General features: G+C 39.8%; 3 protein-coding genes and 1 non-coding gene across 4 annotated transcripts; 3 read left to right on the top strand and 1 right to left on the bottom strand.

The window, feature by feature from the left end:
- Positions 1-27,078: 27,078 nt before the first annotated feature.
- On the top strand, positions 27,079-28,035 carry Or2f2 (olfactory receptor family 2 subfamily F member 2). The gene has a single exon (NM_001000850.1). It carries the CDS (start codon positions 27,079-27,081, stop codon positions 28,033-28,035), a length of 957 nt encoding a protein of 318 aa, NP_001000850.1.
- A 13,776-nt stretch (positions 28,036-41,811) lies between these two features.
- Positions 41,812-41,945, bottom strand: LOC120102713 (small nucleolar RNA SNORA17). The gene has a single exon (XR_005504319.1). It is a non-coding gene; the product is annotated as a small nucleolar RNA SNORA17 (small nucleolar RNA).
- Positions 41,946-46,631: 4,686 nt separating this feature from the next.
- On the top strand, positions 46,632-47,567 carry Or13m2 (olfactory receptor family 13 subfamily M member 2). Its single transcript, NM_001000849.1, has one exon. The coding sequence runs from the start codon at positions 46,632-46,634 to the stop codon at positions 47,565-47,567; it is 936 nt and encodes a 311-aa protein (NP_001000849.1).
- Positions 47,568-62,252: 14,685 nt separating this feature from the next.
- Or2q1 (olfactory receptor family 2 subfamily Q member 1) lies at positions 62,253-63,185 on the top strand. Its single transcript, NM_001000975.1, has one exon. The coding sequence runs from the start codon at positions 62,253-62,255 to the stop codon at positions 63,183-63,185; it is 933 nt and encodes a 310-aa protein (NP_001000975.1).
- The last annotated feature ends 8,904 nt before the right edge of the window (positions 63,186-72,089 follow it).

A 72,089-nucleotide genomic window follows, 5' to 3' on the forward strand; every position in this document is an offset into this window, starting at 1 on the left:
ATATAATGATTTCTTGTCTGCTGCTGTGTTTAAAAAAAATCATAATTAAAGAAAGTTATGGAGCTTCTGGTTGCTGCCCTCACGGAGAGCTGAAACCCAGTCCTGAGGAACAACTCAGGCCTGAGCCCAGAGGTAAAACCAACATTTCTGCTCCAAGTGACCTGCCTGGTGGACTTGAAAGACCCCCAGAGCAGGGAGACCCTCACTCAAGCCTTGGGATGATGTGACCCCCCCCCAAGAACTCACGTGAGATCGTCCTTGCTGTAATAAACATGAGGTTTATTGATAGGAACCAGTGCACTGGGGTCGAGACTCATATCCCACGCAGGGGCAGTGGAGTTCGACCCCGAAAGGCTGGGAGAAAGGGTATTTAAAAGGAGAAACCACAACCCGAGGGGACAGGGATGGTGTCATTGGAAAGTGTCGAGAATACTAATGAAAAATCACAAGGAGGAGCTTCCTGTTTCTCAAGATTATTCTCTAAGATTTTAATCTAACTTTATGGTCAGCTAGTACAGGTAGAGGGCAGGGTCTGGAATTTGAGGTATTTGGGGCTTTTTTAAACTTCTGACTTCTTAGCTGCATTTTTTATCCTTTCAGACTCAGGACACACAAAGGCAAAATTTCTCTGGGACCAGGCACTTCCGGTTTCTGGCTGGGGCCCGAACCTTGCTGATCCTGGCCCACAGCTCCCTGCTCCCAAACCCCGTGGGAGAGAGAGCTCATCGCCCAGACAGGTGGGCAGTCCTGATACTGCAGGGCAGGAGAGACCGCCAGTACTGCCCACCCTTGCCCACATCCCTGGCCCAAGAGGAAACTCTATAGAGCCTCTGGGAACAGGAAGATAGGGGCACTCAAACTGCAGGAACACAGCAGTCAAGACTGCACTCAGACCTGAAGGGACTCGGTCAAACAATTCCCTGCACCCAAATCAATTGGGAGGGAGAGGTAGACCTTCAGAGGGGCAGACACTCCTGGGTAGCCAGAGGAGACTACTCTCTGCCCACATTTCTGACTCTAGAGGAAAAGGCCTAGCGCCATCTGGGCCTCCGTGCATAGGGACCTGAGAGAAGGAAGGGCAGGTCCTTCTGGTAGTTGCCCTCAGAGAGACCTGAAACATTTCTGCTCCAAGTGACCTGCCTGGTGGACTCAGGACACACGCCCACAGGAATACCTGAAGACCTGTGGACAGGAACGACTACACGCATGAAAGCAGAACACTCTGTTCCCATAACTGGCTGAAAAAAAAACCAGGAAAACAGGTCTTCAGGATTCCTGACACACAGGTCTATAGGATGGTCTAACCACTGTCAGAAATAGCAGAACAGGTAACACCAGAAACAACGTGATGGCAAGAGGCAAGTGCAGGAACCCAAGCAACAGAAACCAAGACTACGTGGCATCATTGGAGCCCAATTCTCCCACCAAAGCAAACATTGAATATCCAAACACACCAAAAAAAGCAAGATCTAGATTTAAAATCACATTTGATCATGATGATGGAGGACTTCAAGAAAGACGTAAAGAATTCCCTTAGAGAAATGCAGGAAAACACAAATAAACAAGCAGAAGCCTATAGAGAGGAAACACAAAAATCCCTGAAAGAATTACAGGGAACAACAGTCAAACAGGTGAAGGAATTAAAAATGGAAAGAGAATCAATAAAGAAAGCACAAAGGGTGACAACTCTGGATATGGAAAACCAAAGGAAGAGACAAGGAGCCATAGATACAAGCATTACCAACAGAATATAAGAGATAGAAGAGAGAATCTCAGGAACAGAAGATTCCAAAAAAATCATTGACACAACTGTCAAAGATAATGTAAAAGGGAAAAAGCTACTGCCCAAAACATACAGGAAATCCAGGACACAATGAGAAGATCAAACCTAAGGATAATAGGTATAGAAGACAGTGAAGACTCCCAACTCAAAGGACCAGTAAATATCTTCAACAAAATCATAAAGAAAACTTCCCTAACCTAAAGAAAGAGATGCCCATAAACATAAAAGAAGTCTACAGAACTCCAAATAGATTGGACCAGAAAAGAAACTCCTCCTGCCACATAATAGTCAAAACACCAAATGCACAGAACAAAGAAAAAATATTAAAAGCAGTAAGGAAAAAATGTCAAGTAACATATAAAGTCAGACCTATCAGAATTACACCAGACTTCTCACCAGACACTATGAAAGCCAGAAGATCCTGGACAGATTTCCTACAGACCATAAGAGAACATAAAAGCCAGCCCAGGTTACTATATTCAGCTAAACTCTCAACTAACATAGATAAAGAAACCAAGATATTCCATTGCAAAACCAAATTTACACAATATCTTTCTACAAATCCAGCCCTACAAAGGATAATATAGGGTAAAGCCCAACACAAGGAGGCAAGGTACACTCTAGAAAATGCAAGAAACAAAACAAAGAGAATACAAGCACAGAAACATAATCTCACATCCATAAACGAATATAACAGGAAGCAACATTCACTATTCCTTAATATCTCTCAACATCAATGGACTCAATTCCCCAATAAAAAGACACAGATTAACAAACTGGATACACAATGAGGACCCAGCATTCGGCTGCCTACAGAAAACACACCTCAGAGACAAAGACAGTCACTACCTGAGAGTAAAAGGCTGGAAAACAACTTTCCAAGCAAATGGTGTGAAGAAGCAAAGCTGGAGTAGCCATTCTAAATATCAAATAAAATCGATTTTCAACCAGAAGTCATCAAATAAGATAAGGAATTCATATTCATCAATGGAAAAATCGACCAAGATGAACTCTCAATCCTAAATATCTATGCTCCAAATACAAGGGCAACTACATACATAAAAGAAACTTTACTAAAGCTCAAAGCACACATTGTACCTCACACAATAATAGTAGGAGATTTCAACACCCAACTCTCATCAATGGACAGATCATGGAAACAGAAATTAAACAGAGACATAGATAGACTAGGAGAAGTCATGAACCAAATGGACTTAACAGATATTTATAGGACATTCTATCCTAAAACAAAATGTTATACCTTCTTCTCACCACCTCATGGTACTTTCTCCAAAATTGACCATATAATCAGTCATAAAAGAGGCCTCAGCAGATACAGAAAGATAGAAATGATCCCATGAGTCCTATCAGACCACCACAGGCTAAAGCTTGTCTTCAATAACAATAAGGAAAGAACGCCCACATATACATGGAACTTGAACAATGCTCAACTCAATGAAAATCTGGTCAAGGAAGAAATAAAGAAAGAAATTAAAGACTTCTTAAAATTTAATGAAAATGAAGGTACAACATACCCAAACTTATGGGACACAATGAAAGCTGTGCTAAGCGGAAAACTCATAGCGCTGAGTGCCTGCAGAATGAAACAGGAGAGAGCATATGTCAGCAGCTTGATAGCACACATAAAAGCTCGAGAAAAAAAAGAAGCAAACATACCAAGGAGGAGTAGAAGGCAGGAAACAATCAAACTCATGGCTGAAATCAACCAAGTAGAAACAAAAAGGACTATACAAAGAATCAACAGAACCCGGACTGGAGAGGTAGCTCAGTGGTTAAGAGCAATGACCACTCTTCCAGAGGTCCTGAGTTCAATTCCCAGCACCCACATGGTGGCTCACAGCCATCTGTAGTGAGACCTGATGCCCCTCTTCTGGTGTGTCTGAATATACAGTGTACTTATATAATAAACAAATAAATTAAAACAAAAAGAATGAACAGAACCAGAAGTTTGTTCTTGGAGAAAATCAACAAGATAGATTAATCCTTAGCCAGATTAACCAGAAGACACAGAGAGTGTGTCCAAATTAACAAAATCAGAAATGAAAAGGGAGACATAACGACAGAATCAGAAGAAATTCAAAAAATCATCAGATCCTACTACAAAAGCCTATACTCAACAAAACTTAAAAATCTGCAAGAAATGGACAATTTCCTAGACAGTTACAGGTACCGAAGTTTAATCAGGAACAGATAAACCATTTAAACAACCCCATAACTCCCAAAGTAGTCATTAAAGGTCTCCCACCCAAAAAGAGCCCAGGTCCAGATGGATTCAGTGCAGAATTCTATCAGACCTTCATAGAAGACCTCATACCAATACTATCCAAACTATTCCACAAAATTGAAATAGATGGAGCGCTACCATATTCCTTCTATGAATCCACAATTACTCTTATACATAAACCACACAAAGACCCAATAAAGAAAGAGAACTTCAGACCAATTTCGCTTATGAATATTGATGCAAAGATACTCAATTAAATTCTTGCAAACCGAATCCAAGAACAGATCCAAACAATCATACATCATGATTAAGTAGGCTTCATTCCCGAGAAAACCATCAACATAATCCACTATATAAACAAACTGAAAGTTATAAAAACATAATCATTTATTTCATTAGATGCTGAGACAGCATTTGACAAAATTCAAAACCTCTTCATGATAAAAGTCCAGGAAAGAACCGGATTTCAAGGCCCATACCTAAATATAGTAAAAGCCATATACAGCAAACCAGTAGCTAATAATAACTAAATGGAGAGAAACTTGAAGAAATCCCACTAAAATCAGGGACTAGACAAGGCTGCCCACTCTTTCCCTACTTATTCAGTATAGTTCTTGAGGTTTAAGCCAGAGCAATGAGACAACAAAAGGAGATCAAATGGATACTGATTGGAAAGGAAGAAGTCAAAATATCACTATTTGCAGATGATATGATAGTTTATTTAAGTGATCCCAAAAGTTCCACCAGAGAACTACTAAACCTGATAAACACCTTCAGCAAAGTGGCTGGGTATAAAATTAACTAAAATAAATCAGTAGCCTTCCTCTACACAAAAGAGAAACAAGCCGAGAAAAAAATTAGGGAAGTGAAACCCTTCACCATAGTCCCAAAAAATATAAAATACCTCAGTGTGACTTTAACCTATCAAGTGAAAGATCTGTATGATAAGAACTACAAGACTCTGAAGAAAGAAATTGAAGAAGATCTCAGAAGATGAAAAGATCTCCCATGCTTATGGATTGGCAGGACTAATATAGTAAAAATTGCCATTTTATCAAAAGCAATCTATAGATTCAGTGCAATGCCCATCAAAATTCCAATCCAATTCTTCATAGGATTAGACAGAACAATTTGCAAATTCATCTGGAATAACAAAAAACCCAGGATAGCTAAAACTATCCTAAACAATAAAAGGACTTTCAGGGGAATCACTATCCCTGAACTCAAGCAGCATTACAGAGCAAAGTGATAAAAACTATAGTATTTGTATAGAGACAGACAGATAGACCAGTGGAATAGAATTGATGACCCAGAAATGAACCCACACACCTATGGTCACTTGACTTTTGAAAAAGGAGCCAAAACCATCAAATGGAAAAAAGATAGCATTTTCAGCAAATTGTGCTGGTTCACCTTGAGGTCAGCATGTAGAAGAATGTAGATCAATCCATCCTTATTACCCTGTACAAAGCTTAAGTCCTAGTGGATCAAGGACTTCTGCATCAAACCAGATACACTCAAACTAATAGAAGAAAAAGTGTGGAAGAATCCCGAACACATGGGCACTGGATAATATTTCCTGAACAAAACACCAATGGCTTATGATCTAAGATCAAAAATCAACAAATGGGATCTCATAAAACTGGAAAGTTTCTGTAAGGCAAAGGACACTGTTGTTAGGATAAAACGACAACCAACAGATTGGGAAAAGGTCTTTACCAATCTTACAACTGATAGAGGGCTCATATCCAAAATATACAAAGATCTCACGAAGTTATACCGCAGGGAGACAAATAACCCTATTAAAAAATGGGGTTCAGAGCTAAACAAAGAATTCACAGCTGAGGAATGCCAAATGGCTGAGAAACACCTAAAGAAATCTTCAACATCTTTAGTCATAAGGGAAATGCAAATCAAAACAATCCTGAGATTCTACCTCAGACCAGTCAGAATGGCTAAGATCAAAAACTCCCGCAACAGCAGATGTTGGCAAGGATGTGGAGAAAGAGGAACACTCCTCCATTGTTGTGGGATTGCAGACTGGTACAACCATTCTGGAAATCAGACTGGAAAATTGGACATTGAACTACCTGAGGACCCAGCTATACCTCTCTTGGGCATATACCCAAAAGATGCCCAACATATAGCAAAGACACATGCTCCACTATGTTCATAGCAGCCTTATTTATAATAGCCCGAAGCTGGAAAGAACCCAGATGCCCTTCAACAGAGGAATGGATACAGAAAATGTGGTACATCTACACAATGGAATATTACTCAGCTATCAAAAACAATGACTTTATGAAATTCATAGGTAAATGGATGGAACTGGAAAATATCATCCTGAGTGAGGTAACCCAATCACAGAAAAACACACATGGTATGCACTCATTGATAAGTGGATATTAGCCCAAATGCTCGATTTACCCTAAATGCACAGAACACATGAAACTCAAGAAGGATCACCAAAATGCTAATGCTTCACTCCTTCTATGAAAGGGGAACAAGAGTACCCTTGGGAGGGGATGAGGAGGCAAAATTTAGAGCAGAGACAGAAGGAACACCCATTCAGAGCCTGCCCCACATGTGGCCCATACATATACAGCCACCAAACTAGACAAGATGGATGAAGCAAAGAAGTGCAGGCTGTCAGGAACCAGGTGTAGACCTCTCCTGAGTGACACAGTTAGAATACGGCAAATACATAGGTGAATGCCAGCAGCAAACCACTGAACTGAGAAAAGGACCCCCGTTGAAGGAACCAGAGAAAGGACTGAAAGAGCTTGAAGGAGCTTGCGACCCCATATGAACAACAATGCCAACCAACCAGAGCTTCCAAGGACTAAGCCACTACCCAAAGACTATACATGGACTGACCCTGGGCTCCAACCTCATAGGTAGCAATGAATAACCTAGTAAGAGCACCAGTGGAAGGGGAAGCCCTTGGTCCTGCCAAGACTGAACCCCCAGTGAATGGGATTGTTGTGGGGGGGCAGTAATGGGGGAGGATGGGGAGGGGAACACCCATGTAGAAGGGTAGGGGGTTAGGGGGATGTTGGCGTGGAAGTCAGGAAAGGGAATAACAATTGAAATATACATAAGAAATACCCAATTTAATAAAGATGGAGAAAAAACAAAGAAAGTTATGGAAAGAAGAGTTTATTTGTGCCATGGTTCCAGATTGATAGAGGCCACGATGGCTGAGTAATACCACAGGACCAAGAAGCTGAGGATTCAGATCCTGAGGTGAAAGAATGACACAGAGAAAGGTAGCTTGAAATGGTTCAAATCTTTAAACTATTTTAAAATTTAATTTAATTTTTATTTTCTTGCTTTTTTGACATATTTTTATTGATACTCTTAGAATTTGCCATCATGTTCCCCACTTCCACTCATTTCACAGTTCTTCCATGTCCACCCCTAGTCTTGTAAAGTCCCTGCCCAAAAGAAAATAAAATAATGAAAATGAAGATGAACAAGAAAAAGAAAAAATTAAGGGAAAATAAAAAATAAAAGAATAGAAAGAAGGAAGGAAGAGAGAGAGAGAGAAGAAGGAAGGAAGGAAAAAAGGGAGGAAGAAAGAGAAAAAGAAAGAGAAAAAGAAAAATGCTGTCCACCTTGGGCAACAACCTGCTTACTTCTCTATGAGTCACATCCTTCTCTCATACCCATCCCAGCTGTGTTATCTCAAGCTTCACTGTGCAGCCATCACTTTGCCCCTTTGTTTTCTGCCTTTCCATGACATGTGTGTGCATTGTAGTGGAGTGGAAGTGGCAGCATGCCGAACAGCATATACACTCCCCCCGCTTTTTTTTGCCCAAACAGCTTTATTTGCATAGTGAATCATTGATCTGGTTCAAGGCCTCTGGGTTTTGTTTCACTGTTAATACAGGACCTTTGCTGAGACTCCTGTCGGTTATCCTGTAGAGAGTCATGGAGATCCTGTAGCTATGGTTCCTTAGGAGTCCCAGCAGTCCACAGATGGGGTAAATGTTAGGGTGGGTCATCTCAAGGCCCTGAATCTGGGCCTGGGTACTTGCTGACTTGGTGAGCTCAGGCCTACTTGAGGGTCTGTGAGAGGTAGGGCCAGCTCCAGGGGAGGAGCCATCTGAATCTTTAAACTCTTGAAGCTTGCACCCTGTGACACATTTCCTCTAAATGGGCCACTATCTGAGGACTTAGCATTCAAATGCCCAAGACTATCAGGGCCATCTCATTCACACCATCATAAGTAGTAATCAGGTTCTCAACCTCTGCAGTTGCCACTGTTGGACTATCCAAGCTTAACTGTGTACGCCAATCTAATTTGTGTATATTGTAACTGGAATTAATTCTATTACTTCTGCTTAGATCCTAAGCAGAAAGCTCTTCTTAAAGAAACCTGGCCAGGATATCGACCAAATTCTTTTAGTTTTAAAAACACATGAAACAGAGACTGAAGGAACACCCATTCAGAGCCTGCCCCACATGTGGCCCATACATATACAGCCACCAAACTAGATATGATGGATGAAGCGAAGAAGTGCAAGCTGACAGGAACCGGATGTAGATCTCTCCTGAGAGACACAGCCAGAATAAGGCAAATACATAGAATGCCAGCAGCAAACCACTGAACTGAGTACAGGACCCCTTGTTAAAGGATTCAGAGAAAGGACTGAAAGAGCTTGAAGGTGCTTGAGACCCCATGTGAACAACAATGACAAACAAGCAGAGCTTCCAGGGACTAAGCCACTACCCATGACTGACCCTGGGCTCCAACCTCATAGGTAGCAATGAATAGCCTAGTAGGGCACCAGTGGAAGGGGAAGCCCTTAGTCCTGCCAAGACTGAACCCCCAGTGAATGGGATTGTTGGGGGGAGGGTGGTAATGGGGGAAGGATGGGGTGGGGAACACCCATATAGAAGGGGAGGGGGAGGAGTTAGTGGGATGTTGGCCCGGAATCCGAGAAAGGGAATAACAATTGAAATGTAAATAAGAAATACCCAAGTTAATAAAGATAGAAGAAAAAAAAAGAAAGTTATGCCAGATACCTTAAATGTCTTTTTATCTCTGAAAAAATAACTTCTGTGGTTCAATTTGTTTCCACATAAATCTGACTCTAATAACCATTACTTTTACAAATACTTTAATGGGACAGATCCCTATCAAGACTAGATCTGGCCAGGAGCGGCAGGACCCCTGCCACAGACACCGCCGGACCCTGAAGGAAACAGACCGGATAGACAGTTCTCTGCACCCAAATCCCGTGGGAGGGAGAGCTAAACCTTCAGAGAGGCAGACAGGCCTGGGAAACCAGAGGAGACTGCTCCCTGCACACACATCTCGGACGCCAGAGGAAAAAGCCAAAGACCATCTGGAACCCTGGTGCACTGAAGCTCCCGGAGGGGGCGGCACAGGTCTTCCTGGTTGCTGCCACTGCAGAGAGCCCCTGGGCAGCACCCCACGAGCGAGCTTGAGCCTCGGGACCACAGGTAAGACCAAATTTTCTGCTGCAAGAAAGCTGCCTGGTGAGCTTGGGACACACGGAAGCAGAATTTCTCTAGAACCGGGCACGTTCTGTGTTTACCGGAAGTCCCACACCCGCGGATCCCGGCCTGCAGCAGCTCTCTGCTCCCAGACCCGGTGAGAGAGAGACCCAACCGCCTGGTCAGGTGGGCACTCCTGAGGCTGCAGAGCGGAAGAGACCACCAACACTGCTCACCCCTGCCCACATCCCTGGCCCAAGAGGAAACTGTATAAGGCCTCTGGGCTCCCGTGGGGGAGGGCCCAGGAGCGGCAGGACCCCTGCCTGAGACACCGCCGGACCCTGAAGGAAACAGACCGGATAAACAGTTCTCTGCACCCAAATCCCGTGGGAGGGAGAGCTAAACCTTCAGAGAGGCAGACAGGCCTGGGAAACCAGAAGAGACTGCTCCCTGCACACACATCTCGGACGCCAGAGGAAAAAGCCAAAGACCATCTGGAACCCTGGTGCACTGAAGCTCCCGGAAGGGGCGGCACAGGTCTTCCTGGTTGCTGCCGCTGCAGAGAGCCCCTGGACAGCACCCCACGAGCAAACCTGAGCCTCGGGACCACAGGTAAGACCAAATTTTCTGCTGCAAGAAAGCTGCCTGGTGAACTCAAGACACAGGCCCACAGGAACAGCTGAAGACCTGTAGAGAGGAAAAACTACACGCCCGAAAGCAGAACACTCTGTCCCCATAACTGACTGAAAGAGAGGAAAACAGGTCTACAGCACTCCTGACACACAGGCTTATAGGACAGTCTAGCCACTGTCAGAAATAGCAGAACAAAGTAACACTAGAGATAATCTGATGGCGAGAGGCAAGCGCAGGAACCCAAGCAACAGAAACCAAGACTACATGCCATCATCGGAGCCCAATTCTCCCACCAAAACAAACATGGAATATCCAAACACACCAGAAAAGCAAGATCTAGTTTCAAAATCATATTTGATCATGATGCTGGAGGACTTCAGGAAAGACCTGAACACACTTAGGGAAGCACAGGAAAACATTAATAAACAAGTAAAAGCCTACAGAGAGGAATCGCAAAAATCCCTGAAAGAATTCCAGGAAAACACAATCAAACAGTTGAAGGAATTAAAAATGGAAATAGAAGCAATCAAGAAAGAACACATGGAAACAACCCTGGATATAGAAAACCAAAAGAAGAGACAAGGAGCTGTAGATACAAGCTTCACCAACAGAATACAAGAGATGGAAGAGAGAATCTCAGGAGCAGAAGATTCCATAGAAATCATTGACTCAACTGTCAAAGATAATGTAAAGGGGAAAAAGCTACTGGTCCAAAACATACAGGAAATCCAGGACTCAATGAGAAGATCAAACCTAAGGATAATAGGTATAGAAGAGAGTGAAGACTCCCAGCTCAAAGGACCAGTAAATATCTTCAACAAAATCATAGAAGAAAACTTCCCTAACCTAAAAAAAGAGATACCCATAGACATACAGGAAGCCTACAGAACTCCAAATAGATTGGACCAGAAAAGAAACACCTCCCGTCACATAATTGTCAAAACACCAAACGCACAAAATAAAGAAAGAATATTAAAAGCAGTAAGGGAAAAAGGTCAAGTAACATATAAAGGGAGACCTATCAGAATCACACCAGACTTCTCGCCAGAAACTATGAAGGCCAGAAGATCCTGGACTGATGTTATACAGACCCTAAGAGAACACAAATGCCAGCCCAGATTACTGTATCCAGCAAAACTCTCAATTAACATTGATGGAGAAACCAAGATATTCCATGACAAAACCAAATTTACACAATATCTTTCTACAAATCCAGCACTACAAAGGATAATAAATGGTAAAGCCCAACATAAGGAGGCAAGCTATACCCTAGAAGAAGCAAGAAACTAATCGTCTTGGCAACAAAACAAAGAGAATGAAAGCACACAAACATAACCTCACATCAAATATGAATATAACGGGAAGCAATAAGCACTATTCCTTAATATCTCTCAATATCAATGGCCTCAACTCCCCAATAAAAAGACATAGATTAACAAACTGGATACGCAACGAGGACCCTGCATTCTGCTGCCTACAGGAAACACACCTCAGAGACAAAGACAGACACTACCTCAGAGTGAAAGGCTGGAAAACTACTTTCCAAGCAAATGGTCAGAAGAAGCAAGCTGGAGTAGCCATTCTAATATCAAATAAAATCAATTTCCAACTAAAAGTCATCAAAAAAGATAAGGAAGGACACTTCATATTCATCAAAGGAAAAATCAACCAAGATGAACTCTCAATCCTAAATATCTATGCCCCAAATACAAGGGCACCTACATATGTAAAAGAAACCTTACTAAAGCTCAAAACACACATTGCACCTCACACAATAATAGTGGGAGATTTCAACACCCCACTCTCATCAATGGACAGATCATGGAAACAGAAATTAAACAGTGATGTAGACAGACTAAGAGAAGTCATGAGCCAAATGGACTTAACGGATATTTATAGAACATTCTATCCTACAGCAAAAGGATATACCTTCTTCTCAGCTCCTCATGGTACTTTCTCCAAAATTGACCATATAATTGGTCAAAAAACGGGCCTCAACAGGTACAGAAAGATAGAAATAATCCCATGCGTGCTATCGGACCACCACGGCCTAAAACTGGTCTTCAATAACAATAAGGGAAGAATGCCCACATATACGTGGAAATTGAACACTGCTCTACTCAATGATAAACTGGTCAAGGAAGAAATAAAGAAAGAAATTAAAAACTTTTTAGAATTTAATGAAAATGAAGATACAACATACTCAAACTTATGGGACACAATGAAAGCTGTGCTAAGAGGAAAACTCATAGCGCTGAGTGCCTGCAGAAAGAAACAGGAAAGAGCATATGTCAGCAGCTTGACAGCACACCTAAAAGCTCTAGAACAAAAAGAAGCAAATACACCCAGGAGGAGTAGAAGGCAGGAAATAATCAAACTCAGAGCTGAAATCAACCAAGTAGAAACAAAAAGGACCATAGAAAGAATCAACAGAACCAAAAGTTGGTTTTTGAGAAAATCAACAAGGTAGATAAACCCTTAGCCAGACTAACGAGAGGACACAGAGAGTGTGTCCAAATTAACAAAATCAGAAATGAAAAGGGAGACATAACTACAGATTCGGAGGAAATTCAAAAAATCATCAGATCTTACTATAAAAACCTATATTCAACAAAATTTGAAAATCTTCAGGAAATGGACAATTTCCTAGACAGATACCAGGTATCGAAGTTAAATCAGGAACAGATAAACCAGTTAAACAACCCCATAACTCCTAAGGAAATAGAAGCAGTCATTAAAGGTCTCCCAACCAAAAAGAGCCCAGGTCCAGACGGGTTTAGTGCAGAATTCTATCAAACCTTCATAGAAGACCTCATACCAATATTATCCAAACTATTCCACAAAATTGAAACAGATGGAGCCCTACCGAATTCCTTCTATGAAGCCACAATTACTCTTATACCTAAACCACACAAAGACACAACAAAGAAAGAGAACTTCAGACCAATTTCCCTTATGAATATCGACGCAAAAATACTCAATAAAATTCTGGCAAACCGAATTCAAGAGCACATCAAAACAATCATCCACCATGATCAAGTAGGCTTCATCCCAGGCATGCAGGGATGGTTTAATATACGGAAAACCATCAACGTGATCCATTATATAAACAAACTGAAAGAACAGAACCACATGATCATTTCATTAGATGCTGAGAAAGCATTTGACAAAATTCAACACCCCTTCATGATAAAAGTCCTGGAAAGAATAGGAATTCAAGGCCCATACCTAAACATAGTAAAAGCCATATACAGCAAACCAGTTGCTAACATTAAACTAAATGGAGAGAAATTTGAAGCAATCCCACTAAAATCAGGGACTAGACAAGGCTGCCCACTCTCTCCCTACTTATTCAATATAGTTCTTGAAGTTCTAGCCAGAGCAATCAGACAACAAAAGGAGATCAAAGGGATACAGATCGGAAAAGAAGAGGTCAAAATATCACTATTTGCAGATGACATGATAGTATATTTAAGTGATCCCAAAAGTTCCACCAGAGAACTACTAAAGCTGATAAACAACTTCAGCAAAGTGGCTGGGTATAAAATTAACTCAAATAAATCAGTTGCCTTCCTCTATACAAAAGAGAAACAAGCCGAGAAAGAAATTAGGGAAACGACACCCTTCATAATAGACCCAAATAATATAAAGTACCTCGGTGTGACTTTAACCAAGCAAGTAAAAGATCTGTACAATAAGAACTTCAAGACACTGAGGAAAGAAATTGAAGAAGACCTCAGAAGATGGAAAGATCTCCCATGCTCATGGATTGGCAGGATTAATATGGTAAAAATGGCCATTTTACCAAAAGCAATCTACAGTTTCAATGCAATCCCCATCAAAATACCAATCCAATTCTTCAAAGAGTTAGACAGAACAATTTGCAAATTCATCTGGAATAACAAAAAACCCAGGATAGCTAAAGCTATCCTCAACAATAAAAGGACTTCAGGGGGAATCACTATCCCTGAACTCAAGCAGTATTACAGAGCAATAGTGATAAAAACTGCATGGTATTGGTACAGAGACAGACAGATAGACCAATGGAATAGAATTGAAGACCCAGAAATGAACCCACACACCTATGGTCACTTGATTTTTGACAAAGGAGCCAAAACCATCCAATGGAAAAAAGATAGTATTTTCAGCAAATGGTGCTGGTTCAACTGGAGGGCAACATGTAGAAGAATGCAGATCGATCCATCCTTATCACCCTGTACAAAGCTTAAGTCCAAGTGGATCAAGGACCTCCACATCAAACCAGACACACTCAAACTAATAGAAGAAAAACTAGGGAAGCATCTGGAACACATGGGCACTGGAAAAAATTTCCTGAACAAAACACCAATGGCTTATGCTCTAAGATCAAGAATCGACAAATGGGATCTCATAAAACTGCAAAGCTTCTGTAAGGCAAAGGACACTGTGGTTAGGACAAAACGGCAACCAACAGATTGGGAAAAGATCTTTACCAATCCTACAACAGATAGAGGCCTTATTTCCAAAATATACAAAGAACTCAAGAAGTTAGACCGCAGGGAAACAAATAACCCTATTAAAAAATGGGGTTCAGAGCTAAACAAAGAATTCACAGCTGAGGAATGCCGAATGGCTGAGAAACACCTAAAGAAATGTTCAACATCTTTAGTCATAAGGGAAATGCAAATCAAAACAACCCTGAGATTTCACCTCACACCAGTGCGATTGGCTAAGATCAAAAACTCAGGTGACAGCAGATGCTGGCGAGGATGTGGAGAAAGAGGAACACTCCTCCATTGTTGGTGGGATTGCAGACTGGTAAAACCATTCTGGAAATCAGTCTGGAGGTTCCTCAGAAAATTGGACATTGAACTGCCTGAGGATCCAGCTATACCTCTCTTGGGCATATACCCAAAAGATGCCTCAACATATAAAAGAGACACGTGCTCCACTATGTTCATCGCAGCCTTATTTATAATAGCCAGAAGCTGGAAAGAACCCAGATGCCCTTCAACAGAGGAATGGATACAGAAAATGTGGTACATCTACACAATGGAATATTACTCAGCTATCAAAAACAACGAGTTTATGAAATTCGTAGGCAAATGGTTGGAACTGGAAAATATCATCCTGAGTGAGCTAACCCAATCACAGAAAGACATACATGGTATGCACTCATTGATAAGTGGCTATTAGCCCAAATGCTTGAATTACCCTAGATCCCTAGAACAAACGAAACTCAAGACGGATGATCAAAATGTGAATGCTTCACTCCTTCTTTAAATGAGGAAAAAGAATACCCTTGGCAGGGAAGGGAGAGGCAAAGATTAAAACAGAGACTGAAGGAACACCCATTCAGAGCCTGCCCCACATGTGGCCCATACATATACAGCCACCCAATTAGACAAGATGGATGAAGCAAAGAAGTGCAGACCGACAGGAGCCGGATGTAGATCGCTCCTGAGAGACACAGCCAGAATACAGCAAATATAGAGGCGAATGCCAGCAGCAAACCACTGAACTGAGAATAGGTCCCCTATTGAAGGAATCAGAGAAAGAACTGGAAGAGCTTGAAGGGGCTCGAGACCCCAAAAGTACAACAATGCCAAGCAACCAGAGCTTCCAGGGACTAAGCCACTACCTAAAGACTATACATGGACTGACCCTGGACTCTGACCCCATAGGTAGCAATGAATATCCTAGTAAGAGCACCAGTGGAAGGGGAAGCCCTGGGTCCTGCTAAGACTGAACCCACAGTGAACTAGTCTATGGGGGGAGGGCGGCAATGGGGGGAGGGTTGGGAGGGGAACACCCATAAGGAAGGGGAGGGGGGAGGGGGATGTTTGCCCGGAAACCGGGAAAGGGAATAACACTCGAAATGTATATAAGAAATACTCAAGTTAATAAAAAAAAAAAAAAGTGAAAAGAAAAAAAAAAAAAAAGACTAGATCTGGAAATACTTTTAACCTTGTATTATTATCACTTCTCATGTATTATAGCATTAACAAATGAAAAGTTTTTTGGGGTAAGAAAAAAAATAAAAACACATGAAATCATGGAACACAACTGTATTGAAGATACAGAAAAGCTTTATGGATCCAAACATACCCTTGTCCACTTTTGAACTCTGCTAGTCCTTTTGGAAGCCAGCTGCTAGCAACCACGGGTCAGATTCTGATCACTCCACATTTTCCTATTGCATAACACCACATGATTATAATAGAATAGTAGGGACTGAAGTCTATCTGTTGCATAATACACTTATGACACATTTATGTTGTTACATGTTTTAGTCATTTATTCTTTTCATCCATGTACAACATTCCATTTTACTAACGTGTAACCTTTGCATATTAATATGATAGAATACATATCAATTATTACTAATGTTTGTCAATTATGAACAAACTCTCAGTTGAGTTCTGAGGGTTTGTTAGATGTTTTGGATATAAATGTTTTATAACTCATTTGATTCGCAAATATTTTCACTCAGTCTCTGGTTTGTCATCTCATTCTCTTAAAGATGTCTTTAATGAAGTCTTTAAAGAAGTCTTAATTTTGAGAAAATTGATTTAATGAACTTTTAATTGTAGAACATGATTTTTGTGTCCTCCTATAGATGGAATAATTGGTTGGTCTAAGGTCATACTTCATCAGTGTTTAGTCTGTGATTCAGTTCTTTTAAGCTCTGGCCCATTGTATTCTAGATCTGATGCATTTTGAGGTAATTTTTACATCTTGTTCAAAGTCTGGATCTAGGAGTTTGCTTGTTGATAAGTTGACTTTTTCTCCACTGCCACTTTTTCAAACTTCTGAAAAATCAATTCTTCACTGGAAGTGGCTTACTGAAATTATATGCATGAACCTCATACAATGACTACTTATCATATTTCTTTGCAATAATAAGTATGTGAATTAATAATGCGTCAGTGTGCCTTTTATAAACACTTCTGGAGGGAAGTGTTTCAGTTGCTAATTAGATACCTAAAAGGGACCTTTGTGTCAGTCAAAGTCCTTGTCTTATTCTAAGAAAAGAAATAGCTGCAGAATGAGTGGTGATTCCTAGGGCAAGAAGAGTATGAAACTTGGATTATGTTTGACTTTGATGCTGCTTACTTACTGAGTTGAGATCTGATGCTGAATCTTGCTCATCAGAATTTATGTTGCTTGGAAAAACACCTGACATAAACAACTGAAGAGAGTGAAGATATAGTTCAGGGTTTCATTTCAGTTTATAATCTTTCTCTACATTGATTCCGGACCAGTGAACATAGAACACCATGCCAATAGGAGCATGTAAGACAAGCGGCTCTTCACTCATCACAGACAGAAAGCATAAACGGTTGGAGGACCTGGAAATCAGCCAAGTCTATAGTGAGCTGCAGGCTTAGAGTTTTCAAAACCTAAAGGTGCCCAAACGCTTCTAGGGAGCAAAGATGGTAAATAGAATAAGGGGATGTGGACCCGTTAAGAAGTAATTCTTTGCGGTTGATTCCATTCTCTGCTGTCAGGATACCAGCAGTCCAGTTTGAAAGTGTCACCAAACACAGATCAGCAATCCACTAGAAACCGCCTAGCCTCTACCTGATCTGCAAGAGTCAGCAGGAGCCATCAACACTAGCCAGAATGCCAGGAGAAGTTCTCTGTGGTGCTTCTCTCAATGAAGCAGTAATCTCATATCTGAGATAGGTAGGTGTTTCATCTTCTCCCAACCCAGTTCCTGTCATGGAGCACGTGGCCACGACCCCCCACATGAAGATGGTGACCACTAGTCAGCAGAGTTCTCCATGCTGATGGGGTATCTAGATAGGCTGGCTCCGGTGTTTAGCCAGTAAGTTTCTGTTCCCAGACATTCCTTTCTGCAAGCGGTACTTAATCTCTTGTCCACTCTAAATAAGCCACATGCATCCATTTTTCACCATCAATAAACCATTTGAACAAGCAAGAACTGTTGCTCTTATCAAGAATCGCTGGAGCGGGGAGCCTTCAAAATACAGAGCCACTCTGCCTACATCTCTCATAGAAGACCCTCTCTGTGCTCCCAGAAGCTCACTTCTGAGCAAAGCTAGAGATTCTCCCTCCCCTGGCTCCTGGCTCATCACCAGACCTTGTGGTTCTTCTTTCAAACTCCTTGAGGTGATGGATGATCAAAATGTGAATGCTTCACTCCTTCTTTAAAAGGGGAACAAGAATACCCTTGGCAGGGAAGAGAGAGGCAAAGATTAAAACAGAGACTGAAGGAACACCCATTCAGAGCCTGCCCCACATGTGGCCCATACATATACAGCCACCCAATTAGACAAGATGGATGAAGCAAAGTGCAGACCGACAGGAGCCGGATGTAGATCGCTCCTGAGAGACACAGCCAGAATACAGCAAACACAGAGGCGAATGCCAGCAGCAAACCACTGAACTGAGAATAGGATCCCCATTGAAGGAATCAGAGAAAGAACTGGAAGAGCTTGAAGGGGCTCGAGACCCCATATGTACAACAATGCCAAGCAACCAGAGCTTCCAGGGACTAAGCCACTACCTAAAGACTATACATGGACTGACCCTGGATTCTGACCTCATAGGTAGCAATGAATATCCTAGTAAGAGCACCAGTGGAAGGGGAAGCCCTGGGTCCTGCTAAGACTGAACCCCCAGTGAACTAGACTGTTGGGGGGAGGGCGGCAATGGGGGGAGGGTTGGGAGGGGAACACCCATAGGGAAGGGGAAGGGGGAGGGGGATGTTTGCCCGGAAACCGGGAAAGGGAATAACACTCGAAATGTATATAAGAAATACTCAAGTTAATAAAAAAACAAACAAACAAACAAACCTCCTTGAGGTTTCTAGCTGGTCTGGGTGTTCCGGGTTTTGGACCCTTCCCCTCCTCCCTACTCCAGGCTTGTCCCAAGCCTGCAGTTCCCTCGTTCCAGACTCCTCATGGTTTCCAGCAGAACCCATGTCTCCTTAACCTTAGTCTGCCTCATTTCTTATGGGCCTTGGGCCCTCATCTTAGGCTACGTTAGCCTAATGCCTCAGTTTTGTCGGCTGGAGCGGGCCTTTACACACTTGCGGCAAGGCAGAAGTTGGACCAGAGTGGAGGCAATAACAAAGACAGACCAAAATACAGAAGGTTAAACACCAAACACTGTAGTTCCATGGCTGTCATCTAGGGCACACGATGGGACCATTAAAGCTCTGGAGGACTTGGATAATCACACTCAGGTTGGCTGCCTGCTACAGCTCCAATCTATGCTTGTCCCTTTCCTCAGTAGATGCCCTTTTACGGTCCTGTTATCGCCAGCAAATGGGTTCTCCATTCCTATTTAAACTTCATCTTCACAACTTCACATAATTCCTTTTTCAGGGACTCCAAATCTGCCACACATTGCCTGGGTTTCTGGCACTTTGTTATAAGCTTCCGTGATGCCTTTATCATTGCATCTTTCAACCACGTGATATCAGCATCGTGTGGTTGATGCTGCCAAGTTTGGATGCCAGCTCAAAATTTATCTGGCTATCATCCATGGTTAGTAGCTAAAGCAGCATCTGTATTTTTTGACAGGTGATTCTTTGAAAATACCTGTTTGGGCAGTATCAGTTCAGGCTCTCTCTTATTTCAAATAAATTTGGATTATTACAAGATGGGACCTTGAGCAGGTGGAGTCTTCCTCAGGTACCTTTCCTACTTTTCCAGTGCAGAGCATGAGGTTTACCATGAGACAAATAGGTGTTTCATCTGCTCCTGACCCAATTCCTGTCATGGAGCACATGACCATGACCCCCACATGAAGATCATGACTACCAGTCGGCACAGAGTTCTCCATGCCAATGACATATCTAGATGGGCTGGTCCTGGGGTTTAGCCAATAAGTTTCTGTTCCCAGATATTCCTTTCTGTCGTTATTGGAATGTACTCCTTTAACACTAGCATCTACATTTGCATGCAGTTCTTTTTTTTTTCTTTTTTTCTTTTTTTCAGAGCTGGGGACCGAACCCAGGGCCTTGCGCTTGCTAGGCAAGAGCTCTACCACTGAGCTAAATCCCCAAAAGCATCTACATTTGCACCTGCCTTGTTTGCATCTGGCAGTTCTCTAATGCTATGTTCTATCCCTCTTGTATAACTCTTTGTTGCTGTCTCCTTGTAGACCTAGATAACAGGAGTGACAGAGGCTGGGACACAGCCTAGGTAGGAACTTTTCCTAGGATTTCCTCCACCCAAAAATTATCTTTTAATTCATTCTCAGAAAATTCTCAGGATACAAACTAAATGTGCCCAGATTATTGGTCAGAGTATAAAACAAAGAGCCTCTGTCCCAGTTCCCAAGTAACTCTGGTTTCCTCTGAAATTTCAAGAGCCAGGCCTCCATTATTTATATTTCTCTTGGCATTATGGTCTTCTAAACACCCAACCAGATGGCCCATTAGTCTCTACTTATAGCATTTTATACCTTCTGTTGTTGTTATTTTGGAGACTGCATTTTAATCACATTATTTCTCCTTTTCCTTTCACCCTACCAAATCCTCCCACATAACCCTTCCCACTCCTCTTCATTCTTTTTTTTTTTTTTGGTTCTTTTTTTTGGAGCTGGGGACCGAACCCAGGGCCTTGCGCTTCCTAGGCAAGCGCTCTGCCACTGAGCCAAATCCCCAACCCCACTCCTCTTCATTCTTAATGGAAACCAGTTCTAAAGATTTAAGAACCACCTGGTCAGGTTTATCACAGTAATAGTCCCCTTTCTCAATACTAATTTTCTGTATTACTTACTTTTTTCATTGCTGTGACCAAATACCTGGCAAGAAGTAACTTCAGGGAGAAAGAGCTTTAGTTGATAGTTTAAGAAGGAATAAAATCCATCATAGCAATGAAAACACAGCAGTAGGAGCATAAGACAACTGGTCCCTGTATATATACAATGAGGATACAGAATAGACAGAAACTGATGGGGCCAGTGACCAACTTACTTTAGCAAGGCTTTATTTTCTAAAGGTTTTACAACATCTCAAAACTTCTGGAAGCTAAGTTTTCAAACATGTAAGACAATTTGAGGAAATTTTACACTCAAATGGCATCAATGAGTATAAATAATTTGCCATACAATAAATTTACTGTAGGGAAACAGAGTCAGAATTATAAGATAGAAGAAAATGGAAGAGTTCACTGATGGAGTTTTGTGGTGGGTTACTAGGTAGGTAAGAAAATGAAAGTGTGACAGTTGGAACAGTGATCACCAGTTGCGTAACAGTAGATATGTAGGTAATGATGCAGAAGAATTTTTAGAAATGAGAAATAAGTAAATGATTCACTTGGGGCCTTAAGAAGAAAAATAGTATGCCAAACATGGGTAGTGTGAACCTGACTTCAAAATTGCATTGAATCTCTTTACATATGTTGAAACATTTGAAGAGGACTACAAAATAAGCTTTTTTTACATTGTTTTGAATAATTCTTAGTGTAGCCATTTGCCCTGTAAACCATAAAACTAATTTGTCTGTTTATTTGGAGTCTTAAATATTTCCAGGCAATGTCATCATTTTGGGACTTGAATCTTACTGTGAGGCACGTACTATCTATCAACTATGACTTGTAGAGTTCTAGCAGCTCACTATACTCTTTGAATGTATCCTAACAAGAAGCATAGCACTTGTGTCTCTATGAAGAAAAGGAAGGCCTCCTGGATCTAAAAGAAGAACAGTTGTTTTCTCACCTGATTTAGATGCAGGAGCATCCAAGCTCCTTGGAACATAGCACTGAGGGGGTAATTTGTACTTTATGAAAGCTTGATAAAAATGTCACAGAGTTGGTTTATGTCTTTTTTTTTTAAGAGAGAGAGGGAGAGCTAAGGATTCAATGCAGCTTGAGTTAAAGTGATGAAGGACAGCTGTCCATAGGGAGAGGAAGGGCAGAATGGTGACCCAGCCCCTGAGATTTGGGAGTGGTGACAGCAATTAATGCTCCATTGCAAAAAGTTCCTGAGGGACTCAGCTGGCTCCAGGTCACCAGAGCAGCCTCTATTGTCTCACTTTGATTAGTGTTATATGTTAGCTCACTTGGGATTACCTGTGGGCTCCCCCCATTAGCTTCTCTAAAGTAATCTCAGGGAATTTTAGAGTCATGGAGCTAGGACAACTGGGACATCTCCACAGTCCATCACTCTGAATAGAAGGAACAGCCTATGCAATACAATTCTGGATTGAAGGAGATGCGTCCATATCACCAAGTATGGGAAATTTTAATAAAAGTGTCAGTAGAGGGTAGATGTAAACAGAAGCTCCAAGACAGGCAGAACAAATACTGATCTTATCTGTGTGGGATATATGAAGTGTGGATGCTGGGGTCATCTCAACCCAAGATTACAGGAGTTGGAATGAAACCATTCAGCTTTCCAGAGGCCCAAGGATGAGGGACATGGTCACCACACGAGCTTGACATTAAAGACTTCAGTTCTGGAGAGAGAGGTTATGGAAAGAATAGTTTTAATTAAAACTGGAAACCTAATAAATGAATCCTGCATCAATTTTGTAAGAACATGGAACAAAGTCTAGGTTAATAAAATGTGTACTTAGGTATGGACATTCATGAGTTGCAGTAGAATATTACATTTGTCAAAAAGATAATATTTCAATGTCTTTGAAGTGGCTTGTCTCAATTTCTTCTTCGGCTGTGTACATATTATAACTTTTTACTTTTTTCTCAAAGGAAACACTTCAAATATAGGAAGATTAAATTGATTATCAAAGTCATAAAAACTGAGGAAATAAAGTGGGCTTATATTAGAACTTTCTTGATTGTCTTGTCAGGATTAGTCCTTGAATCATCAGTAAGAAAGTATTATAGAACAAAGAGCAGAATACTGTAAAGAATATCCTAGACATATGGAACAAGAGAAATAAAGAAGATTGGGATTTGCATAATATAATCAAAACAAAACAGATCACTAAATGAATCTCAAGACTGTGACTGTTTAAAGACTGTGTCAATAATTAGACTCCGAAAAAGTCAGTGACCAATCCAGGAGATGATCAGGAAAATGAGACCCCAATAAGAAAAGTCAACAGTGCTCTCAGGAATAAAATCATCTTTGGCATTTCACCCACCTCACTGTCCCTGGGGTTCTCTGTGTCCAAATGTAAGGGTGGTAAAAATACGCCTGCCCACAAAGACTGCAGCGTATGTACAGAATCCAGCTGTGCAGCCACACACATGAACATGAACATTTCTGTGGAGAAAGGAATAATTGCCATTGACAAGTCAACTGGATAAAGGTAAGTTTCTGCTTTTTTAATTAAGCATGAGAGAAAACTTTCTGTTGAACATAGGCTGTGTGCTTGTATTCAGGACTAATTTATTGCAGCTAAGACCATAATGTATTCCAAGAAGGAAGCCAAATATGATTTGGACTCAATGGAGCAAAAATATGATAATACCCAAGTTTTTTTTTCTGGGAGTAAAACTTCTTGAATTTTATCCATGAGTGTTAGGGCAGCACCAATAGAAAACTATAGGGGATTATCTCTGTAATATAGGTGACGAAATAACCACTGAGGATCAATATTATTGATATTGGACTTTTAAAAGTTGATACAAAGTTGATAACTATGCTTATTTATAGTGATGAATTTGGACAAAATTATTTTTCTGAAGGATGATATTTTGGGAAATCCTTTTATACTGTGCATACCTAGTATGAGTTTTTTTAATGCAACTATTCTTGAGATGATAGAATGCAAGTTACTGACACAAACATCTAATTAAATTGAAATAATTTTCCATGGTCTTAAAGGTATAAAACATTTATGAGGACATGGTAATATAAGGGTGATAATTGCAAATAGAAATAGTTCTTCAGTGTCACATCCTGACTGCCTCTTCCTTGAAAGAATCAAATCAGGGTCGTGGAGCATTGGTTCACAGAACAATAAGGACAACTAAACTCAGTTAAGACCTTGTCAGAAAGTCCTGTGAGCAGCCATATGAAAAGTCCTATCCAGATTGCCATGAGATACGATGGCGGTGTAGCATCAAAAGAGTGAGTGGTTCTTCTATTTGGGTAAATTTCTATGGGTTATTCTTCTCATGTCTATTCTGATAAACAGAGGTCCACACTTTCTCTAATGCATCATTTTTATTTCACTCAAAATATGAAGAAGGTGCATTAGATGAAAATGTAATGGAGTGTCTTATTTTTAGAAGTCCTATACTTATTTGGATGTAGTTTTTTTCCACTCAGGCATCCTGTAGAGATGGAGTAAGAAGGACATGAATGGGAGTCTCACCTGAGCAACCAACTGTTCAAATTTAAGTAAATGAAAATATACTAGCCAAATGATGCCCAACTCCAAAGTTTTAGATACTAAATGTTAATAGCAAACATCACCAAATCACTGTTTGAGAAGTTGCCATTAATCATTTATTTGATTAGGTATGTCTTAAATTCCAAAAGTATTGTTTTTAAAAGCAGATAGGGTAAAGGAAAATTGTTCAGTGGGCCTCACATCTGCCTGAACGTTATTCTGGTGCAGAGAGAAGGCATGAAGTTAGTTGACTTTTGGATAAAATGGCAGAAGACACTCTTAAAAGGGAGGCAGGATAGCTAAAGCAAAATTTATCCAGAGAAAAATTAGCTCATCACTAGCCTACTTGTGTGAATCTCTCTTTTTGTCTTCTTAAGGTAACAGTTCTCAAAAATTGGAGTTCTAAGACAATAGTTTAAACTGAACAAAACCTCGTAGAATGTTGGGGATAGTCATCAAGGTAGAATAGGGGTAAAACAATATTTGATTTATTAAAGTGTAGTCTAACACTTGAAATAGCAAAATTTTAATCATCTATGTGCTCAAAATCTTCTACTCAGAATTACTTTATTTTTAAAACAACAGACTAAAATCCAGTGTTTAAGCTACATTGTAGCATGCAAAAAACTGAGAGAGGAATTTGAATGTTTATGAGCTTTGAGACATTTGAGACTTTGAGAGCCATTGAGACATTAGGGTCCTGTTGTTTTGTTTTGGGAAATAATTGCTTAATAAAGTTTGAAACATGTGGAACTTCTTTTTCCTAGGCTGAAGCATTGGTATAATTTTAGCTGAGAAAACTGATCTTTACTGCAAATAGCTCATCTTCTACTCTTTTGCAATTTCATTATCTGCTAACTAAAACTTTGCTTTCTTACTTGGACCCAATGTGTTGCATGCCATCAATACAATGTAATACATATGTTTGCAGTGTGCCATCTTCTATTGGGTCCTCCACAATAAGAAGATTCTGTCTATCATTATTTTATTTTTTAGACATTCATAACAAAAACAGTCCTAATATTAGCCATTTAACATATCAAAAATGAGTTCATCTAAAAAGTAGATGTAAGAATTAATTATTAGTGTACTTTGTTGTAAAACATACAACTGATAATACTTGCTATAATCAGTAAAATAGAAGTAGTAGAACGGTGTTGGTTTGCACACTATATGACAGCTCTTTACATTAAAGCTAGCTGAAGACAACAAACTATGGTAAACTACTCATGTAGATGTTGTAGAATTGTGCGAGAGGAGAAAGTGCACCTTTTCAGACCTTATAAACTGGGCATTTCTGGAGCCATTTGCTTAGTTTTGTTCTTTATGAGAGGAGAGAGTTGAGGTGCGCTAGCTCCCCTCCTTTAGGCTTCAGAAATGATCGAGGTCCTCTGTCTCTTCCCTTGGATATTTCCATCTGATCTTCCTTTGATTTTTCCTTATTTCATGCATTCTTCAAGCTGTGGCTTTGGTGACCAAGCAGATGTGGAGGAGAAATAACAACACGTCTGTCCTAGAAGATGTTTAGAGAGAACATCTGCTTCTGTTCAATACTTACAATTGGCATTGTGTCTTACTCCTATTACTATAAAAAACTATTGTAGGACACAAAAAAATCTGAAGGGAATTTACACTCCAGTGGACATTTGGAAGATTCCCTACCTTATTCTATTTAACACTGATAATAGATCTTTAACAATCTGCCTTCCTTCTGTCACTTTCATCTAGATGGCTAAGCTTCCATATCCCTGTTGCTTTCTTTTCAACTGACACCCAAAGAAGAGGTCCGTAGGAACACTAAGGTAAAAAGAGAAAACACCAAGATCAGGGTACCATTATGGCACCTTTGTTCAGACCACCAACAACAGGAGACACTACAGCTTGTCAATAAGACCAAAGGTTTCTCTTGAAGGTTGTCAAAGTATTTGTCTACTTTGTGGGAAATATATAGGAAGTAGACCACATTTAGTTTTTATGTACCACAGTATGGCAATTAGGTTGCTACAAGTGTGCAGTATTGTCATAGCATTACAGCAATGTTACACAAAGGACTTTCCCATGCTTAATGCGCTTGGGAATTATAGAATGTGAGCCTTTTTATGTATTAGTGCTTACCATGACATGTGAATGAGATACCAGCTGGAGAAAATTTGGATTTAAAACTATATTTTCTGATTCTAGATCTTGACACAAATGGCTAAATCTTCAGAACAATTGATTTATTTTGTAATTGAGTTTTGAATTTCATTAAGATTAAGTTAGGTAACAAATTTTAAGTAGTTTTAAAACTTTAGGTCTCTACATCATCTATCATTTTACATACCAGAGCCAATTACTACATTTTCTTTGCCCCAAAACAAAGTAAATGGGTAAAAGAAAATATAGTGCTTAAAACTATACTGTCTCACATTCAGGTTACAACTGTTCCTTTAAGACACTATCTTTCAGATTCTATCTTATAGAGAGATATAACTATATCCTCTAGGTCACTGTCCTTATGATACTGGGCTGTTTGTCTGAAGCAGTTCATAAAAAGCCTACTACCATAGTCTCATGAATGAACTGAAAACTGATAAAATTGCTGGCAGGTCGCATATGCTGTGGAATTTTACTTGAACCTCAATGCTTACTTGACTGCTTGTGTTTCTTGCCTACTTTCTGTGCAGATTATTAATCACCACATTTTTAATGGAACAGGACAACCAGACATGGGTGCATGAATTCATCCTCCTTGGCCTGTCCAGTGACTGGAACACTCAAGTCTCCCTCTTCATCCTGTTCCTGCTGATGTACCTGCTGACAGTATTGGGGAACTTCCTCATCATTCTTCTGATCAGACTGGACAGCAGACTCCACACTCCCATGTATTTCTTTCTCAACAATCTGTCCCTGGTAGATGTGTCTTATGCCACAAGCATAGTCCCCCAGTTGCTGGCTCATTTCCTTGCTACACGCAAAGCAATTCCATTTCTAAGTTGTGCAGCCCAGTTATTTTTTTCCTTGGGCTTGGGTGGGATTGAGTTCCTTCTCCTGGCAGTGATGGCATATGACCGCTATGTGGCAGTGTGTGATCCTCTAAGGTATTCAGTCATCATGCATACAGGGCTATGCACAAGGCTAGTCATCACATCTTGGGTCAGTGGTTCCCTCAACTCTCTTGTGCACACTGCTATCACCTTCCAGCTGCCCATGTGCACAAATAAGTATATTGATCACATTTCCTGTGAAATTCTAGCTGTGGTCAGATTGGCCTGTGTGGACACTTCATCCAATGAAATTGTGATCATGGTTTCTAGCATTGTCTTGCTTATGACCCCTTTTTTCCTAGTTCTCTTGTCTTACATCCAGATCATCTCCACCATTCTGAAAATCCAGTCCACAGAGGGAAGGAGAAAGGCCTTCCACACGTGTGCCTCCCACCTCACTGTGGTAACACTATGCTATGGTACCACCATTTTTACCTACATCCAGCCCCACTCCAGCCCCTCGGTCCTTCAGGAGAAGTTGATTTCCCTTTTTTATGCCATATTGATGCCCATGCTGAACCCTATGATTTATAGTCTAAGGAATAAGGAGGTAAAAGGAGCCTGGCAGAAACTATTAGGGAATTTATCTGGGTTCACATCAAAACTGACAAGTGGATGACTCCTGAACATTGATGAGAAGATAGTTTTTCTTCTTTGTTCTCCTCCCAGCTCAGTTGAAACCAGTACTTCCATGGCAACAGGGAAGGTGAGGAAAGAATATGTGTTCATGGTGTTATGCAGGAGTCTGAGTGGGGATGGTGGGTGTATGGCGTGGGTGTGTTTTTATGTCACAGCAATGTGTTCAGCAGAATTCAACGTCACTGTCATCATTACTCAACCACACTTTTAAAGCTCTGGTACGTTATCAACCCCAACATTACTTCATGACATTTCAAAAGCTATACTCATTAAATTGAATTTGTACTTTCAGTTTTGACATTTTCTTGAGCTAACAGCAAATGGTATGATACTCTTAAGAGTTCTGGAGTAGGGGTACATGATTAACACTCAGTTATCTTTTACAAGATCATCTCTTATATACTATATAAGCTTAGATGTCCACTCTGCTACATTTATTAGATATATTGATTGCCTATGATATTTCTAACCTTTGATGAATCCTAAGTGAGTGGCTAAGAATGTGTAATTGACACAAAACAAACATTTTATTGTTTTTATGTATATTCTTATTATTAACATTTTACTTCTTATTAAATTTTATTAAAATTAACATTTTAAAATCTTATACTAAAAACACTATTTATTTGTGCTTTGGAAAATATTGTGATACAGCATTGGTAATGAAATAGTACTGTGAGGAGTCAAATACATTTCATTCTTGAAGCTTTTCTCTCAGTGATACATGATGTATTTAACCTCTTCTAGCACATTTTTGATGCACAATATTCTGATATAATATGAGAATATTGCTGTCCAAACAGATTAAGCATTTCTGTGTATAGGACCTAGTATAATCTGCATTCTGAGCGAAATCAGTAAATAAACATCAACTAAAGTCTTTCCTGAGATCTAGTCACAAGCTATTTGTGCACAGTAGCATTAAAAGCAATAAAAAGCCGACATATTTTTATGGACCATATATGAACAATTAGATAGGAAAATTATTGTGCATGTGTGGAGTATCATCAAAAATATTAGAGCAATCTAATTTCAGAAAATAATTTTTGTTCTGAAAAACTGGAAAGCAGATAAACAAGGGAGGAACAACTGACTAGAAAAAGCATCAAAGCCAGACCTGACCTCATAAAGAATATTTTTTGGAAGTGAACATAGAGATAGTGACTTTAATATTGATTTTAAGAAAGCAGAAGAGTTGCCATGCAGTACAGAAAGTGGCCAAGGCCCCACTTAATAACTTTCTGCAATCTCATCTTAAGAGCAGGTAATTAAGCTTATTCATTCTCTGTAACTTTAATGGGCTGGGGTATTCTGGACATACATCTTGCCTTTGATGTAAACACTTGTATGTTAAAACAGAGTAATTAAATTACTGAACAGGGTATAGGGAAGGAGAAGGAGGAGAGAAAATAGAAGTGGGTCTTGTCATTTCAAGAAATCACAGGACTGTCCTTCCTTCCCTGCCTTCGTGCCTTCATCTCCTCAGATGACTGAGATTCTTGCATTTGTTAACATGTCACAGAAGCTCTGGCTTTAAAGTTTGAGGGTTTGAGGGCTGCAGGGATGGTTGAGCTCTTAAAAGCACTTACTTCACTTGTAGAAAACCTGAGTTCAGTTCCCCTAAACCTCACAGCAGTTTACAACTGTTTATATTTCCAGTTCTAGAGTATCTTGTGCACTCTTCCAACCTCCATGCCATATACACTCGTGCCAACAAAACAGTAATTCACAAATATGTCTGAAAATCAAAATATATAAAAAACTATAAATAATTCATGGCTATATATTCCTCATACTGTCATTTATAGTTTACATTAAAATTGATCTAATCCTAAAATTTTGTTACAGAAATACATGTAACCATTGTGAATGCTACTGTAATAAAGAGCAGTGAGGTATTCTTCATGCATTGATACAGGTGCATGGTTGATAATTTACTATGGTTCACAAGACAGAGACATGGCAACCAAAGCTACAGCAGCTCACAGTAAAGAATCAAAACTCAGGGACATAGATATTTCAGGGAAGCTTAAACATATGCTCACGAGAGTCACTGGCAAGATTGCAGATACTGAGAATAAGTAGACAACCTGTCGATAAGCAGAGACTTTCTCATGAATACTCAATGCTGCTTGTGTAGAAGAAATCTGAGAAAACTTAAATGTTAAGAACCACTGCACTGAAGAATGCAAGTATAGGAAACCATTCTGATCTCAGAATAAACCGTGAGCAGCAGGAATGGTGGAGAGCAAGGCAAAAGTGTGATAAGAGTATCTGAAGCTGAGAGACTCTCCACAACTCCCATTCTCACTTCTACCTTGGCCATAGCATAGAGGAGTGGTGTGGGATCACAAGAAGTCTGTGACAGAAGTCACTTTAACAGTCTGTCTGACCTAAAAGAGGAGCACACAGTAGATAACCCCTCCATACTCCTTGAAAGCTCCAGACATAGGAAGTTTTATGTAGACAACTGACCTCCAAAGCACTAGAGACAGCATTATAATTTTCAACAGGAAATAAATGAATGGGAGATAGGGAACATAAAGTAGTCCTTGAACATAGAATTATTCTCTCAATGAGGACACATTTATATAACTCTTTAATTATTGAGGCACATATGTACATGATACAGCAAATGTATGGAGATCAGATGACAACTTGTTTTTCTCCTTCCACTATATAGGTCCCAGGGCTCAAATTTATGTCATAAGGCTTGATAGTAAGTACATTACCTTCCCAGTTATCTCAATGGTTCTAGAAGTAGACAACTTTTTCCAAAAAAAATTGATTTATTGTAGTGGTTTGTATAGGTCTGACCCCCCCCCCCCCAATAGATTCGTGTGTTTCCATATTTGGCCATAAGAAGTAGCACTGTGAAGAGGTGTGGCCTTCTTAGAGGAAGTGCGTCATTGTGGAGGTGGGCTTTGAGGTCTTATATGCTCAAGCTATGCCCAGCGGCATACACAGTCTCCTTTGCTGCCTATAGATGAGGATTTGAAGCATCATGTCTGCCTGCATGGTGCCGTTAATGATTAAACATCTAAACCTGTAAACCAGACCCAACTAAATATTATTTATAAGAATTTCTGTGGTCATGGTATCTTTTCAGAGAGACACACAATAAAACACTAAGACATTTATTAAAATGGAAAGAGAAAGAAATGAAAGAATCTTTTATGTTAGGGCATTTAAGTGGTGCATGTGCGTGCGTGCATGCATGTGTGTGTGTGCCTGCATGTGTTCCTGTTTGTGTTCCTGCATGTGTGTGTGTGTGTGTGTGTGTGTGTGTGTGTGTGTGTGTGTGTGTGTGTGTAGACATACTAGGAATATCTTGGAAGAGAAAATCTCATTTGAGAAAATGCCGCAATCATTTTGGTCTATAGACAACTCCTTGAACTGATTTTCTGACTCTTGTGGATGATAGAGTAAAAGCTGTAAACTAAGATAAATCCTGTCCACAAGTTGCTTTTGGTTGTGGATGTACCACAGCAATAGGAAACAAACTCAAACAGTATGTAAGAATTTTTCCTCATAGACCACTTCAGACCAGGTAAATTCTTTCATGACTTTTACTAAATATATAAGGAGGAAATGAAAGTAGGCATCATAAAAATATTTTCTGTGCACTTATTTAATATACAAAGATCAAATATAGCCTATATATTGTAAGGTATAATTTAAAGCAAAATTTAAAAAGTTTGAGATATATTTTAAAAATCTTATAAACTACAGTGCATCCATATACAAAACTAAATACTGACAGATATTAAACAAAGAGAAGAATGTGTCTAATTGGGGAGCATTCTCAACTAGATAAAGGGAGAAATGAAGACAGGGAGAAGAGAAGAGAAGAGAAGAGGAGAGGAGAGGAGAGGAGAGGAGAGGAGGGAGAGGATTGGAAGAGTGGAGAAGAGAGGAGGGAAGAGGAGAAGAGGAGAGGAGAGGAGAGGAGGGGAGGGGAGAGGAGACGAGAGGAGAAAAGGAGAGAGGAGAAGGGAAGGGAGGAGAAAGGAGAGGAGAGGAGAGAGGGGAGGGGAGGGGAGGGAAGGGGAGGGGAGGGGAGAGGAGGGGGAGGAGTCTCCAGTCTCCATTTGTCTCCAACTAGGTTTACTACTAACAGGTTAGTATACTTTGACACATTCATTTCTTAGTAGTCCTGTCACTAGCTAGAGACAAAGCAAATTTTCACACATGAATTTGGGGGGATATTTTTCATCTAAATCTTAATATACTTAAATTTATTTTTTAATTCAATGAAGATCAATTTAAATCTTTGGGAAATTTTCTTTTAATTTCTTATCTCATTTTAAAATTAAATTCAAAGTAAAATAAAAAATCTGAAAAACATGTAATCGCAGGTTGGAGGATTAATGCTGTGAGAAAGGAAGATTTATTTTAAGCTACAGTAATAAAGGCAACATTGTTTTCCTACAGCAATAAATAACCAAATACACTAGGGGAAATAATTGAGAAACAAACTCTGTATATTCAATTTCAATGATGAGCATTAGGTCAAATTGTTATCCACACTGACAAAAATAAATCAAACTTTCAAAAATAGATATAGATCAGTTATCTAATTATGAACTGTAAAACAGTCAAACTCCAAAAGGGTCACATTGAAGGTCAACTTCATGACTGGAGGTAGATAAAGATATCTAAGTGAGGATGAAGAAAACAGTTGCTTCGTGGAAAGAGCAATGTACAGAACTGTACAAAAGTTAAGTGACCAACTGATCAAAGACACACATAGGATTTGCAAAGGAAGTCAGAGGGTAGGAAAAAATGTTTTTCTATGCAAAGCAACAACACTTGTTGAGCTATATAAGTAAATAAATTCATTTTAAAAAGAGAGAGAGGGACGCCAGAGGAAAACACCAAACGCCATCTGGAACCCTGGTGCACGGAGGCTCCCGGAAAGAGCGGCGCAGATCTCCTCGGTTGCTGCCGCCGCGGAGAGGACTTAGGCAGTACCCCACGAGCACACTTGAGCCTCGGAACCTCAGGTAGGACCAACTTTTCCCCTGCAAGTGACCTGCCTGGTGAACTCAAGACACAGGCCCACAGGAACAGCTGAAGACCTGTAGAGAGGAAAAACTACAAGCCCGAAAGCAGAACACTCTGTCCCCATAACTGGCTGAAAGAAAACAGGAAAACAGGTCTACAGCACTCCTGACACACAGGCTTATAGGACAGTCTAGCTACTGTCAGAAATAGCAGAACAAAGTAACACTAGAGATAATCTGATGGCAGGAGGCAAGCATAGGAACCCAAGCAACAGAAACCAAGACTACATGGCATCATCGGATCCCAAATCTTCCACCAAAATGAACATGGAATATCCAAACACACCAGAAAAGCAAGATCTAGTTTCAAAATCATATTTGATCATGATGCTGGAGGACTTCAAGAAAGACGTGAAGAACTCCCTTAGAGAACAAGTAGAAGCCTACAGAGAAGAATCACAAAAATGCCTGAAAGAATTCCAGGAAAAAACAATCAAACAGTTGAAGGAATTAAAAATGGAAATAGAAGCAATCAAGAAAGAACACATGGAAACAACCCTGGATATAGAAAATCAAAAGAAGAGACAAGGAGCTGTAGATAGAAGCCTCACCAACAGAATACAAGAGATGGAAGAGAGAATCTCGGGAGCAGAAGATTCCCTAGAAATCATTGACTCAACTGTCAAAGATAATGTAAAGCAGAAAAAACTACTGGTCCAAAACATACAGGAAATCCAGGACTCAATGAGAAGATCAAACCTAAGGATAATAGGTATAGAAGAGAGTGAAGACTCCCAGCTCAAAGGACCAGTAAATATCTTCAACAAAATCATAGAAGAAAACTTCCCTAACCTAAAAAAAGAGATAGTCATAGGCATACAGGAAGCCTACAGAACTCCAAATAGATTGGACCAGAAAAGAAACACCTCCCGTCACATAATAGTCAAAACACAAAACACACAAAATAAAGAAAGATTATTAAAAGCAGTAAGGGAAAAAGGTCAAGTAACATATAAAGGCAGACCTATCAGAATCACACCAGACTTCTCGCCAGAAACTATGAAGGCCAGAAGGTCCTGGACAGATGTCATACAGACCCTAAGAGAACACAAGTGCCAGCCCAGGTTACTGTATCCTGCAAAACTCTCAATTAACATAGATGGAGAAACCAAGATATTCCATGACAAAACCAAATTTACACAATATCTTTCTACAAATCCAGCACTACAAAGGATAATAAAGGGTAAAGCCCAACATAAGGAGGCAAGCTATACCCTAGAAGAAGCAAGAAACTAATCGTCTTGGCAACAAAACAAAGAGAAGAAAAGCACACAAACATAACCTCACATCCAAATATGAATATAACAGGAAGCAATAATCACTATTCCTTAATATCTCTCAACATCAATGGCCTCAACTCCCCAATAAAAAGACATAGATTAACAAACTGGATACGCAATGAGGACCCTGCATTCTGCTGCCTACAGGAAACACACCTCAGAGACAAAGACAGACACTACCTCAGGGTGAAAGGCTGGAAAACAAAGTTCCAAGCAAATGGTCAGAAGAAGCAAGCTGGAGTAGCCATTCTAATATCAAATAAAATCAATTTTCAATTAAAAGTCATCAAAAAAGATAAGGAAGGACACTTCATATTCATCAAAGGAAAAATCAACCAAGATGAACTCTCAATCCTAAATATCTATGCCCCAAATACAAGGGCACCTACATACGTAAAAGAAACCTTACTAAAGCTCAAAACACACATTGCACCTCACACAATAATAGTGGGAGATTTCAACACCCCACTCTCATCAATGGACAGATCATGGAAACAGAAATTAAACAGAGATGTAGACAGACTAAGAGAAGTCATGAGCCAAATGGACTTAACGGATATTTATAGAACATTCTATCCTAAAGCAAAAGCATATACCTTCTTCTCAGCTCCTCATGGTACTTTCTCCAAAATTGACCATATAGTTGGTCAAAAAACGGGCCTCAACAGGTACAGAAAGATAGAAATAATCCCATGCGTGCTATCAGACCACCACGGCCTAAAACTGGTCTTCAATAACAGTAAGGGAAGAATGCCCACATATACGTGGAAATTGAACAATGCTCTACTCAATGATAACCTAGTCAAGTAAGAAATAAAGAAAGAAATTAAAAACTTTTTAGAATTCAATGAAAATGAAGGTACAACATACCCAAACTTATGGGACACAATGAAAGCTGTGCTAAGAGGAAAACTCATAGCTCTGAGTGCCTGCAGAAAGAAACAGGAAAGAGCATATGTCAGCAGCTTGACAGCACACCTAAAAGGTCTAGAGCAAAAAAAAGCAAATACACCCAGGAGGAGTAGAAGGCAGGAAATAATCAAACTCAGAGCTGAAATCAACCAAGTAGAAACAAAAAGGACCATAGAAAGAATCAACAGAACCAAAAGTTGGTTCTTTGAGAAAATCAACAAGATAGATAAATCCTTAGCCAGACTAACGAGAGGACCCAGAGAGTGTGTCCAAATTAACAAAATCAGAAATGAAAAGGGAGACATAACTACAGATTCAGAGGAAATTCAAAAAATCATCAGATCTTACTATAAAAGCCTATATTCAACAAAACTTGAAAATCTACAGGAAATGGACAGTTTCCTAGACAAATATCAGGTACCGAAGTTAAATCAGGAACAGATAAACCAGTTAAACAACCCCATAACTCCTAAGGAAATAGAAGCAGTCATTAAAGGTCTCCCAACCAAAAAGAGCCCAGGTCCAGACGGGTTTAGTGCAGAATTCTATCAGACTTTCATAGAAGACCTCATACCAATATTATCCAAACTATTCCACAAAATTGAAACAGATGGATCACTCCCGAATTCCTTCTATGAAGCCACAATTACTCTTATACCTAAACCACACAAAGACCCAACAAAGAAAGAGAACTTCAGACCAATTTCCCTTATGAATATCGACGCAAAAATACTCAATAAAATTCTGGCAAACCGAATCCAAGAGCACATCAAAACAATCATCCACCATGATCAAGTAGGCTTCATCCCAGGCATGCAGGGATGGTTTAATATACGGAAAACCATCAACGTGATCCATTATAAAAACAAACTGAAAGAACAAAACCACATGATCATTTCATTAGATGCTGAGAAAGCATTTGACAAAATTCAACACCCCTTCATGATAAAAGTCCTGGAAAGAATAGGAATTCAAGGTCCATACCTAAACATAGTAAAAGCCATATACAGCAAACCAGTTGCTAACATTAAACTAAATGGAGAGAAACGTGAAGCAATCCCACTAAAATCAGGGACTAGACAAGGCTGCCCACTCTCTCCCTACTTATTCAATATAGTTCTTGAAGTTCTAGCCAGAGCAATCAGACAACAAAAGGAGGTCAAGGGGATACAGATCAGAAAAGAAGAAGTCAAAATATCACTATTTGCAGATGATATGATAGTTTATTTAAGTGATCCCAAAAGTTCCACCAGAGAACTACTAAAGCTGATAAAGAACTTCAGCAAAGTGGCTGGGTATAAAATTAACTCAAATAAATCAGTAGCCTTCCTCTACACAAAAGAGAAAGAAGCCGAGAAAGAAATTAGGGAAACGACACCCTTCATAATAGACCCAAATAATATAAAGTACCTCGGTGTGACTTTAACCAAGCAAGTAAAAGATCTGTACAATAAGAACTTCAAGACACTGAAGAAAGAAACTGAAGAAGACCTCAGAAGATGGAAAGATCTCCCATGCTCAAGGATTGGCAGGATTAATATAGTAAAAATGGCCATTTTACCAAAAGCAATCTACAGATTCAATGCAATCCCCATCAAAATACCAATCCAATTCTTCAAAGAGTTAGACAGAACAATTTGTAAATTCATCTGGAATAACAAAAAACCCAGGATAGCTTTAGCTATCAATAATAAACAATAAAATAAACAATAAAAGGACTTCAGGGGGAATCACTATCCCTGAACTCAAGCAGTATTACAGAGCAATAGTGATAAAAACTGCATGGTATTGGTACAGAGACAGACAGATAGACCAATGGAATAGAATTGAAGACCCAGAAATGAACCCACACACCTATGGTCACTTGATTTTTTGACAAAGGAGCCAAAACCATCCAATGGAAAAAAGATAGCATTTTCAGCAAATGGTGCTGGTTCAACTGGAAGTCAACACGTAGAAGAATGCAGATTTATCCATGCTTATCACCCTGTACAAAGCTTAAGTCCAAGTGGATCAAGGACCTCCACATCAAACCTGATACACTCAAACTAATAGAAGAAAAACTAGGGAAGCATCTGGAACACATGGGCACTTGAAAAAATTTCCTGAACAAAACACCAATGGCTTATGGTCTAAGATCAAGAATCGACAAATGGGATCTCATAAAACTGCAAAGCTTCTGTAAGGCAAAGGACATCGTGGTTAGGACAAATCGGCAACCAACAGATTGGGAAAAGATCTTTACCAATCCTACAACAGATAGAGGCCTTATATCCAAAATATACAAAGAACTCAAGATGTTAGACCGCAGGGAGACAAATAACCCTATTAAAAAATGGGGTCCAGAGCTAAACAAAGAGTTCACAGCTGAGGAATGCCGAATGGCTGAGAAACACCTAAAGAAATGTTCAACATCTTTAGTCATAAGGGAAATGCAAATCAAAACAACCCTGAGATTTCACCTCACACCAGTGAGAATGGCTAAGATCAAAAACTCAGGTGACAGCAGATGCTGGCGAGGATGCGGAGAAAGAGGAACACTCCTCCATTGTTGGTGGGATTGCAGACTGGTACAACCATTCTGGAAATCAGTCTGGAGGTTCCTCAGAAAATTGGACATTGAACTGCCTGAGGATCCAGCTATACCTCTCTTGGGCATATACCCAAAAGATGCCCCAACATATAAAAAAGACACGTGCTCCACTATGTTCATCGCAGCCTTATTTATAATAGCCAGAAGCTGGAAAGAACCCAGATGCCCTTCAACAGAGGAATGGATACAGAAAATATGGTACATCTACACAATGGAATATTACTCAGGTATCAAAAACAACGGCTTTATGAAATTCGTAGGCAAATGGTTGGAACTGGAAAATATCATCCTGAGTGAGCTAACCCAAACACAGAAAGACATACATGGTATGCACTCACTGATAAGTGGCTATTAGCCCAAATGCTTGAATTACCCTAGATGCCTAGAACAAATGAAACTCAAGAAGGATGATCAATATGTGAATGCTTCACTCCTTCTCTAAAAGGGGAACAAGAATACCCTTCGCAGGGAAGAGAGAGGCAAAGATTAAAACAGAGACTGAAGGAATTCCCATTCAGAGCCTGCCCCACATGTGGCCCATACATATACCACCACCCAATTAGACAAGATTGATGAAGCAAAGAAGTGCAGACCGACAGGAGCCGGATGTAGATCGCTCCTGAGAGACACAGCCAGAATACAGCAAATACAGAGGCGAATGCCAGCAGCAAACCACTGAACTGAGAATAGGACCCCCGTTGAAGGAATCAGAGAAAGAACTGGAAGAGCTTGAAGGGGCTCGAGACCCCATATGTACAACAATGCCAAGCAACCAGAGCTTCCAGGGACTAAGCCACTACCTAAAGACTATGCATGGACTGACCCTGGACTCTGACCTCATAGGTAGCAATGAATATTCTAGTAAGAGCACCAGTGGAAGGGGAAGCCCTGGGTCCTGCTAAGACTGAACCCCCAGTGAACTAGACTTGTGGGGGGAGGGCAGCAATGGGGGAATGGTTGGGCGGGGAACACCCATAAGGAAGGGGAGGGGGGAGGGGGATGTTTGCCCCGAAACCAAAGAATTATTATTACGTATTAAATAAATTAAAAAAAAAGAAAAAAAAGAGAGAGAGAAACCAATATAAAATGTGTGAAATATCAAACATAGAGAGTGGGATCCCTAAACAGCAAATAAGTACTAGAAAATATGTAGTCATTTGTGTGTGAGAAATACATGACATTTCACAATCTCACCATACTGTGGCTCCATCAGAGTAACTAAAATGTAAAAGATTGACAATGACAATACCAGAGAAAGCTCGAGGTGAAAGAAATCCTTATTCATAGTTATTGTAGATTTCATTAGCATAATTATGTTTTGGAAAAATTGCACAAGTAGCCTAGGTTAGACATGCACTTAAGAGGCAATGTAGCAATTCTTTTTTTAAACAGTTTACAGGTTCTTTGTGAATTTCACATCATGCACCCCAATCCCATTCATGTCCCTCTCCCCTCATATCCTTCCTCCAGCCTTGTGACTTTCCCATCAACAGAATAAAAAGAAAATCTTATTGTGGAAGCTGTAGTGTGTCAAAGCATGTCCCATAGTATGCCCTTTAGTCCACACTTCTTTGATTGTTTTACTTCTTTGTTTTGTCCATTGCAGTGACTCATTGGTCTGGTATGAGGCCTCTGGCTTCGGCTACTCTATTGATACTGGAACCTCACTGGGACTCTTCTCAGATATCCTGTTCTTGGCCTAATTCTTGGAGATATTATAGTTTTGGGTCTGTAAGACTGGCCCTTTTTATGTACTCTAGCAAATTATCAATGGAGTGGATGTTGGAGTGAGGCAGTTCAAAGCCCTAAACATGGGCCTAAGAGGTATTTGAGTTGGTCACACCATAGAATTTCCTGTTCTCATGCCTTCAGCCCAGCTCAGCGGATGCCTCCACTACCAGGGTCAACTTTACCCTTTTGCCCAGGTGAGGTGAAGGACCCATTCTGCTGAGTGTTGCAGCCAGAGAGGGACACGGCCAGCTCTCATGACTACACTAGATAGCATGATGAGGGATGAGGGAGGGGAGGAGGGTGTCTCTCCCTGGCCCAGGCTACTGCCCAGCAAACAATAGGCAGGCACACCTCTCTCACACTCATGCCCTCAGGGCTGGCTCACCTGCAGCTCCCACATCCATGCCCTACTCTACAGTGCTGATGGGAGGTGCAGGGCTTGCATTCGACTACTGTAGCAGGTGAAAGCCAGGGACTTCTCTCCTGCTTTTATGACCTTAGGGCCAGCTAGCCTGCAGCCATTGGTGGCAAGGGGTGAGCAGATGTGTGGGGTGGTGGCATCTGTCTCTCACCCATGTAAATGTACAGGAGACAAGTTGTGGGGACAACTCTTCCACACTTATACTCTCAGTGTCATTTATCTGAGCCCGTACCATCAGAGTCAGCTCTTTGTGCTGCCCACATGAGGTGCAGGGCCTGCTCTCCTGAGTGCTGCAGCTGGTGAGGGGCAGGGCCAGCTCTCCGGCTATTATGACTATAATCTGGGCCAACTCTCCTTCCCACTGCAAATGGTGAGGGCAAAAGGGAGGGGAGGTTCTCCCTCATAGATGTTGCTGCAGAGCAGACAATAGGCAAGGCCAGCTTTCCCACATTCACATCTGTAGTCTCACCCACAACCTCCACATCCAGAGCCAGTTCTACTATGCTACTGAGGTGAGGTGCAGGGCTTGCTCTTCCTCATGTTGCAGGAGGTGAGCAGCAGGGTCAGCTCTCCTTCTCTGATGACCTCAGGGTCATATTTCCCTTTACCGTGTAACTTGATGGCAGACAAATGTAGGGGCCAGGTGTGTGTTCACATCCTCAGAAGCTCACCTATGCCTCTCATCACGGTCAGCTCTACTGTTCTGCCAAAGTGAGGTGCAAGACCTGCTCTCCTGAGAGCAGCTGCTGGAGAGGGGCAGGAATAGCTCTCCTGCTTTCATGATCCCAGGGCCAGGTCTTCTGCCTGCTTTAGGTGGTAAGTGGGGACAGGGTAGAAGGAGGAAGGCACCTATCCTTTGTCCATGCCCTTGCACTGGAGATGTGTGATAGGGCAAGGTCTCTCCCCACCCCATATCCTTGGGGCTGACACTCCTATAACTCCAGCAATGTGTGGGCCACTCTCTCCAGTACTGCAGCTGTCTAAGGGGAGGATCAACTCTCCTGCTTTTATGCCCATAAGGGATCCAATGCCCAGATGAGGGTGGGGCCAGTTTTGCACAGACCCCAGACTTCAACATGTCCCTGGACAATTACCTTGGCCAGTGATGATTTCCTGGACCTTAGTGGTAACAAACCGCTGCTTCAGAGCCTTGAAACCAGTTGTAGTCCCTGACTGAGCACAGGCCAGGACCCTACCACGGTCCTACATGGCATCACTGTCTACTCAAACCAGGCTGTTCCTCATTACCCCTGAGTCTCCAGTTCTGCCTCTCATCATTGTGCCTACATCCTTCTGTTCTATTTCTGTTTCTCTTTCATTTCTTTACCATTTTCTTGCTCCTTAGAGCAGCTGGAGTCTTTGAGCTGGGGTCAGGTTAATCTCAGAAGTGGTCTCTGGAGTACCATGTCCAGCTTGTACATTATGTTGCCAGGTAGCGGGCGTGGTCTTCCCTTCCAGGCCTGCACAGCACCTGACTGACGGTTGTCTCAGGCTAGATCCCTGTCCAGACTCCATGGCATTAGTCTGGTGTTTATCTAGAATTTGGTTTTCACTTCATCCTCCCAAGTGGCCTCATTTATGAGTCATCTGTCTTGGGTTCACCTGGGGCCTTTAGTCCCTGGCTGGGCTCTTCTAGTTTCAGGATTGTTCCTAGTCCTGGGAGCCACCAGGGCCTGCTCAGCACCAGGCTAGCTCCCTGTCCAAGCCCCCTGGTTTAGAACTGATGGTTGTCTCAGGCTTGCTGTTTTCAAGAAATGTTAGGATACTAATTATTTAGATGTTCACAGGTTAGAACATTGAACATAGACATATTCCTCTCCTCTCTGCCACCTACTGATGCATAAGTGACACAGCAGCCATATCTATTTTAATTCTTTTTTATTTAAGGTTTGTTTTATTTTAAATAATTATTTTTATAATTATGGGTATTTGCTTGTTTGTACCTACTCATATGTACCATGTGCATACAATGCCTATGGAGGTCATAAGAGAGAATCAGGAACCCTGGGACTGAAGTTGTATAGATAGCTGTCAGCTGCCATGTGTCTGCTGGAAATTAAACCCAGATTTTCTGAAAGAGAAGTCAGTGCTTTTAACCACTGGGCTACTGGGCCACCTCCCTAGTACCCAATGCAGTAACTTTAACACTATATGATTAAAATGGGGGAGATTCATGAGAAAATATTTCTCTCTCTCTCTCTCTCTCTCTCTCTCTGTCTCTCTCTCTCTCTCTCTCTCTCTCTCTCTCTTCTGTGTGTGCTTCTGTGTGTCTGTCTTTATTTCAGCATTGATTTTGTAGTGAGTAGTAAATTTCTGGAGTATTTGTAGAACACAAAAGTAGACTTTTGGTTTATAAAAGGACAATTACTCCATAGTATCTGCTTAAAAAGGAGACTTTAAGTCCAAGTGGATCAAGGACCTCCACATCAAAGCAGACACACTCAAACTAATAGAAGAAAAACTAGGGAAGCATCTGGAACACATGGGCACTGGAAAAAATTTCCTGAACAAAACACCAATGGCTTACGCTCTAAGATCAAGAATTGACAAATGGGATCTCATAAAACTGCAAAGCTTCTGTAAGGCAAAGGACACTGTGGTTAGGACAAAACGGCAACCAACAGATTGGGAAAAGATCTTTACCAATCCTACAACAGATAGAGGCCTTATATCCAAAATATACAAAGAACTCAAGAAGTTAGACCACAGGGAAACAAATAACCCTATTAAAAAATGGGGCTCAGAGCTAAACAAAGAATTCACAGCTGAGGAATGCCGAATGGCTGAGAAACACCTAAAGAAATGTTCAACATCTTTAGTCATAAGGGAAATGCAAATCAAAACAACCCTGAGATTTCACCTCACACCAGTGAGAATGGCTAAGATCAAAAACTCAGGGGACAACAGATGCTGGCGAGGATGTGGAGAAAGAGGAACACTCCTCCATTGTTGGTGGGATTGCAAACTGGTACAACCATTCTGCAAATAAGTCTGGAGGATCCTCAGAAAATTGGACATTGAACTGCCTGAGGATCCAGCTATACCTCTCTTGGGCATATACCCAAAAGATACCCCAACATATAAAAAAGACACGTGCTCCACTATGTTCATTGCAGCCTTATTTATAATAGCCAGAAACTGGAAAGAACCCAGATGCCCTTCAACAGAGGAATGGATACAGAAAATGTGGTACATCTACACAATGGAATATTACTCAGCTATCAAAAACAACGACTTTATGAAATTCGTAGGCAAATGGCTGGAACTGGAAAATATCATCCTGAGTGAGCTAACCCAAACACAGAAAGACATACATGGTATGCACTCACTGATAAGTGGCTATTAGCCCAAATGCTTGAATTACCCTAAATGCCTAGAACAAATGAAACTCAAGACAGATGATCAAAATGTGAATGGTTCACTCCTTCTTTAAAAGGGGAACAAGAATACCCTTGGCAGGGAAGAGAGAGGCAAAGATTAAAACAGAGACTGAAGGAACACCCATTCAGAGTCTGCCCCACATGTGGCCCATGCATATACAGCCATCCAATTAGACAAGATGGATGAAGCAAAGAAGTGCAGACCGACAGGAGCCGGATGTAGATCGCTCCTGAGAGACACAGCCAGAATACAGCAAATACAGAGGCGAATGCCAGCAGCAAACCACTGAACTGAGAATAGGACCCCCGTTGAAGGAATCAGAGAAAGAACTGGAAGAGCTTGAAGGGGCTCGAGACCCCATATGTACAACAATGCCAAGCAACCAGAGCTTCCAGGGACTAAGCCACTACCTAAAGACTATGCATGGACTGACCCTGGACTCTGACCTCATAGGTAGCAATGAATATCCTAGTAAGAGCACCAGTGGAAGGGGAAGCCCTGGGTCCTGCTAAGACTGAACCCCCAGTGAACTAGACTGTTGGGGGGAGGGGGACAATGGGGGGAGGGTGGTGAGGGGAACACCGATAAGAAAGGGGAGGGGGAAGGGGAACACCGATAAGAAAGGGGAGGGGGGAAGGGGGATGTTTGCCCGGAAACTGGGAAAGGGAATAACACTCGAAATGTATATAAGAAATACTCAAGTTAATAATAAAAAAAATAAAAAATAAATTAAAAAAAGGAGACTTTAAATAGTGGCTCCAAAGGGTTAAAGGTTTCTCAGAATGTTTCCCTTGGTTATGAAGAAAATATTGGGAAGTATGTCCTACAGAACTGAATTGTCATGGTACAGGACACATTGCCTGAATGTGTCTTGCATGACTAAACATACTGGGTTAAACATTCTAGTTGTAAGGATGTTAACTCATTATTTAAAGGATGGGCAAGAAACAAAGTCCTTAAAGTGCACCTTTAACAAAATCAGAGGGATGCCTCTAAGGGGAAATGGTACTTTAGATTCTCTTCTCAAGTTCCAGTTTAGTGAAGTCTAATTGCCATTTGAAAGTCTCAAATGTAGATGAGAATTCAATGACCGGAATGGCTTTAAAGAAATTCCCAGGTAGAGGGGCAAAGTTGAGTTGCTTGTTTTTTGTTTTTTGTTTTTTTGTTCTTTTTTAAGACAGAGTAATATAAGGGACAAAAGTTACAGAAGCCTGACAAGCATAGCATAATTGGCCTATAGAGATTTTTATCTCTAAGGAGGATAGTTCCCTTCTTCCAAATCCCACATCCCCGACAGCCTCCTCTGCACCTGGACAGTGCCAGACTCCTTCTCAGAGATGAGTGAGTGTAGGTGGGACCAGCAGTTTGAAGCCAGGGTCTCTGTACTACATAGCTGAAGCCAGGGCCTCCACACCACACAGCCTCTCTTTGCTTGCTGAAAGCCTCTGACAGGTGGACTGAAACTGGTTATTAAAGAGCCACAGGTCAAGTTCCAATGTCCTACTCTAGGAAGAAAACACATTTTGTGTACCCAAACTGAGCAACAAGTCCTTTCAACTATGTCTGAGACCACCAGGCATACAACTTTGATCACTCACACAGGAAATTAGACTCTGCCATCCTGGGATGTGTTGGGATCTGCCAAAAGGAAGCTCAGGTTCATGTCTGTTCTGCTTTATTTGGAAAAAAGAGGAATAGCTTGGGAAGAAGGAAAGGTGGGGTTTCATTCATCCTAACAAGTCCTTAGCCAAGAACAGAGGGAGGATAATATGACTGACTGTAACAGTGCCTGAGGACTTGTGGTGAAGGACGCCGGCACAAGTTTGAGACATCAATGTTCTACAGGGATTCTCTCTAGAGGCTACTTCGTCTGAAGAGTGGGATTCTTTTGTTTCATCGTTGTAGTGGCAGAGCATATCAGTACAGATGTGGGCATAAGGAAGTGGAGGTGGGACTAACTTAGGCAAGCAGATAACCTATCTGGAGACAAGTGTGTATGTGTTTCACATTTCCTTCTGAAAAGGTTGAGTAAAATGAGAAATCAAAAAGGTTTTGCTCAGTTCACGAGACTTTTGGAAACCACTTGTGTGTTTAATGAAGTGTAAATACAAGGTTCCTAAGAGCTCCACAAAATATAAGAACCATACCATGTGCCAAGTACTCATGACAGTGAATGTGGTGAACTGCAGATAAGTAAGTTTGGGAAATTTAACTTGGGGAGCAGACAAAAGGTTCATGGGCTTTGGCATAGGAACCTTGTACCTGTAGGTAAATTCTGACTAACAATTACTGTGTGATACTTATACATAACTATCAGTGAGATGAAGAGAAAGAGAACAAAGAAGGGGTGAAGAGAGAGGGAAAGAAGAGAGGAAGGTTAAGAAGCAGATACAATCAAAGTTATATCAATAAGCTAATTCAAGTGAGTGGTTGCCCATGTCTTCCTGGTTAGCCTCTGAACCCTGCCTGTTAGTGAGAAAACAAACTCAGTCAGGGAGAATCATTGACAGATTTTTGTGGTCTCATGGTTGTAGATGATATCTGTAGTAGGTATTGGTTATTACACTCAGAGAATCTAGCGAATGCATCTCTGAACTTGACTTGTGTTTTCACAGATATACCCTACTATTAGCCCCTTCTTTGCTATTCTTTAGGAAGAAGATTGTAACACTGGGGATCAGTTCCTTCCTGTATGCTGAGTCGCAGAGACAATCATGGGAAGATTTTTAAGATGAAACATGGTCACATAAGTTTTACTTTTAAAACTTTACTGACTTTGCAATGTAGTCTTTTGACATTTCCTCGCAATGCAAAAATCTATTTGTACTTTCTGTTTTCTAAATTGAAACTCAAAGTCCCTGAGTAGACAAAGAAAAATTGAACATCATATTTTTATAGCTGGAGAATTCAGTGATAAAAAGGTAAATTAATAGAAGAGTGTTCATAACAGTTACGTTGTCTCACTGTGGGTTCTTGGATAGTAATAAGGAGGATATAGGTATTCAACAAAATCAAAACTTTATAGCTAAAAATTAGATCTAAAGAAGAGAGTGAAGCTTAATGGTCACACTTTTTAATTGAGCTATCCAAGAATTTTAGTAAATTCTTCAATAAAGGGAGACTCCCAAGTTTTGGTGCTGATCATTATTTTATTTATTAATATATAACTTGGTCTTGGTCCTCAGGAAGCTAATGGGCAAGAAAAACCAGACATGGGTGAGTGAATTCTTGTTGCTGGGGTTGTCAACTGACTGGGGGACTCAGGTCTCCTTGTTTGTACTGTTCCTGGCCATGTACTTGCTGACTGTCCTGGGGAACCTACTCATCATCATCCTCATCAAGCTGGACAGCAAGCTCCATACGCCCATGTACTTCTTCCTCAGCATCCTGTCATTTGTGGACATCTGTTACACCAACAGCACTGTCCCCCAGATGCTCGTCCATTTCCTGTCAGCCAGGAAGTCCATCCCATTTCATAGTTGTGTGCTGCAGCTGTATATCTCCCTAGCAATGGGTAGCACAGAGTTCTTCTTGCTAGGTGCCATGGCTTATGACCGCTACGTGGCAGTGTGCCACCCTCTGCACTACATGGTCATTATGCATGGAGGGCTGTGCCTAAGGTTGGCTTCAGCCTGTCTGACTGCTGGTCTCTCAAATTCACTAATGCAGACACTCATGATCTTTCAATTACCCTTCTGTCGTACGGTCATCAATCACTTCGCCTGTGAGATGCTGGCTGTACTGAGGCTGAGTTGTGTGGACATCTCCCTCAACAAGGTCATGGTAGCCATCTCAGGATTTCTGGTGATCATGCTTCCTTGTATTCTGGTGCTATTTTCCTATGCTCATATTGTTGCTGCCATTCTGCGTATTCGCTCTTCCCAGGGACGACGAAAAGCCTTTGGGACTTGTGCCTCCCACCTCACAGTGGTTTCTATGTGCTTTGGAACAGCCATCTTTACATACATGAGGCCTGTGGGCAGATCCTCAGCAGGACAAGAGAAGATGGTTGCTCTCTTCTATGCTGTTGTGACGCCAATGCTCAATCCCCTCATCTACAGCTTGAGAAACAATGATGTGATTGGGGCTTTGAAAAGAACTTTGGAGAAACTTAAGGAAAACAAATAGATGAGAATAGTTTTTTCTGTTAACAGTACAAAAAACCCCACCAACATATTAAATAAATAGGAATTCATGCACATGCACTTTCTTCTTAAATGTTCTGTTAAGACGGGTTATATTTTTTGCAACCAGTTATATTTTTAACCATGCACTGATAAGTCAAAAGCAAAATAAGAAAGAACTGAAAACCTTCATAGTTGGTCTAAATTTTGGCTCTATTCATCAAGTAGAGTGTAAGCATCTTGAACAAAAGGGTATGTAGATTTTACTGCATGTGTTTCCTGAACATTAGAAATGATATTGACTTCCTGCTGGTTACATAATTCATCATTTAATACCTTTTCACTAGTTGTATTTTCTGAACATATATGAAGGGAAATCTTGTTCAGTTTTGGAGTATTGCAAAGTAAGTTGCTTATTAAAGTCTTAGGGAGAATGTTAGCATGAAGTCCCTCCCTTAATAAGGGAGTTAATAGAAATTCGGCTAGGCTGGGGGAGAGGGAATCAGTCCAGCCTCTGGTAAGTAAAACACGCTCCAGTGGAAGACCACATATCCGAGAATAAATGGGCAACACAAATTGGACTTGATGAGTATGATTAAAAAAGACAGCACAAAGCTAGGTTAGCTAATTCAGTGATAAAAAGGTAGAGAGGTGCTTGATTTGGGAAGAGTTAGGGGAGGGTGGATATGATTAAAATACATTGTAAACAATTATCAACACCTTAATAAAAATAAGTCTCAGGTGCATAAAATAGTCAAGACGCCTCAGTTCTAGAGACATTTTCTTTTGTACAAACCCTTTGTTAGTTTTTAGGAATTAACAAAATGTTTATTTTCATTTCTCTCTTACCATTTGGAGAATTATTATAATATGTCTATTATAGTAGTTGTGTCTGGACACATACACACACACATACACACACTCATATATAATTCTGCATGTTAGTTTTCCTACACTTAGCTTTATATTTTATAATTTATACACAGTTTCTAGTCAAATACTATAACTATTTAGACTAACCCATAGATTTTCTAATGTCCCAGCTCTCATTCTTAGTGATATCACTCAATTAACTAAAACTATGACATTATGTACTTAAGTTCTTATATGAAATTTGTTTGGAGCACAAACATAGTTTTCAAGTTGCTCGAACCTGGATTATGCTAGTTATGTCTATACCCTTGATTCAGCATACACATATACAATACTGGGCATATTTAAAACTTAAAAAATTATTTCCAGTTGCTCCTCTTCCTTGGAAGTTTGAATAGCACCTCCAATCCTATCATTAGGAGAGCCGGTCCTCAGGGAGGAGACATGTGAGTCAGATCCAGATCCTGTGTCTGGAGTATGTGGTGCCTTCAACAATAGACTCTTTTCTTCAGGTTCTGGAGGCAGCCAAATGCAATAGCAATAGCCTTTATAATTTTGGAGTCTCTTTCTTCCCCCTGACCAACAACATCAATGGTTGTTTCCCATTTCTTCCCCAGACAAAGAGCTACATGTGGTCAATGCCTGCTGAGAGAGGGAGGGTCAGGATCCTCAACAGACAAAGTCATGTGTAGGTTGTCCAGTACATACCATAAAAACTAAATGGAATCAGCAGATCATATACACTCACTCACACACACACATTATATACACACATATATCTATGTTCATACTTGCAATAATAGTACTTTAAGAAGAGATCATGAATTTGAAAAGGTTGGGCATGGGATAAAGTAGAGGGTGAGAAGAAAGGGAAGTTATGTATATTTAGTGCTCATGAATCATATTATTAAAATATAAATATTCAAAACTCAAAACATAGTTACTTATTTATGTGTAAGTATGAATGCCTACATAAATGTCTGTGTACCGTGTGCATGCTTGATGACCATACGGTCCAGAAAAGGGCAATGCATCTCCTGTAACTTTGGATAGAGGTAGTGTTGAGCAGCCATGGGATAGCTGCAAACTGAACCTGAGACTTCTATAAAAGCAGCAAGTGCTCTAATATTCTGAACCATTTTCCAGCCTTTTGTTTTGAACTTTTATATTTCCAAAATCATGAGGTTATTGTATTTTTCACTATTAGTCAACAAAGGGTACATTACTTTTATACTCTGAAAGTAGTGTATGACATAGAGCATTACTTCCATGCCTACATATTTTAAATTAACTAAGATATCGACAAAGAACGTTAATAATGAAAATGGTGTCCTGGAATAATAAAATCAATAGTGTTTTCATATTCTACCAGCAATGAACGGAAATACTAATAAAGAATTCTCATTTACAACAATAACATGAACCAAGAAACAATTCTAATGACACAGGTGTGAAACTGTAGTAAGAAAACTAATTTCAAGAAAAACATCAAATACTATAAAATCAAAATGGAGAAGTATTTGTTTTGGATAAAGAAAAATTAATATTATAAAAGTCATATTTCCACAAATGTTTATTTAAATTTAAGGAAATGATGTATATATGTATGTATGTGAGAATGTGTGTGTGTGTGTGTGTGTGTGTGTGTGTGTGTGTGTGTGTGTGTGTGCATATGGGCATGCATGTGGAGGCTAGAGAACAACTTTGTGGAGCTGATTCTCTTCATTCACCTCATTTCAACAGGTTCTCTATCCATCACTCTCAATATTTCAGGCTTTCTGGTCCATGAGATTCCAAGCGATCCTCTGTGTGTCTTCCACCTCTGTGTAGAAGGGCGTGTTATAGGTGCAAAACTACTGCATCTGTTTTGTGTGGGTTCCAGGATCAAGCTCCAGTTGTTAGTCTTGAGTGGCAAGAACCATTGTTCTCTGGTTGATCTTATTAGTCCCTGTACACATTTTAAAAAGCTATAAATTATAAATTTTTCTGTAAATCATTTTATTAGTTTACATTTCAAATGGTGTCTCCCTTCTGGGTTTCCCCTGTGCAAACCACTCCCAACCCATGCCCTATAACCTTTCCCTCTATGAGGGTGCTTCTCCACCCACTCACCTACACCTGCGTCCCCACTCTATCGTCCCCCTACACTGGGGCATCAAGCCTCCACAGGACAAGACCCTCCCTTCCCCTTGATGGCAGATAAGGCAGTCCTCTTCTACATATGTAGCTGGAGCTATGGAACCTCCATGTATATTTGGTGGTTTAGTCACGGGGGTTTTTGGGTGTTTGGGTGTTTTCCTTCCTATTGGGTTGCAATCCTCTTAGACTCCTTCAGTCCTCTAGAAACAACCCAGATGTTCCTCAACAGAAGAATGGATACAAAAAAAGTGGCAAATTTGCACAATGGAATACTGCCCATTTCTTTTTGTTTTGTTTTTTTAACAGTGTCAGGTATGGGTTGCATCTCACGGAATGGGCTTTAGATACAATCAGGGAAATGGTTGGTTACTCATACTATGTCTATGCTATTGTTGTGCCAATGTGTCTGTTTTAGCAGGCCTGTGATTATTGTAACTGGTAGGGTTCACAGATAAGTGAGAGAAAGAATTAATTTTCTCCCCTAGAAGCAGTTATAGCACATTCCAGCACTATGACAGGTAGCCAATAGAGATAAAATTTTCCACAAGCATACTAACTTGATTTCTTCATGTTCTATGACTCAATTATGATGAATATTTAGCAACAGAATCTTACTATCAAATTCTGAAGGATAGTCAAGAGAAATGCAATGGTCTATGGTACGTAGGTTCTATGTGACTCCATCACACAACAACAATGAGGCTAGCTATTCTTTTTTATCTTTATTCTTTCTTTCTTTCTTTCTTTCTTTCTTTCTTTCTTTCTTTCTTTCTTTTTCTCACTTTTTTTTTCGGAGCTGAGGACCAAACCCAGGGCCTTGCACTTGCTAGGCAAGTGCTCTATCACTGAGCTAAATCCCCAACCCCTTTTTTCATCTTTATTAAATTGGGTATTTCTTATTTACATTTCGATTGTTATTCCCTTTCCCGGTTTCCAGGCCAACATCCCCTTAGCCCCTCCCACTCCCTTTCTATATGGGTGCTCCCCTCCCCATCCTCCCCCCATTACTGCCTTCCCCCCAACAATCATGTTCACTGGGGTTCAGTCTTGGCAGGACCAAGGGCTTCCCCTTCCACTGGTGCTCTTACTAGGCTATTCATTGCTACCTATGAGGTCAGAGTCCAGGGTCAGTCCATGGGTAGTGGCTTAGTCCCTGAAAGCTCTGGTTGGTTGGCATTGTTGTTCATATGGGGTCTCAAGCCCCTTCAAGCTCTTCCAGTCCTTTCTCTGGTTCCTGCAACGGGGGTCCCGTTCTCAGTTCCGTGGTTTGCTGCTGGCATTGGCCTATATATTTGCCGTATTCTGGCTGTGTCTCTCAGGAGAGATCTACATCTGGTTCCTGTCAGCCTGTACTTCTTTGCTTCATCCATCTTATCTAGTTTGGTAGCTGTGTATATATATGGGCCACATGTGGGGCAGGCTTTGAATGGGCGTTCCTTCTGCCTCTGTTCTAAATTTTGCCTCCCTATTCCCTCCCAAGGATATTCTTGTTACCCTTTTAAAGGAGTGAAGCATTCGCATTTTCGTCATCCTTCTTGAGTTTCATGTGCTCTGTGCATCTAGGGTTATTTGAGCATTTGGGCTAATATCAACTTATCAATAAGTGCATACCATGTGTGTTTTCCTGTGATCAGGTTACCTCACTCAGGATGATATTTTCCAGTTCTATCCATTTGCCTATGAGGCTACCTATTCTACTGAGCATTTTGTTTGCTAGTATGAGGTGTATGGTTAGAATATTGTCTCTCTATATAGAGTAACTCCATTAAGCTTCATTTTTATATGTATATTTGTATATTTTAGGAAGATTCTCTAGTAGTAGTTTTTCATAAAAATCTTTAAAAAATCCTTTAGTGTAAGTTAACCCATTCCATATTCCCTTGTTAACCCTGCCTTCCCATCTGCCACACTTCTAATCAGCCATTCATCCTTATAGTATTACTAACACAGGTATGGCCTTTTCTCTTGAAACTTCAATTATCACTATTAAACATGGATCATGAACAGTTTTTGTTCATGAAATATATATATATATATATGTGTGTGTGTGTATGTGTGTGTATATATATATATATATATATATATATATATATATATATATATATATATTCCTCTTCATCTCTCCCTGATTCTTATTCTCCTTTTGTACCTCTTATCCTTTAGGCAGTTTTACTTTCATATCTACATAACTATGTACATCCATGATATTGTGTATTTGTATGAACTCTAGGAACCACACATGATCAAAAACATACATTTGCTTTTTAATACTGACCTTCAAGGTCATTTTACTAATATAGTACTCTCCTGTTGTATCCACTTCTTCCAAATGGTTGGAATGTTTAATAGGTGAAAAATTACATTCAGCATACATATCACACTCTGCTTGTCCGTGTTTCTGTTGATGAACACCTAGGTTAAGTCCATAGCTTAGTGGTCATGTATGGTACTGCAATAAACATGGATGTCCAAGATTCTCTGTGATATGTTGATTTGAATTCTCTTAGGAAAATACCCAGGAGTCAGGTATCTATGTCATTAGGATATCTCTTGCTAATTTTTTGAGAAACCTCCAGTTTCATAGCATCTGCCTTATTTTTTTTTTTATTAACTTGAGTATTTCTTATATACATTTCGAGTGTTATTCCCTTTCCCGGTTTCCGGGCAAACATCCCCCTCCCCCCTCCCCTTCCTTATGGGTGTTCCCCTCCCAACCCTCCCCCCATTGCCGCCCTCCCCCCATAGACTAGTTCACTGGGGGTTCAGTCTTAGCAGGACCCAGGGCTTCCCCTTCCACTGGTGCTCTTACTAGGATATTCATTGCTACCTATGGGGTCAGAGTCCAGGGTCAGTCCATGTATAGTCTTTAGGTAGTGGCTTAGTCCCTGGAAGCTCTGGTTGCTTGGCATTGTTGTACTTTTGGGGTCTCGAGCCCCTTCAAGCTCTTCCAGTTCTTTCTCTGATTCCTTCAATAGGGGACCTATTCTCAGTTCAGTGGTTTGCTGCTGGCATTCGCCTCTATATTTGCTGTATTCTGGCTGTGTCTCTCAGGAGCGATCTACATCCGGCTCCTGTCGGTCTGCACTTCTTTGCTTTATCCATCTTGTCTAATTGGGTGGCTGTATATGTATGGGCCACATGTGGGGCAGGCTCTGAATGGGTGTTCCTTCAGTCTCTGTTTTAATCTTTGCCTCTCCCTTCCCTGCCAAGGGTATTCTTTTTCCTCATTTAAAGAAGGAGTGAAGCATTCACATTTTGATCATCCGTCTTGAGTTTCGTTTGTTCTAGGGATCTAGGGTAATTCAAGCATTTGGGCTAATAGCCACTTATCAATGAGTGCATACCATGTATGTCTTTCTGTGATTGGGTTAGCTCACTCAGGATGATATTTTCCAGTTCCAACCATTTGCCTACGAATTTCATAAACTCGTTGTTTTTGATAGCTGAGTAATATTCCATTGTGTAGATGTACCACATTTTCTGTATCCATTCCTCTGTTGAAGGGCATCTGGGTTCTTTCCAGCTTCTGGCTATTATAAATAAGGCTGCGATGAACATAGTGGAGCACGTGTCTCTTTTATATGTTGAGGCATCTTTTGGGTATATGCCCAAGAGAGGTATAGCTGGATCCTCAGGCAGTTCAATGTCCAATTTTCTGAGGAACCTCCAGACTGATTTCCAGAATGGTTTTACCAGTCTGCAATCCCACCAACAATGGAGGAGTGTTCCTCTTTCTCCACATCCTCGCCAGCATCTGCTGTCACCTGAGTTTTTGATCTTAGCCAATCGCACTGGTGTGAGGTGAAATCTCAGGGTTGTTTTGATTTGCATTTCCCTTATGACTAAAGATGTTGAACATTTCTTTAGGTGTTTCTCAGCCATTCGGCATTCCTCAGCTGTGAATTCTTTGTTTAGCTCTGAACCCCATTTTTTAATAGGGTTATTTGTTTCCCTGCGGTCCTTATTACACATTCATTTTATCACCATGTTAAAATTCCTTCTCTGTCTACATCCTAGCCAATATTTGCTATATATATTTTAATGACTGTTACTATAACTAGGGTGATTTATCAAAATAGGGTATCAAAATAGTTTTGGTCTGATTTTTCTCATGGATAGTTAAGTTGACTAGTTTTTGTATATTCTTGGCTATTGGTATCTCATTTTTGTGAGGACTATTTTAATTATATTAGCCCATTTATTGATTATATTTTTTGATTTCTTGCTTAATATTTTTATTCTTTGTATAGTCTCATTATTAATCTTACATACAATATATAGCAATTAATTATTTTTAATTCCACTTTATAAACTCTCACTTTACGTGGTTAATGGCTTGCTTTTCTTTATAGAAACTTTGTAATTTCATAGGGCCTCTTTTGTCATCTGATGGCCTCCAGTGTGACTGAAGTATTTCCTTTTGCAACCACTAAATGTTGGTAAAAGAATAAGAGTTGACTCCATCCACATATCTAGCAGAGTATGGCATTGTCCAACCTCAATAGAAGGAAAAGCCCTTGGTCCTATGAAGGTTCATTTCCCCAATGTAGGTCAATGCCAGGCATTGAAGTTGGAGTGAGTGGATGGCAATGGGAGCATCTGAGAGGGAGGGGGTATGGGAGAAGGGGGAAAGGGGACAACATTTGAAATGTAAGTACATAAATTATCCAAGAAAAATAAATTTAAAAAGAATAAGATATGAGATGATAAACTCGTATAGTAAAGAGAATTATAAATAAGCTGAAAGTACTTTAGGAGAGATGTCAAGGGTACTTTGGAAGTAGAAAGACCTTTTTTTAACCCACCCCCACATCCCTTTTCTTTCTCTTTGGTTCCCATCCTTCCGTCTCTTTTCATGACCCTAGGCTGACTGACAGGCTCTGCTGTGTCTTTCTCCACGTCCAGCACTAGTGTGATGCTCTCTCTGTTCAGATTACATCTTGTCTTTACAGCATGATTCTTGAAAATTTTCCAAGAGTGAATATCCTTGTTCTTACTTTCAAGGAGAAGAAACCAGATGCCAGACTTCCTAGTACAGTCCTAGTTTGCAGAGCAGAGAATGAGAACAACAGTACTCATATGTAGAAGCCTCCACTCTTCAAAGGAAGAAGACGAACAAAAAACTTCTTAGTTCTGTGGATTGTATTGTACATGGGGTTTATCATATTCACTAGAGTATGTGACATCTTACTTCACTTTTATTTAAAAATTAGTGAATTAAACTTTCTAATATTTGAACTATAAAATGGTCTGCCTTCCCCAAAGGACAGGCAAGCTTCCTTAGGAAGCTGATAGATGGGGTGGTAGAACCCCCAGATATGGACCAACAATATGCATATAGGGCTAAGAAAAAGATAATCCATGGGATGTTTGCACACCATCAGGTTATGCACAGAAAACATCTAGTTCCCTGGACTGGACCTGCTGGACAAAGGAAAGTGGAGATGGTTGAATTGGAATGAGAAGTAGAAGTTTACTCACATTTGCATCCTCATCAGTTGGGATAACCTATGAACCACCCAAAGTGAAAACCTGCAAGAACAGAAGTTGGTCTCTTGAGAAATTAAATTTTGGCAAGTTTGTTGCCATGCTCCGGGGACAAGGATAGCAAACTTCCATTTGCAAAGTTAAAATGCTTAGGGTGTTCTGGTGCAGAAGTAGCCAGATATGTGGGGAGAGAAAGAAAGAGGTGTCTAATAAACAAAGCATAATTGGCCCCTAGAGATTTTCTTTGTAAAGTTTGAGAAAGTTACCTATTCCAAAGTCACTGTCTTCAAACTCCAAACATTCTCAGCTTTGCCATCCTTCAAAGGCACAGGGTGGCCTCCTGAGCTCTCCAAAGGTGAGTCAGAAATTTTTATTTCTTTAACACTCATTTATTAATATAACTCACAAAACTAGGTTACTGAAGCCCATACCTCTCTAATACAATCCTCAAAGTGTGGTGGGTTCACACAATAGTTGTCCTGTCAGTTTAGTCCTTGGAAGCTGGATTCTAGTTCTTGAAGTCAGGAAGCCACAGTTTGCAAATGATTTAATGATTTACAGGATCCCAGACTGTGATGGGTTTAAGTCTCCTAAAAGTCATCCATCTCTGAAACTGTTCCCTACAACTGTCCCATCTAGTGCTGGCCAGAATGCCATGCATCTCTAGGAACAGTATCCACCCTTGTATGTAAAAAGTGAGGCTTAGATGGCACATGTTTGAAAATATTCTTACAGTTTTAAGGGTATTTTCACTTGTAAGTTCACTTCATAAGATTGTTGTGATAACATATGCTCAAACTCTGGGAGAGAGATAATGTTTTTATAAAATCTTGACTTCATATGTGTTAAAGCAGATCTGTCATTTTAGAATAATACCTGGTTTTGCATAAGTAATCAATCCAATATAAAGAGTAGTTTTAAGTAAGGAGAAAGATACAAAGACTGCAATGGTAACATGAAAATTATGGAGACTGGTTCTTAAAGGTCTGCCATTGAAGAATAAAGATATGAGTTTTAGTTCCAAAACCCACATATTTTTAAGCTGGGTTTCATGTTCCACACATGTATTCCTGGTGCTGGGGAAGCAGGAGCAAGCGGCTGTCAAGGTGGTGCACTGGTCAGACAGCCAAGTGTAATTGACAAACTCCAGGTTTCAATAAAAAATGAAAAATCAAGCTGGGCTTCATTGGAGGACCAAATATTGAAGCTACTCTTGCTTCCCCAAACATGTAAACACACCAACATTCACCCGTGTCCACATACACATAAGAACTATATGTATTTCTACACAGAAGTGCTGGTTAGCTACCATTATGACTTGATTCTTCTCAATGCTCACTAAGTATTCTGAAACAAACGATAAAGCCTTCGTGGTTCATGGTTTTAATGTCAATGTGACAGGCTTCGTGTCTTTCTCTTTATTTAAAACTACTCTTTCTACTAGATTGATGACTTATACACAACCAAATATTGCCCTAAAATTACTCTGGAGCAGAATAACAATGCAACAACTAGCCAAGCGCAGAACAGGGTGGTGGGAGCAATGCCCACAGAGTCAGAGGACTGTAACTTATTATCTGCTCACACCCTCTGACCTTTGGCTTGTGCTCTCTGTGTGTTTTGCTCAGTCTTTCTGCCTTGATCTGTGTTTAGACTTTTACAAATCTGTCCTAAAGGATGAGGTTGAAAGGATATGCATACATGGTGCAGTGCTCTCAGAAGCTGAGAGGGTATGGGATACTCTGTTGGAGCTGTAGTTATCTGTCATTCAGGGCTAGCATGTGGGTGGTGGGAACCAAAGTCAGCCACCTATAAGAACAGTGAGTGCTTTTGACCTCTGAGACATCTTTCCAGCTCCTGATGGGCTCTGCCATGTAGGTTTTCTCTAAGGATGGTTGGAAAAAGAATCCCATGTGCACATTGACTCTGAAGTTACCACTGTCCAAAGCTGAAGACCTTGGATTTCCATGCTTACTACTTTGAGCAGAATTTTCAATGTTAGATTCTAGAAAATGTTCATATGAAAGACTAAATCTAGTGGGCAAGAGTAAATAACAAAACTAAAACAATTAGAAGTACTGGTTTATAAAATGAGAGTTTAACAATAAACAAATTGGTCACTATCTTTACAATGACATTCATAAATGCCACTGTCCAAAGTGTAAACATGGACAGACCCTTGGCTCCAGCTGCTTATGTAGTAGAGGATGTCATTGTTGGGCACCAATGCCAAGGCTGGACCCTCTCAGTGCAGGGGAATGTCAGGGTGGGGAGGTAGGAAGGGATGGGTAGATGGGTAGGGAAACAGCCTCATAGAAGAAGGTGGAGGGGGTATGGGATAGGGAGTTTATGGACGGGAAACCGGCACAGAGGATAACATTTGAAATGTAAAATTAAAAAATCCAATAAAAATGAAAAGATTCTCTTGAAGAAAAGTTAGGCTTATGACTCCTCTCATAGGTATCTTATCAGTGAGTTCTACTATTTTAGTTACATGTCTTCCTTGCTTTTCATACTCATTTTCAAAATGTAAAACATTTTTAATTTGGTCAAACATAAAATTACTTATAGCAGTAGTAAGTCACTGGGAAATAGACTTCAATTATTTTACCATTGAGCAAAGGCAACATAGCTTTAAACACAAATTTTCTTCTTTCAAGAATATTTTTGAGATAGTTAAAGAAACATCACTTGTTTGGCTGTTGTTATATTTTAATAATTTTAATTCCAGGTTGTAGAAGCCTAAACAGTGTACATAAATGAGTAACTAACTATTCCTTTTTGCAGTTTTTCTTAATAGATTTTTACCTTTGACAATTTCATATAAGTGTACAAAACATTCTGAGTACTGCTTCTTCTCCATTTTTTCCTTCCTCCTACCCTTCAGTCCTCTTTCCCCGATAGACCTGATCCCCATGATTATGACTTTGGGTTCATTTTGTGTCCCACACAGTTTAATTAGGGTTCTCTGTGTGACCATGGGTTTGAAATTATTCATTAAAGTTTGAGAGCTTACCAGTGGGCGCTGTTCTCAACACACAGATTCTGTTAGTTGCAGGCAATTCTGTTGCATGCAGTAGGGCTCTTGAACCTCCTCTGCCTCCATAGCTGAGTAAAGATAGGGCTGACTGTGAGCCCAGTATCACTAGGTGCAGCTACTGCGAGTGCTTGGTTACTATGCCCATGTTTCACTTAGAAAATGTTTTACTTGTAGCCCTTTTCTTATCTTTCATCTTTTTTTTCTCTGTGTTATCTTTTGCAACATTCCAAAGTTTTAAAGTGGTAGCATAAATGTCATTTTAGAGCTGAATCCTCAATGAGATTTTAGTCTCAGCATCTTGTGCGGCTAAGGATCTGAATTCACTTCCATTCACTACCAAAAATGGTTTCTCGAATTAAGACAGTGAGTAGCTTTTGTCTTTCATAGAAACACAGATCCTGGAAGGTGCTTTGATGCCATATCAACTTACTACGGCTCCTAGGGCCTATGACTTCCTTGTTATAGGTCGTCCACCAGGTTTAATGTACCAGTCATGAGTTCTCTCTCATGGAGTGGCCCTCAGATCCAATCATGTGTGTGTGTGTGTGTGTGTGTGTGTGTGTGTGTGTGTGTGTGTGTGTGTGTGTGTGTTTCCACACACACTGTCCTGTGTACATAAACATGGGAGCATTGCTGCCCCAGTTACATATGAAGACTTGGGAGACAGAACTGGTGGTTTATTAGAGTTTGTCTAACACACAATATAGAAAAAATTATTGCTATTCATTTAAAGTACAGGTCACAATACAAACATTTTTAAAGTCATTTATCATATACTGGTATATATTATGTTTTATTTGTGTTTTAAATTTTTGTTTCAACCTTATGGCAAAACAGTAAGCCAAAAATAAATATGACTTTGACTCTGTGTTGTTAGCAATATATGCTCACATATTTCTATTTAAGTGAGTGTGAGAAAAAATTTAATGGTAGAATTGCAGATATCTATAGCCAGTCTCTCATGAGAAAAAGATAACAAAAAGGGAAAGGGGGAAAACGTTCCTCCACTAAATAAATACATTTTGAATCTTTCATTTCAAATATTTAGGATATAAACAAATGTCCCCAGAAAGGTTAGATATAATTATTTATTTGGAAAGCCCTCTTTACCATCAAATAAATGTAAAAAGTAACCTCAGGACACATATTCTCTAAGAGAAAGGAGCCTTTTGTAATGAACTAGGAAAAATGGATAAGTTTTCTACTAAGTTAGCTATATTTTGTAGTATGGTTTGTTCAGCTATTTATGGCTCTCTCAGTAGTGTTAGAGAGGCAGAAATAGACTCACATCTTCATACAAAACATTGTAAACACCAACAGCCCATATATGAAGAAAATCTGTAGCTAGTATGATTCTAGAATAAATTATCCTTTTTACCTTGTGTAAAATGTGGTAGGATAAAAATAAGTTTAAATGTAAAGAGGAAGTATAAGCAAATTTATAAAGGAGTGACCATTGCTATTTTCAGCATACTGTGCATTAATCTTAGGTACCCTAACAACATATACATGATGTGGTATCTAATGAACATTCCAAAAGCCCATAGGAGAGCCCATCAGCAGAGACACCAGTGTTTGTATTTACCTTTCATAATTACCCTGGTAGAGGCTGTTGGGAAAGTTACCCTAGTACACTGTTACAGAACTCTCTTCAAGTCATCGAATATAATCTTCATTCTGGAGTAATGGCTTACTTTGTCCCTTCTGTGACTGAGCAAACGGGAAAAAAATGTCCTTGAGGAGTCACAAGTTGCTAATGGTGTGAGGTAATGCTTTGTTGTCATTTTGGGTAGCACTTTATTAGCCACGGTGCTGGTTTTCACAGTCTGTTGGCCATTTGTCTCTCTTGAGAAAAGTGTGGTGGTCTAGTCATCATTTGATTACAAGCTTGGATTATTTAATGTTTCCTTTTGTTTTTGAGTTGTAGATGTTTCCTGGAGGACATTCTGGTCATGGGCACTTTATAGGGGATGCTTTGCAGGGGATTTGCCCATTCTGCTCTACTAATTGATTTCACACTTTACTTGTTCTCTCTTTTGCTGTACAGAATCTAAATAAGCTACTAAATCAAACCACCCAACAAGAGACACTACTTTTTTTTGTATTTGGTTTGTTTCCTTGTTGTATGTTTAGACAGGATACTCATACTGTACCCCAGGATGCCAGGAACTCATCAAACAGCACAGGCTGGCATGTAATTCATGGAAATCTTTCTGCCTCAGCTTTCAAAGTGTTTATATTACAAGCATGAGCTATCACAGCTGCTAAGCAATATCACTATGACTGTGGTTAATGCTGTATCTTGTACTCTTCTCTCTTTACTTGTAAGGATGAATCTCCAGTGGAAATGCAACTTGTCACCATTAGGAAAATATTACTATTCAGTAGGAACATAACATTATGGTACACTTCATTAAATCCACCTCGAAGGCATGTGGGATTATTTCTTGCTATTATGGAACACCAAATCTTAAAATTGACATTTTGAATTGCAGTGGGAAACATGGACCAGTGGTATAATGTGGGTGATATAGAAGCCCTCTATTTGACACTGGAAAACTATCTTTATCATTATTATCAACATGGTAGTTAAGACCTAATAATTAATTGAAATTATAGCCCCCAAATAAACTTGTGAAACACTTTTACACACACACACACACACACACACACACACACACACGCCAAAGTTATAGAAAATAAGATTGAAATTGCTTAGCGATTGACTATATATGAAGATCCTTCAAAATATTTCATGCTTTAAAGATGTATTCTACTGTGGATGCTGAATAAAGCTTAGTATGAGATCTCTGCAGGAGAAATCCAATAACAAAAAAGTTAACTGAAACTGGACATCATCTAGAAATCAGAGACTTATTGTTCACAAAACCTTTTTTACCACAAAGAGTGGCACAATCCCCTAAATAAGATTTTGAATCTAAAATTACTTAATTTTCTTGCCATTTAAGGTGAGATGTTTTGGAGAAGAATGATGTCCTAATAATTTAATTCATGAAGATCTCACTTCTTTTTTTTTAATTTCAGAAGCAGTGTTACATCTTACTGTGATCTTCAGTGTGGATGATCTTGAAATTCAGACGTGTCAGCTTGCAGCATGGTTTGAAAACTACCTGTCCAGTCATGAAATTCATGGGCCAGGAATTTGTTAACCAAACGTGGGTGAATGAGTTTATCCTCTTGGGGCTCTCCAGTGATCAGAACACTCAGGTGTTTCTCTTTGTCCTGATCTTGGTCATGTACATCATAACTGTTGTGGGAAATTCTCTGATTCTTCTCCTCATCAGACTGGACAGCAGGCTTCATACTCCTATGTATTTCTTCCTCAGTGTTCTGTCCATAGTGGATCTTTGCTATGGGAACAGTATTGCCCCACAAATGTTGGCTCACTTGGTTTTAGCCCAAAAGCTCATTTCTTTCCACAGTTGTGTGCTCCAGCTCTGTGTCTCCCTGGCCTTGGGTGGTTCTGAGTTCTTCCTTCTGGGAGCTATGTCCTATGACCGCTATGTGGCAGTATGCCATCCATTGCACTACTCTGTCATAATGGATGAAGGACTGTGCCTGGGGCTGGCTGCCACCTGCTTGGTAGCTGGTTTTTTGAATTCACTGATGGAGACAGTAATCACCTTCCGTCTTCCTCTGTGTCACAATGTCATTAATCACTTTGCTTGTGAGACCCTTGCAGTACTTCGGCTAGCCTGTGTAGACATCTCTTTCAACAAGGTCATGGTGGCCATCTCAGGATTTCTGGTGATCATGCTTCCCTGTTGCCTAGTTCTATTCTCTTATACTCGTATAGTCATTGCCATTCTACATATTCGCTCTACTCAGGGACGTCACAAAGCCTTTGGGACTTGTGCCTCTCACCTCACTGTAGTTTGTATGTGCTTTGGGGCCACAATCTTCACCTACATAGGGCCACATTCTGCCTCATCTGAGGACAAAGAGAAGATGGTTGCTCTGTTCTATGCTGTTGTGGCACCCACATTGAACCCTGTGATCTACAGCTTGAGGAATAAAGAAGTTATGGCTGCTCTTAGGAAACTTGTTGAGAAATTAAGGTAAAAGAATAAAGATCTCAAGAGATCTGTGCCAAACTAGAAATCAGATAAATGTAGGAGAGATCTTGTACTTCAACAAGGAAAATTGATCACTGTGATCACATAGCTATGATTGAAGAAGTTTCTACACATGTTTAATGAGTTTTGTCACACAAAACAACACTATCTCAGTTACCTATGAGATGTCCCCTTGCGGTCCTCTTCCTTTGATATGTAGTTATTTGTGGACTTCTTCCCTCTTTTGATCTTGACAGTCTGTTGATGAGAAGGGAATGAGCTTCAGCTTTTCTAAACACACTTGGCCTTGGATCCTTGTTCTGCCTTTCATTAACTATGCTCTCTGGTGAGTTTCTGAACTATGGAAACTATGGAAAATAATAAACTTTCAGAGTGGCTACATAAATTAGCAGTAATCCATATTAAATCCTCACCCATCATCAATACAGGGAATGTTCACTTTTCTCCCTCCTTTAAGTGTTCCAAATTGTCAACTAACTCAAAGACATACCCACCTTACTAATTCAAAACAAATTACTCTGTTTCACCTTTGAAGTTATGGATGCAATCAGTTGGAAATTTTGAGATGTAGACTAAGCTCTGATGATTCTTGCCAAAGGAGAAAATTTTACATCAATTATAAATAAATGTTATAAATGCTTGATTTTTCTTTCATTTCAATAACTTCAGTCCTCTTAAGAATGAAGTGAGCTTTCTAGAATTTGCAATTAGAAATCTTTCATGTAGCTTGAACATTCTCAGATATGCCAAATATCAGCCTTGGTTTGGAGAGGGGTTTCTGAGAGAAGAGGTGTCTAGGACTGGCAAAACAAATGACTTGAAGTCAAATCATGGGTCCAAGTTGATGGCCTATGATCTGGTCAAGACAGCTTTCCAGAATGCTCTGTGTCCTACTTTCTCTAGAGATCTTTAGACAGCTATCTATAAGACACAACTTTTGTCAATTATAAACCTCTCTGGATGGTTCATCTTTTGCAGATCAAAAGCCCAGTCTTTAGATATTTTACATATCTATTCAGTCTTCACCCTAGGTTCCTTTTGGATTATCGTATGAATCAGCATCCCATGACCCCAGCCTCTTGATTCTTAGAAAAAGACAGTAAGCATAAGCACAAACAATAAAATAGCTGTGTGGGACCCTGCCCTGTCCTGTCCTGAAGGTCACAGAATTCTACCATTTTGCTGCGACATAGATGTGACCTCATCTTCTGGCCTCATGCTATCTCTGATTATCATGCAGTTATTAACCTTGTAGAAAGGAAGAACATGAAAATATGTACACTATTATACAAACAAGCCTTTCACCCACAGCAACCATCAAGACTTGTGGAGGCCTATACCCTGCTGACTCTGTTTCAGGGGCAGGAACCATGTCATGTTGTCCCTTACACATGATCAAGTTAGACTTGGCACAGGCAGTTTTAGAAAATTACATTATTTACAAAATTTATGTTGACTTAATATTTTATACAGTTGTATTTGAGAGGACTGGAGAGATGGTTCAGAAGGTCCCTTGCAGAGGTCTAGAGTTCAACTCACAGCATGCAAGATGCCTTACAACCCCTGGTACCACCAGGTCTAGGATATTCAACAGTCCTTTATAGACACCAGGAATATTCCACTCACATGCACAACACATCCACTACCACATGTACACGTAATCAAAAATAAAAATAAAACCTTTTAAAACTTGATGTATGTGTTTGTGTTTTTATGTATGTGGGTCTTCATGTATGTCTGGATTAAGGGGCAGGGATATTAACCATGAAACAGAATATGAAAATTTGAATCATTGATTTATTTAAAATGTAACTTTAAATAACATGAAAATTAGAGAAATTTTTAGGAAGGTTTTCTTTTGCATCAATTAGGGGAGTGACTTGGAGCTCGTGCTGAGCTGACTGATATAACCATGCATTCTCTTAACACACTTCAAACTTCCTTTTTTACTTTTAAATAGTCTGTATTCAACATTTTACCTTGCTTTAGTGTAGTTAATATGTTCATATTTTATATGGATATTCTAAATTTATATGTATATTGATTCCTACATAAAACTTTGTCTCTTTTCCTATAATATTCTCTCTCATTCTACTCTTTCTCTGTCTCTGTCTCTGTCTCTTTCTCTCTGTGTCTGTCTCCATCTCTGTCTCTGCCTCTGTCTCTGTGTGCGTGCGTGTGTGTGTGTGTGTAAGCCAGGGACAAGTTTTAGGGTTTTTTTCCTTCCACTATGTTATTCTAGGGATTAAACTCAGGTCATCAGACTTGGCAACAATCAGTCTTACCTGTTGAGACATTTGCAAGTTCTATATATGCTTTCAATTTGGAAAAGCCCCTGATTTTGGCTTTGGGAGATGAAGCTTGTGATACTGAATGGCAAAGGTTTCATCTTTGTGTCTTGCAAATATAGTACCCAGTCAAACACACCATTTATAATGTTGAGTTCATAACATTACTAACCTTAATAAACTGGTATTTTGTCACTGTTCAGAAATTTTCATGTAATACTTTTATAACATAAATGTATTCAAGGTCTAAAGCTGTAGGTAAGATTAATTTCTACTTTCTCAGTGTTTCTCAGAGAAGGAAAGATGATTCAGTAGAAAAGGTTACATGCCACCAAGCTTCCTTGCCTAAATTGGATCTTTAGAACCTCATGATGGAAGGAGAAAACTGACTTCATCAATAAATACGTACATGCACTCACACACATACAAATATGTATGCACACATAGCAAATGAGTGTTCAAAAGTATTTTCATTGGTTATTTTTTTTAAAAGAACACAAATTTGGAGGAAAATAGGAGTAGAGCTAGATGTGGAAGGAGTAAAAGAAGGAAATATGATCAGAATGCATTGAATGAGTGTATAAAACTCTCAGAGTGAATGAAAATGTTAAAGGGTTTTCACAGTACAGTATATAAATTTTATTAGAAAATGATGTCAGGTATTATTATGGCATATGGCTAGGGCTGTTTGTATTTAAGTATTGCGTTCTACTAAAGACCAATTGAAATCTTTAAAATCTAAATTCTCTGAATAGGAGGAAATAGCTAATATTTGAAAAAAGAAGAAATTATTGTTTCAAGTCAATTATCATTTGAGTCATTGTGGCTTTTTCAATTGCATAAAAATACAGAGATGGTTTATACAGTATCTGTTTCCTAGATCTGTCATTTTATTATTTTATTTTATCACTAATAAGAAGATGAAAATTTGGTGCACAGGAAATGTGGCTTAGTCTCCAGATAGTTTCATGACTGCTCTGACACTGTTTTTTCCTTAGTCAACGATTCCAGTAGTAAGGCAACCATGAAGGATTCTGGTTGAAAGGCAATTACTCAGTATACTTTCTTTTACTTTTTCTTTTACAGATGTTCTATCTATCTGTCTGTCTGTCTGTCTGTCTGTCTGTCCATCTACCTATCTATCTATCTATCTATCTATGTATGCATAAGTGTATTGCCTGCACTTATATGTATGTATTAAGTATGTGGCTAGTTCCTAGAGAAGTCAGAAGAGGCTATCAGATTGCCAGAAACTAGAATTGCGGGTGGCTATGAGCAGTCATGTGGTCACACTGGCTCCTCTGCAAAAACGACAAGTTCTCTTAACCCCAGAAACATCTCTCCAGTCCATGATTTTCTTTCTTATAGTAAAATAAGTTGGTAAAACTCAGTTATCTTCAGCAATAATCTACATGTCAATGAATTACCAATATATATGCTCATGCCATATGTTTTTCCCTCTGACTTAAATATTTTAATGGTGCCCACTTGCTATTAGCAGATATAATCTTATTTTCTACAATGATCTAAATGTCTTGTGCCTTCTGACTCCCATCTAATTCCACAGCATATCTTTCATTTCCCACCATAACATCATCTCCTTTGCTATTCTGTTCACTTTGCAAACATGTAAGAAAGTACTTGTTTTGTTTAAGCAGTACTTTTCAGGAAGGTTTCTTTCAGCCTTTATCCCATGTTGCTACTTTTTTATGGGAATTGGGACAGGAATATGTGTTATCTGTGCTGTAGCAACACATAAATTTTCTCATTAAATATCTACAAATCAATAATTAGGCAATGCTTCTTTGTATAGAGACTGTACAGGTGAACTTATATTGAGGTCTGTCTCACTTACAAAATCATGATGTTACTGATATTCTTTTTCTCTTCTATTGTCCCTATCTCACTCCTGATATGAAGTGCTTAGCATTTTTCTCTCTAGTGGGATGTAAATAATAGTCTGATTCCTCATATTTTGATACTTTCTTCTCAGTGTTGCATCTCTGATGGACTAAAGGAGCTTTAGTTGATATTAACAACTCACTCCCTTGTGAAGTTACCAAGAGCCTAACTGACATAACACTTCTCTGGTTCAGTTTCTGAGTAGCCTCCATACTCCCCTTCCCCAGAATAAAGAACATTACAGTGATAGGGGCTTCAAGATAGCCTACAATCAGCTCTAATTACTAACCAATCTTTGTTGGTTAGGACCTAATGATGAATTCATTGATTCTAGTAGTTCCCTTATAACCTATAATTTGTTAGAACATTTTTTAATTTAAATTTCTTACATATATCATATTCTCATGTTTCCTTTCCCAGGTCCTCCAGATTCTTCTTACCTTCCTACCCACCCCAACTTAAGCTTTTTATCTCTCTCTTTCAAAATAATTCCACAAGACAAAAAAATCAACAAAAAGACAAAATGTTCCAAATCAATCAATCAAACAAACAAACAAATGCAGAACCAAAAAAATCCACCAAAAGAATCATGGAGTTCATATTGTGTTCACAACACCCCCGGACATGAGGTCTGGAGTATAGTTAATCTTTAAGCTCAAACCCAAAAAAGAAGAGATATTTCCATTCAAACTAATCTTTAAACTAAACCTTAAATAGATTCTTTACCAGACTATGGTCTAAAAATAACATGAACATTGGTCAAATGTTCATGATATAAATGTTCATTTAGCTCAAAAAAATTACTCAGTTCCATTTTAGAAAAATCCAGGTTAGTTTTTTTAAAAAAGAGGATCTCATTCAATATTTAACAAGTTTCTCTAAATTCAGAAGATGAAAGAAAGACATCTATTGCTAGAAATTTTATCAATTCTGGGTCTATTTTCTATACCAGTTTTCATAATAAATCTACTCTCCCTGGATAGAAAATAAATAAAGAATAGAAATGTATGGGCCACACATTGTAATATTAGCTGCCTTGCATCTCCAAACCACATACTTTTACAATTAAATCTTCTGATTATGCCTTTTACATAAACTAACTCTTTTATATTCATATGTGAAACTCAACAATATACCTGATCATTAAGCTAAAAGACTAGCTGAGATTTCATGTATATCCCCCAAGTTCTAAAGGTTGATTCAACCTTTTCATAGTGAACTATTCTTGTAAAGTGGACACTGTTAAGATTGATCTTCTCAGAGTGATTCCTCAAACCAAAGGCTGCACATGTTGCAAAAACTCATTCTTAACTTTTTTTTCTTTTTCTTCTTTTTTCTTTTTTTCGGAGCTGGGGACCGAACCCAGGGCCTTGCACTTGCTAGGCAAGTGCTCTACCACTGAGCTAAATCCCCAACCCCTCATTCTTAACTTTTAAGGGCCTTTTGAGTCAAAGCAAGAAACAATCTTGGTCCCTAACAAACCCGGTGACATATCGACTTTCTCTCAAACTAAAGGTCAGTTAATGGGATTTCTAATAAATGAAAGAAAGTTGATGCATTCCTCTTTATTTCAGTTCAAGCTTTATAGGAATTACCTAAATCATATACAGCTGAAATTTAACATTAGATAGAAGAATTTGAAACTTTCTGGGGAGACAAAAGAGATTCTGTCTAGTCCTTTTACTGAAAAGTATCTTAAAAGTAAATGTCAACTCCTTTTTGTTCAAGAAACACATAGAACAATTCAGGACTTATTTGGGAACATGAAAAGTGACATGGCCAATTAAATATCACAGCTAGCAGATAGCTCCTGTTGCTAGTGGTTACCCTCTTGAATGAGAGCAATTGTATCTACCATTAAAGCATTACAGGTTGTAAATGAGATTATTATGGCTTCCTGGTGCACATTCTTATTGGATAGAAAACTTATTAAATTCTCAGAATTCTTACTATTTATCTGTAAACAGTTTGAGATCTTAAAAAATTTCCTTACTGTGCCCTTCTAACATAACTGGTATCCAACATAATATCCTGAATCTCACTATTTTTGTTCCTCTTCCCCTTGACCAAATTCTTCATATTCCATTCACAAAAGTTTTCAAAAATACCTAGAAATAAGCATAATCAAAGAAGTAAAATGTAATAAAATATTCAAAAGTTTAAGAAAAAAGTATTAGAAGATAGAAAGAACTTCCATGTTTGGGAACTAGCAGAATGAATATTATGAAACTAGCCCTATTACCAGAAGCAATTCATGAATTCAATGCAACTTATATTATAATTCCAATGACATTCTTTATAGAATAGTCAAAGCAGTCCCGAGAAACAGAATAACGCAGGAGGTATCACAATGCTTGATCTCAAAGTATTACCACATAGTCATACTAGCTGAAGCTATATAGTACCCAGACAACAACACATGTAAAACAACACATGGAAGAGAATAGGGGGTGCATAAAGAGTCCTACAAAGCTATAGCCACCTGATGTTTGACAAGATGCCAAAGCATACACTGGTGAACAGACAGCCTGGTTAACAAATGATGCTGGGAAAGCTGGATACTCACGGAAAAAAATGGCACTTGCCCTGTAAAAAAATCAATTCAATTCATAGCAGCCTTATTTATAATAGCTAGAGGCTAGAAACAACCCAGATGTACCTCAACAGAGGAATGGATATAGAAAATGTGGTACATTTACACAATGGAGTACTACACAGCTATTAAAAATCACGACTTTACGAAATTTGTAGGCAAATGGAGGAAATTCGAAAACATCATCCTCAGTGAGGTAACCAAGTCACAAAAGAAGACACATGGCATGCACTCACTGATAAGTGGTTATTAGGCAAAAAAGCTCGGAATACCCATGATACAACTCACAGACCATATGAAGCTCAAGAAGAAGGAAGACCAAAATGTGGATGCTTCAGTCCTTCTTAGAAAGGGGAACAAAATGCTCACAGGAAGTAGAGGGTTGGGGGGACTTGGGAAGAAGAGAGGAGAGGGAGAGGGAAGGGGGGGCAAGATCAGATATGGGAGGAGATCAAGATGATAGACAGCGGGTCAGGAAATTGAACAGAGGTGTGCAGCAATGGGGGATGGGGAACTGAAAGGTCTCAGATGCCAGGAAAACAACAGGCCTGGAAAGGACCCAACTGGGATGACATTAGCTGAAATACCCAACAAAAGTATGGAAGAAACTATAGAGACCATATCCAGAGTTTAAACGAGGCCCCTGATTGAAGGAAGGGGCTACCCACTCATCTCCAAATTTTTAACCAGAATGGCTCTTCTGTAAAGGAAATAAGGGAACAAAGTGTGGAACAGAGACTGAAGGAAATGCCATCCAGAGACTGCTCCAGCTAGGGATCCATCCCGTGTAAAGACACCAAACACAGACATTATTGCCAAGAAGTGCTTGCTGACAGGAGCCCAATATAGCTATCTCCTGAGAGGCTACCAGAGCCTGACAAATACACATGTGGATTCTTGCAGCCAACCATCGGACTGAGCATGGGGCCTCCAATGGTGGAGTTAGGGAAAGGAATTAAGGAGCTGAAGGAGTTTGCAACCCCATTGGAAGAACAACAATATCAAACAATCAGACCCCCGAGACCTCCCAGGGACGAAACCATGAACCAAATAGTACACATGGCTCCACCTGCATATGTAGCAGAGGATGGCCTTATCTGGCATCAATGGGGGGAAGCCCTTGGTCCTGTCAAGGCTAGTCACCCCCCCCAGTGTAGGGAAATATCAGGGTGGAGAGGAGGGAGTGGTTTGGTGGGTAGGGGGAATCACCCTCATAGAAGTAGGGGGAGGGGGAGAGGATAGTGGGTTTGCAGAGGGAAAACCAGGAAAGTGATTGATATCTGAAATGTAAATAAAATATTCAATAAAATGCAAAAATCAAGTCAAAAACTTTATCAAAAGTTACATAGTGGAGTTTTACATAGTTCAAAACTCCACTATGTAAGTTTGAACTATTGTTACTTAGCTTCAGTGTGAAGGTATGGGTAAGGACTTATAGATTCCAATAGTTCCAGAAATAAAATCAAGATCTGAAAAAAAAGAATTGCATGAAAATCTGCTCCTCAAAGGAAACAGTTTACCAAGAGAAGATCCCATATAATGGGAGCAAATATCTACTAGCTCTACATATGATGCTGAGGATTACTACATAAATACAAGAGGAATTTAGAAACCTAGAATGGCAATAACTGTATGGAAATTCTCAAGAGATGAAATATAAACATCCATAAGAATATAAAAGAAGGTTTAGCATTTTGGTCATCGGGGAAATGCAAATCCAATATGCTAAAAAATTCTGTCTTACTGCATTCAGAGTGTTGACCACTACAAAAACAAATGCCCTCAGAAAATTGGACATTGAACTGCCTGAGGATCCAGCTATACCTCTCTTGGGCATATATCCAAAAGATGCCCCAACATATAAAAAAGACATGTGCTCCACTATGTTCATTGCAGCCTTATTTATAATAGCCAGAAGCTGGAAAGAACCCAGATGCCCTTCAACAGAGAAATGGATTCAGAAAATGTGGTACATCTACACAATGGAATATTACTCAGCTATCAAAAACAATGACTTTATGAAATTCGTAGGCAAATGGTTGGAACTGGAAAATATCATCCTGAGTGAGGTAACCCAATCACAGAAAAACACACATGGTATGCACTC

This window comes from Rattus norvegicus, chromosome 4, assembly GCF_036323735.1.
Source record: "Rattus norvegicus strain BN/NHsdMcwi chromosome 4, GRCr8, whole genome shotgun sequence".
Taxonomy (NCBI): Eukaryota; Metazoa; Chordata; class Mammalia; order Rodentia; family Muridae; genus Rattus; species Rattus norvegicus.

What these genes read in the sequence shown, in the direction of transcription:
- Or2f2 (NM_001000850.1), top strand. Translation starts at nt 27,079, where the DNA reads ATGGAACAGGACAACCAGACATGGGTGCATGAATTCATCCTCCTTGGC.
- Or13m2 (NM_001000849.1), top strand. Translation starts at nt 46,632, where the DNA reads ATGGGCAAGAAAAACCAGACATGGGTGAGTGAATTCTTGTTGCTGGGG.
- Or2q1 (NM_001000975.1), top strand. Translation starts at nt 62,253, where the DNA reads ATGGGCCAGGAATTTGTTAACCAAACGTGGGTGAATGAGTTTATCCTC.